Raw genomic sequence first — 72,089 nt, 5'->3', positions numbered from 1 at the left:
CTTCATGAGCTTCAATCTCGATACATCTAAATGTCCTCACCCCCTGTTTCTCAGAAAGGACAAATTAACATATCCACAAGGCAAAATCTGTGATGAACCATTAACGGAGCCCCATTTCCTGAAGCTTCTTGGCCTGAGCATCTCTCATGATTTGATCTGAGCCAAGCACATCTCCAGGCTGGAATGAAAGTCCACATATTGATCGACCATTCACTGCCATTCCGAGTGTCAAAATTGTGTTGTGGAATAGGACTCTCTGGTGAGCGATAGTTTAAAATATTCCCTTTTAACTTTAGAAATGATTGCATCTCCTACATCATCTGGTTGTGGTACAAGGCCTGCTGCTTCTTCACAGCAGGCTGTTCCGTGGTCTATCTGTAATCTCGGACAATCCCCACTTTCAGTGATTCATCCCAAAGCAGCCACAACAGGTGGATTACGTGCAGCAGTCAAAGCCTTCTTTGTGAATCTCTCCAGAATCAGGCTGTCTGCCATCATCAGTTCGCTCTCTCTTCCTTATTTTGCTGGATGGTTTTGAAGAACAATTGGCTGCACCGTGGTGTGAATGTGCAGAACCACCTTAGATGGTGAGCGTGTTGACTCTTTCGGGGAATGCCCTTCACTTATTTTTGCCACTTGTCAGATTTAATTGGAATCGGTGTAAGGTCTTGCAGTCCACTCAATGGAAGGGCTTGTTCTACATTGCACTTCATTGTGCGGGCCTGAACACAACCAAAAGGGTCATTGTGAAAGCAGTCACATTTGTGTTTCGGGTAGGCCCGCTTGGCATCCCTGTGCGACCGAGCACGTGAATCTCATATATTGTGTTGATATGCCCACTGACATGAAGCAAATGGACTTTTATGAGCCAACTGTGTTTCTTGTCTGATGTCTTTACCCCATCACTCCACTCCCCTCCCCCACTTCCTCCAAAGCTTGGCAGTGCGACTCTGGCTGCACTTGGCAATTTCATTACTCATCCAGCAGTCTGAATCATTGGCATCATAAAAACCCACGCAGGTAATTTGCAATGAGTATAATGTTATGCATTTTACTTTTGACATAATTGGAATCCATGTGTCCCATCTCTCTGCAAATGATCTTCCTTAAGATTGTGTAAGAGGCACTTACTTGTTCTGTTATCAAAGACAAAGGAGTACAGATGTTTAAATCTTTACCTCTTGAGAGAAGGCGGTCCATTTTATACAAGACGTTTTCATGTCCGATTCAAGATGGAGAAACTTGTCGTTTGAAACTACCTTAGTGACACTGCAACGTCTGTGCCCTGTTTCATGATCAGGGAGACATCACATCGAAGTTCTCAAAGAGAAACCTCGCTGACTACTTTGTTTAAAACAACGATATAATTGGCTTGTGGAGGACTGGCAGGATAACCTCGAGGTGTGTGTACTTCCCTTTGAGCTCTCTCACCTAGGTTTGAATATCGACACAGCCCAAGCACGTGCTTATTTTGCTTAATGGTTAATCCAGGGCTGGGGGCACTGCATCAGTGGTACAGCCATGCTCCCAGCAATCATGCCAACAATTAGCCACGTGATGCACACGAGAGAATAGAAGGCTTGTGGAGGAGCTTAAAGATTAATAACGTGCAGGACAAGGCCTGAGACTGAGTCTGCTCTTGCTTATTGCTCAAATTAGCGGAGTCGATGTAGTATTGTTGTGGAGCCGGGTATCGGTTGTGAGCACGACCGCAAGGTGGGGCGGTAGGGTCGACTGTACCGAACACCCGGAATCTAGATCGCACCTTTCGGAAAACTCCGAGGGTACGGGTCCCTGACCGGACCGTGAATCGTCAATGATTCCACCACGTGGTACAGGGTTATTTGCCAATCTTCAAAATACCTAGAGATCCACGTGGCGAGTTACCAAGTACTCACACCCTCGACGGCACTCGTACGAGTTGAGCCGTTAGCGTGCCCGACCCGTGCGGATGGTTGCCGAAGTCCAAATGTACATTTACAGCAGCAACAGCCTTTTTAATTCACCAACACGCGCCTTACTAAGCCAATGGAAGAAACACAGAAACACCCTGATCTATTGAACAAACGGGGTATTTATTGACAGTAATCGGGGAAACGAGGGAAGCACGTAAGGGCAGAGATATCCCGATTAATTGAGAATGCAAATTTACACACAAGCACTTCAACAATTCCTACTTAAAGACGGGCCCACAGACAGATGCACACCCAAAATAAACGGACCCAAAATGGTCTTTGTTATCCCTTCAGCTCGGAGGGAAATCGAGCTGAGAGACGAGAAAGTGGCTGGCTACCTGGCCGCGAGCGCGCGGCTCGACGTCCGCACCAGTCGGCCAAGAAGGAACCAGGGCAGCCAGACGCAGACCAAGCCAGCCACAAGACGAGCCGACAACCAGAGCACACCAGCGACGAGATGCCTTTCACCCAGCCTCGAGAGATGCGTTTTGAACGGGCGCGAATTCTTCCTCCCCGAGCTCCAGCAGATCCACCCGAATATTTGATCTTCGTTCCTTTTTATCACTCTCGGGCGCGGTTCGCTCAGGTGTGGCCCGTCCTCCGTCGGTGGGACACGATGCACTCCCTTACTTGGCGCCCTGCAAGGCAAACCGGTTCATGGCCATATTTGGGAATGGAATTCAGTTGCCTCAGGCGTGGCTCATCCTCAGTTGGTGGGACACGATGCATTCCCTGACTTGGCGCGCAGCCAAGCGACCCAGTTCATGGCCATATTTGGAAATGGAATCCATCCCCATATTCATCCCCAAACAAATTCCGAACACGCCCACATTCCAGCGAGTGCGCGGAGAATGCCGGGAGCAGAGGGTTGTCGCTGTGAGAGCGAAGATAGTGTTGTTGTTGTAGCTGGAGATGGAGTAGCCAAAGTTGTTGTTGTGAGTGATGTAAAAATCCTAACTGTTAAAATAACTCGCAGCGCATGTACATTAATTCACCCATTAAACTAGGGACGGGACCATAACTAAAACACATACTTACTGATATAACTATTCTATAGGACCTGTATGTTGTGTGCTCATAGTTTCCAGATTCACAACCACACATATATATATATATATATATATATATATATATATATATATATATATATATATATATATATATATATATATATATATATATATATATATATATATATATATATATATATATATATATATATATATTCTCAGGGATGGCTGAACGGATCTTCGTCAAACTTTCAGAGGTTCGTCAGTGAGTACCAGGCAGTGTTTTAGGAAAAAAAAAAATTCAAAAAGTTTGAAAAAAAAAGTTAGATTTTTTTGAATGGATGATTTTTTTTGTATAGATGATTCGAAAATGAAACATCTACACTGGTACGTTTCATGTACATATATATATATATATATATATATATATATATATATATATATATATATATATATATATATATATATATATATATATATATATATATTGTGACGTCCACGGGACTTGAAGAGTCCCGTCAACGGAGAATGAGCCGAAACGATGGAGGCGGTTTATTTATTTATAACCCAAACATGGCGGTTCTAATCGCTCTACCGCAAACGGGACGAGGAAGGTGGCACGAGTCACTTTTCACTGAGTTGATGATGTTTATTTGTTTTTAATATTAACCAGAAATGACAAGACTCGGCAAGAAAAGGGATCCGGGGTGATTCGACGGGATGGTGTGGGATCGGGCGTGGGGAAAAACACAGACAATTCCAATGAATATAAATTCTCAAACCCTCTAAGGCGCCAAGTACACACACACACACACACACACACACACACACACACACACACACACACACACACACACACACACACACACACACACACACACACACACACACACACACACACACACACAAAACGTAGCTACTTCTGGTGGTCAGGCTGGACCGTGGTGTGGACGCAACTGTCCCTGGATCAGCGTCGGACGAGCTGGCCTTGCTCTCGTCAGGGGGGGCAGGAGAAACCGTGGTGCCGTCGACCTCCTGGTCCTGGCCCAAGTCCGCTCACAGCAGCCAGGGAACCAGTTCTGGCACCAAATTGCGAGCCGGAGAGGGAGGCAGGTCCGCCCGCCGTTCGACCCCGTACTCCGAGTCAGCAGAACCCCAGAGCCAACCAAGGTGAGGCACGAGGCTCAGCAAGGCTCCAAGACACGATGAAGAACACGATCGAATCAGCACAACAACAAGCACGCTCTCCGCGCAACAGCCTCCACACCAAAAAAACATGATCTTTTTGTCCCGATCTTCTTCCTCTTTCTTTTCGACCCCGAACAGAACCTTTTTATCCTCCCGTCTTCGTCACTTCCAATCGAGCCGTTTTATTGGCCCACCGCCGTCGCCTTCCGCCAATCGTGATCACGGGGCGGAGCCATCTGCAGCCCTGTCCTGTGACGTCACGGCCAGCCTCCAGGGACTACTAAAAGGGGTTTACGCAGACACACTTACCCGATCCCGTGTCCCTATCTAATTACGTGACAATTATCATTTCCCCCTTGAAGAAATGAACATTTACTAGACAACTTATCACCACTGAATTGCTACTTATTACATCGAGATCCTGGTAAAATCGAACAGCATGGCATACCTAATTAAACATCCTAATTACCCTTTGAATGCATACCCCCCCTCAAACGTAACAATATATATATCTTTATATATATATATATATATATATATATATATATATATATATATATATATATATATATATATATATATATATATATATATATATATATATATATATATATATATATATATATATATATATATATATATATATATATATATATATATATATATATATATATATATATATATATATATATATATATATATATATATATATATATATATATATATATATATATATATATATATATATATATATATATATATATATATATATATATATATATATATATATATATATATATATATATATATATATATATATATATATATATATATATATATATATATATATATATATATATATATATATATATATATATATATATATATATATATATATATATATATATATATATATATATATATATATATATATATATATATATATATATATATATATATATATATATATATATATATATATATATATATATATATATATATATATATATATATATATATATATATATATATATATATATATATATATATATATATATATATATATATATATATATATATATATATATATATATATATATATATATATATATATATATATATATATATATATATATATATATATATATATATATATAATATATATATATATATATATATATATATATATATATATATATATATATATATATATATATATATATATATATATATATATATATATATATATATATATATATATATATATATATATATATATATATATATATATATATATATATATATATATATATATATATATATATATATATATATATATATATATATATATATATATATATATATATATATATATATATATATATATATATATATATATATATATATATATATATATATATATATATATATATATATATATATATATATATATATATATATATATATATATATATATATATATATATATATATATATATATAAAGATATATATATATATATATATATATATATATATATATATATATATATATATATATATATATATATATATATATATATATATATATATATATATATATATATATATAAATATATATATATATATATATATATATATATATATATATATATATATATATAAAGATATATATATATATATATATATATATATATATATATATATATATATATATATATATATATATATATATATATATATATATATATATATATATATATATATATATATATATATATATATATATATATATATATATATATATATATATATATATATATATATATATATATATAAAGATATATATATATATATATATATATATATATATATATATATATATATATATATATATATATATATATATATATATATATATATAAAGATATATATATATATATATATATATATATATATATATATATATATATATATATAAAGATATATATATATATATATATATATATAAAGATATATATATATATATATATATATATATATATATATATATATATATATATATATATAAAGATATATATATATATATATATATATATATATATATATATATATATATATAAAGATATATATATATATATATATATATATATATATATATATATATATATATATATATATATATATATATATATATATATATATATATATAAAGATATATATATATATATATATATATATATATATATATATATATATATATATATATATATATATATATATATATATATATATATATATATATATATATATATATATATATATATATATATAAAGATATATATATATATATATATATATATATATATATATATATATATATATATATATATATATATATATATATATATATATATATATATATATATATCTTTATATATATATATATATATATATATATATATATATATCTTTATATATAAATATATATATATATATATATATATATATATATATATATATATATATATATATATATATATATATATATATATATATATATATATATATATATATATATATATATATATATATATATATATATATATCTTTATAAATATATATATATATATATATATATATATATATATATATATATCTTTATATATATATATATATATATATATATATATATATCTATCTATATATATATATATATATATATATATATATATATATATATATATATATATATATATATATATATATATATAAAGATATATATATATATATATATATATATATATATATATATATATATATATATATATATATATATATATATATATATATATATATATATATATATATATATATATATATATATATATATATATATATATATATATATATATATATATATATATATATATATATATATATATATATATATATATATATATAAATATATATATATATATATATATATATATATATATATATATATATATATATATATATATATATATATATATATATATATATATATATATATATATATATATATATATATATATATATATATATATATATATATATATATATATATATATATATATATATATATATATATATATATATATATATATATATATATATATATAGATATATATATATGTATATATAAATAAATATATATATATATAAATATATATAAATAAATAAATAAATATATATATATATATATATATATAAATATTTATATAAAGATATATATATATATATATATATATATATATATATATATATATATATATATATATAAATATATCTTCTTCTTCTTTCGGCTGCTCCCATTAGGGGTCGCCACAGCAGATCATCCGTATGATCCGCATCGTGATTTGGCACATGTTTTACGCCGGATGCCCTTCCTGACGCAACCCTGGTCGCCTCTTACGACACAAGGATAAAATATATATATATATATATATATATATATATATATATATATATATATATATATATATATATATATATATATATATATATATATATATATATATATATATGAAACGTACCAGTGAAGATGATTCGGGGGTAACAGGACTTTGTGAACTTAGTGACCATCCTTATTTGGTGTAGGGAAGTGGTTTAGGCCCCCACAAATAATAGACCGGGCAATGCCAGGTACCCCTTCTTGTAGTAAATAAGGCAATTCTATGTTTGTATGTATGTATTGTTGCGGGCCGGGGACCGGTGGCGAGAACGACCACTTGGTGGGGGAAGTTACGTCGTCTCCCACCTGACTCCCGGAATTGTAGGCCGTCGCTCACGGATAACTCCGTGAAGCGGCGGGACGCTTAACCGACCGTTGGCCGCCAATACCTCCACCATGTAGCATAGGGTCTTTTTTTCTCAAACCAATTTACCTAATTAACCACGCGGTGTGGTCTACCAGGGAACCACGCCCTCGGCACGTCTTGCTCGAACCGGGTCACTCTACCGACTGTGGTAGTGTTCCAACTTCCGACTTCCAACTCCGGTTCGGGTGCAGTCGAGCGGAACTGCCAAAGCCATGCCGGCTGAGATGAACAGATTAACGGGAACAAAGACCCGGCTAAAACTCAGATCCGAACCATGCTGGACCAATAAAGGACAAGACGGAAATGAACTGGGAACATTTCTACAATAATTTATTTATAATAGACGAGGAAATTTATGTGGCACAGAAACGGGTTTATTGGAGTGTTATGCAGGGGAAAGAAAGAAGATGTAGTGTGACAATTTACAGCAACTTACAAAAGAAGACACAGAGCAGAATTATACAGGCATGATTGACAATGATCGAAAACACTTATACAGTTTCTACTTATTAGACTGGCGCCACACACTCAGACACACACTCGGACAAAATAAACCCAGTTGAAGGCAAAGGACTTTTGCAGCCAGGCAGGGAGGCGGGCTGAGGTCGCAGTTCTTTCGAGTACCTGAGTCTCGGGAAAAGGAATGCTCCATGGTGCGGCACCAGCCAACAGTCGTGCAGTCAGGTCCACAGCCGCCCATGTGGAGTTCGGGTCCGTGGAGGAGCTCAAGTGTACCGGGACCAGTAGTCGGGCCGTCGGGCGAGACATGAGCGGAGCCAAGCAGCGGGAACCCCTTCGTTTTCCAACCAACTCCGGCCTCCAAGCACAGAACGAACGACCCCCAAAGAACTCAAGACTGAGGATGGTGTCGTGGTTTATCGACCTCCCTCAGCGGGGCGGGGCCTTGGTCAAAACTGACGTCACTGTCCACCCTGATTGGACGGGGCTCCCATGGGTCCGCCCTTTCTGGGTTGGGCCTCGGCCAGGCACCAGCAAGGCCCCCCACTCCACGCGTGTGGACTCGTCAAGAAAGAGTTGGAGCGTTTGGAGAAGCCGAATAGGAACTGTGACAGCGAAGATTCTGTCTCGGAAAAACGAGCCTCCAGAGGCAACAGGTGGACCGTGGTACGTTGTTGCCAGCGAACCAAAGGCTGCAAGCACTCGGGTACCGTGGATCACAATGGAGGATGAGATATAAAGATTTATTACCCTAACTAAAAAAACATCGCAACGCACCTCTTCCCATTTCCCACTACACACAAGGAGGGAATCTGTCTACATATATACTTCACGGCATAACTGACTTGGGACACCTGTATGTTGTATGTACACGGTTCCTTGAACTGTAACAGTATGTATGTATATATGTATGTATGTATATCTGAAAATAATCGAAAAAACAAAGGCTGGCCAAATTATTCCCAAGTGTTGGTTGTGGCCAGTGACAGGTTAGAGACACAAGGAGATAAATCCCCTACACACCCCGGAGAGAGGCAGGGAGGAGGGCGGGGTGGGGGCGGGTGGGGGGTGAGGGGAGACGATTTTCCAATGTTTCCCGAAGGGTGCGGGTGTTTCTTGGATATCAAAATCGAAAATATCCACAGCCGCAGAGCTTAGTCATTTTACCATTTAGTGAAATGAGACCGATGGATGGATGGATGGATCATGATATCATCAAGATGGTCCACGTCAAAATGTTTGCCGATGATTTTCTTCACATTCATTTCGTGGTTTGTAAATTGAAGGATTCCATTTCTGTTGTGGAGATGTAGGACCACAGGGAGGCATAGCAGAAAATTCGTTTTGAGGGCAAATTATTTGTGCCCAATAAAGCATATAATCTATGTGCGGAAATTCAATTTCGTTGGCTGTTATATAATTACATAGCAAAGAATGATGTTTCCAATGAGGGCACAAATATAAACCAGAACCATTTGCTTACGAGTCGTTCAATTATGCATCCGCTCGCTTTTTCAGTCTGTTCATGTTTATGTTTGCCGAAAAGCGAATGCGAGACGCAGCAATTCCTCATTTCATGCGATGAATGTAAGAACGGAATGTTTTATTCACATTGCCATTTGCCAACAGCAGCCCAAAACCCAAATGTCTACCGAATCTCTGAACAATCGGCGAGCAGACTTGGACGTCCGAAAAAAAATTCATCATCATGCTGGAAAGTTCCACTTTGCCTGGTAAGTGTTGTGATTGACCCCGCTTGCTCGACCACCGTGACACAGGTGGTAGTCGGATTAGCTGCAAGGAAAAATGAATATACTTCGAGGAATAAAATCAAACAAAAGGAGCACAAAAGTTTGGAAACTTTGCAGCACAATGTGGAATGTCCTCAGCACTTCCCGTGATGTCACTTTCCTTGCAACTTAGTACACGTAAGGAACTTTCGTGCAGGAAGAGGCAATTTGGCTACATTATCACCACATTCTTGCCTTCCAACTGTTTATTTTGTTAAATTCACTGGGAGCGATGGGGGTCAGTCTTCTTCGTTTGTATTCAGCGCAAGGCTGCAGGACAGCAGCATTGGCTGAGAGCACAGCTGTGCTGCTGATGCAGTGCCCTCCATAAGTTAGGGCACGAATTTGTAATTTGGTCATGGTACCTCGTTCACTCTTCACGAAGGACATCGTGGGATCTTTAGCGTCCACCAACTAATGCCGGCAGACGGGACACCCGTTTAACGTCAGTTCAAGGGACGGCGCACACATTGATCAATCAGCCTGCCTGTGAAACAATGGGATTACAGTTTATACCTGGGTCGGGATTGAAAACCAGACTAGACAAAGTAGTGGTGAGTGTACGTACCTCTAGGCCATCCTGTCAGTCCATGGGGGGGTCAATCTGTGAGGTAGAGGAGAGGGGATGAGAACATTGGACTAGGCACAGGCATCAACAGGTTGATATATACATGAGCTTGATATCATGGAGCCAATGCGTGTATATATACATATACATACAGTATATAGCTCATTCTAACAACTCACTGATTCACTGATATTAATGTTCGATACCTTCCGGGTGACGTAGAAAGCTGAAATTTCGCTTGATAAAATGGCAATGTGGGGCCTCTCCACCGTCCCACTATCTGTGGGGCTGTGGGGTCACAGTGGGATGCACCAAGCAAGGGTATAAACAAACATCAAAAACGAATAGACTGGAGGGAAGGAAAGACACCACCCTATAATTAATAGGGTTTGGTGATGAAGGGTTCATGAGGGTAGTAAAGGTCTCAAGTAGGGTTGGGGGATGACATGACACGTGATGGTGGGGTGCTGCTGCTGAAGCTGTGGAAGGAAGTTGGGTTGAGAAACAAACATGATTGGCAGTTCCACAAATGTTGAAAAATAGAGAGTAATAAATGAGTTGAGCGGTAAGCCTGGATTTTTAGGAGCTTGACCAGCAGGAGGTGACTGCAAGAATGTGTGCATCTCCTGTAGCTGGAGAGGGTCGAAGGGCTGAGAGAGCTGTAAGAGTTGGACAGCAAGAGAGGTGGTAAAAAACAGAGGCTGTAAACCTGCCTGTGATGTGAGAGCAACAGATTTTCTGCTACGGCCTCATCGCAGGAGTTGAAAACACTGGAGAGTTTTGAGATTTCAACGAGTCCATGAGAGCCAGGTGTGATGCTGGGATCTAGCCAATATGGGGAGAGAAGTACACCATTAGGTTATGGACAGCTGCCTTGTACGCTGACAGTAGCTCTGATTTGTCAAGGAAACACACGGAATGATGGAGGATGCCCAGTCTGCAGCTGGCTTTAGAGGCCAGCTTTGCTGTAGGATCAGCCAAGGAGAGATTATGGATGACGGTGATACCTATAAATTCAAGAGACTGTCCTCGTGACTGAGAATGGAAATAGATAGGTGAGTTTTTTGATGATCCTCCTGGATCGTTGTTGTTGTTAATTATCCCTGGTCAGTTGAACTTGAACAAGTCCATGGCACGGAGATATCTGATTGATCTCCTTTGAGCGACCCAGAGATCTCTCATATCTGAGATGTTGCCTCGCAGATAGTTTATTCTATTGCTGTTGTCCAACTGTTGCCCTACTGCCCTGCTATCGTTCCATTTCCTTCCTATTTTGTCACCTTACTCATAAGTGGAGATTTATAAAATAAAAACTCGATGGGCACTCTTTGACATCACTTGAAGTCGCCAGGTATGCCTGCGCCCACATTATTACATCATTGTGCATACCTGTAACAAGTTTGATTTAAATCCCTGAACCCAGATTCAAAATATTAAATAAATCTGGCTGCCAAACCATGCGTCTGATCAGGTTGAAATTTATAACATATATTCCCCATGACGACAAGATCATAATTGTGATGTTTCACGTCAATTGATGAAGCGGTTGGAGAGAAATAATTTCTTAGATTTATATTCAATCCAATATGGCTGCCAGGCCATGTAAACTGGTAATTATTTGTGAACACCATGGTATCCCTTAGGCTTGGGGAACATGTGGGTGAAGTTTCCCCTTGATCTGTCAAGCTCTTCTGGAGAAGACAATTTTTAAAGGTTTATTCTTCCAAAAAAACCATAGCTGCCAAATCATGTGACCTATGACGTCATGGTTGGAGAAGTTTTTGTTCCTCATGGTTAAGCAATCATACCTGTAAAGTTTCACCTCGTTCTGTTCAGCCGTTTCAAAAGAAGATTTTTGAGGGTTTTTACGTTCAAACAAGATGTTAAAGCTGTTAAAAAAATTTTTACGTTAAAATTGCCAAACCACGTGACTAATGATGTCATCATTTTTTCTCCCCTTTCAACCTTTCATGCACCGGCATGCTGTCCATGAACTTCACCTTTTCGACGCCGAACCATCTTGTATCGTCCTGCCGAATGTTTCAAGCTCGAGCACGAACTCAAGGTAGCACGAGAAGCACCTGTGTGACGTGAGAGCCCTCTGCTGGCTGTTTGTGATATTTGAGCAATATTGTCGCACTGGATTTCATCGGCACATTCATCGTCGGGTCGACTGTGTACAATTTGTCGTTCTTCACCAGTGTGGTTATCAATTACATCAATTGCTATTTGTACTTTGATTTGTTTCGTGCCGTTGACAAGACCTTCACAGGTTGAGAAACTTGGTGCTAAGTTTGAGTCGGGCTTTGTGTGATCTCAATTCCCCCCCCCCCCAACCCCCAAAAAATCACATTTAGGGTGAACACCTTAAATCAGACACGATGGTATGAACAGGTAATGTGAACAGGTGTGACGTTCAGTGATGGAGATCTTCTTCACAGCTCGGTTCTGCAAAGGGTGCATCAGGAAAAAAAAAAGGAGAAGAAATAATTAGAGACGCTGAAAGGCTGTTCAGCGTGGTTGCTGATCCAGGAGTTTGAAGCTGTTTCATGACCGCACGGTGTGTAATCTTGCGTTAGATTTTGATTTGTGTTTTCTTGAGACTGTACCTCCATTCTGTAATCCTCGATTGAAGGAATTCTCTCCCAACCCCTGACCCCAGTTTCCTCCATATCCAGTATATGAGCAAATACAGCCCGTCGCTTCGCTGACGGGAATATTAAGGGTGGGAAGACAAAGATGGAGAGGAGGAAGAGAGGATGGAGGGTGGGAGGGAGAGGGATATGGGCGGGAGAGAGAGGGAGGGGTGGGATAGGGTTGAGTGAGACAGAGGGGAGAGTGAGGAGAAGGGGGAGGGGGAGAGGGGAAGAGTGCAGAGTGGCGGATGTGACGCCCAGTTTAAAGTCCACCCATGAGAAGGCACACACATTGTTGAATCATCCTGCCTGTGAAATGCCAGGATGACAGTGTATAGCTGGGCAGGGATTTAAACCCAGGCGAGACGGCTTGCAGGGAGTGTGCGTACCTCTCGGCTATCCTGCTATGATCTGGTAATTCATTGCTTTACAAAAAACTGAATTGATCCGAGCAGCAGTTCCGATGCGAAAAAAAAGAAGAAAGTTTTCATTTGTCCAATTCGCACATTCTCTGACGGCCCTTCCTCTCCTTCAGAGAGTTGTATGGTGGTGGAGGGGGTTTGGTCGGATAGCATGGGAGGAGAAGAGAAGGCAGTGTGAGTGGGGGGGGGGGCGGGGGGGATCACAGAACCATCAGAAAGCGTCCATCACTGAAAATATCCGAAATTACTCCACTGGTCAAAAAGTTTTAGGACACCCCCATTTTTCAGTTTTTACTGAAATTTAAGCAGTTCAAGTTCAGTGAATAACCTGAAATGGTACAAAGCTAAGCGGTAAACTGCCAGAGGTTAAAAAACAAAAAGTTTAGGTTACCAAAAACTGAAAAATCATGTAAATTTCAGAGTTGTTAAAAAAGGCTCTTTTCAGGGAACAAGTAATGGGTTAGCAACTGCAGCTGTTCTGCAGCAATGGAAGTAAATTAAGCCTTGAAAGTTGATGCAAACAATTCCTACAGGTGTCCCAACTTTTGTTGATTAGTTACAAACCCTCTATCTGTATAAAAGCAATGTTGAAACACACTGTGTTGCTACACCCTCTGAAGCATTATTTGGACAATATTGCACTGCAGGAAGTAGTATATTACTATCATAATGGTGAGAAAAAGACAATGAACAAAGGAAGACAGACAGACCATTATAACCCTTAAAAGTGGAGGTCTTTCCTTTCGAGAAATTGCAAAGAGGCCAAGGTGTCAGTGGGTGCAGTTTCCGACACCATCAAAAGGCACTTGGAAACTGGAGGAAACTCTGACAGAAAGAGGTCTGGCAGACCCAAAGCCACAACACAATCAGAAGACAAGTTTCTGAGAGTCAACAGCTTGTGTGATAGGTGGCTCACAGGACAGCAGGTTCAAGCACAGCTTAACACTGGTCGAAGTAAGGAAGTCTCAATTTCAACTGTGAAGAGAAGACTTCGAGCTGCAGGTTTGACAGGTCGAGTGACAGTAAGAAAGCCATTGCTAAGATGACAAAATAAGAAAAAGAGGCTTGCCTGGGCCATGAAGCACCGCCAGTAGACTACTGAAAACTGGAAGAAGGTCTTATGGACCGATGAATCAAAATTTGAAATCTTCGGTTCATCACGCAGGGTTTTTGTACACCGACGAGTCGGTGAAAGGATGGTTCCTCAGTGTGTGACACCAACTGTCAAACATAGAGGAGGACGCGTGATGATCTGGGACTCTTTTGCTGGATCCAGAATCGGCGACTTGCACAGAGTGACTGGCACCCTGAACCAAAAGGGCTACCACAGCATTTTGCAGCGCCATGCAATACCCTCTGGTCTACACCTAGTTAGTCAGGGGTTCATCCTACAGCAAGATAACGACCCAAAACATACCTTCAGGCTATGTCAGAACTACCTTCGAAAAAAAGAACAAGACAGTCGGCTTCAAATAATGGAATGGCCAGCACAGTCTCCAGACTTGAATCCCATTGAGCTGGTTTGGGATGAACTGGACAGAAGGGTGAAACCAAAGCAATCTACAAGTGCAACACATTTGTGGGAACGACTGCAACAGTGTTGGGAAGAACTTTCTGAACAATATTTGATTTCCATTGTAGAAAGAATGCCAGGAGTATGTTCGGCTGTTATATCTGCAAAAGGTGGCGACTTTAATGAGTCAAAAATTTAGATTAAATTTTGTTCAACAAAACGATTCCATGATTTATTTTTTTATCTGCAATTGTTTATTTGTTCTATGCTTTAATTTCAGAGTACATTGAAACATTAAACTGCTGAAATTTCAGTAAAAACTGGAAAAATGTTTCTGTTCAAAAACTTTTGACCGCTAGAGTAAGTGCAGCCTTGTTGGGCTCACTGCAGGTGAGCGAACTGAGACAATGTGTACAGCACAGTGGTAAGCGTTACAGTGTATACACTTCAATAAAAATGCTGGTTTATACATTTTTATTACTGTAAACTATTACACACAAACCGAAATCGATATCTATCAGGAGGTCGGTGAAGTTTGCCAACAATAATAAAGCTTCAATTTCTTATAGACTTACATACGAAGCACGGTTCAGTATTGCTTACGATGTGTAAGCCTATCCCATGAGTGTGTGTGTTGTATGTGTATATGTATAAATATATATATATATATATATATATATATATATATATATATATATATATATATATGTTATACTTGCAGGAAAGGTCATGTTATTTTCTTATCTGGGGTATATAGATTACAGTAGATGTCAACTCGGGTCCGTTAGTCCATGGTGGACGTGATAATCATACAATTCCTCAAGAACGTCGGGTTTTCTCCCTTTCAATTCGTTGTCAAACAGTAGTAGCAACTGTTTAAAAATGTAATCACACATGTTTGTGGTTTATAATTTTTTTTTACTTTTGGTAGGGATGTACCACCACAAAACACAACGAAAGGGGTGTGTCATTTGTCAAGTTTTTTTGTGGAGCACTCAATCAAGCACTCCACACAAAACCGTTTATAAGGAACGGCTGGCTTGTCAAGTGCTAGCTTGCTGCTTGGTAACTGAACACACCTCAGTTCTTGGACAAAATAAATTTATTTATGCATTTACAATCTTATTTTATTTAAATTTAATTATATATTTAAAGACTGAAGTACACAAATTGTCTGTCATAACACTTCCAAGAACCTTGAATTTTGCAATACTTCGATTTAAATAAAGGTTTGATTCCGTGGTGTAAAAGGGTGGTGTTTGGGACTGCTTCTGGACTACTTCAACAGCACTAAACTTTCAGATTGATTTTTTTTTTTTTAACGATTGTTAAATATCATTATTTTATTCAAATTGAAGTACTGGTGCACAGGGTATTGTGTTCTATGAACTCTCAAGTTACTTTTGTTGGTTCGCGGGCACCACCAGTGACCACTATTTTCGTTGTGTCTGTCTGTCTGTCTGTCTGTCTGTCTGTCTGTCTATTTGTGACTCTCTCCAGAGCATAGCTCCGTGACGTTTGATGCCATCTTGATGAAACTTGGACACAAGCTAGATATCATGGTGTCGTTGTGTCTTTTTTGTATGAGGGGCGTCCCACGCCCCTTGTGGGCGGAGCCACGCCCACTTGAACTTTTTATTTATTTTTTTCTCGATTTTTTTTATCACAATTTCATTTCCGAGAAGCTGTGCATAATGTCCATTAGTACAACATATGAAAAAAATCCGATTTGATTTGGTCAATTTTGACAGAAGAGATAGGTTTTTATGGTAGGGCCTCCTCAAAAGCTTCCACTTTGATGGAAATTTCATTTTTTTATTCAAGACTGGAATCCAACTTTTGTTTATGTGTTTCTATAACTACCAATTTTGTGGCAATTTAAAGCTTCCACAAGCTGGATCGAACTTTCATTTAACTTCCAGTTTGGTGGAAATTCCTAATTTCAGGCTTTTCAGGATTTCAGATTTCAGGCTTCACTAAACACTGGAATCAATTTCAGCGTTTCGGTGTTTCACTAACTTTCACTTTTGTGGCGTCCACAAGCTGTAACCAATTTTGCATTCTACTTCCACTTCGCTGGAAATTCCTAATTTTTGTTCTGATTTCAGGCATCAACACTGGAGTCAACTTCAGCGTTTAGGTGTTTAATGAACTTTCACTTTTGTGGCTTCCACAAGCTGGATCTAACTTTCCATTTTACTTCCACTTTAGTAGAAATTGTGTTTTTTTATTCGTAATGTGAATATTTTTACCGACTTCCACTTTTGTGGCAATGGAGCTTCACACAACACCATGGTGGAAACCAGAAACATGTGCAACCAACGGCAACTCAATTGTACCTATCGTGGCATTGTTCAATAATTCCCACAAACCATCGTCGCCTCCCGGCTTGTTATTAAAGCAGACTTTGAGAACCGCTACGATAAGCTATCTATACACCTTAACGTGGATATCACGCAAGGCGGAAAACCCTCTTGGGGATGAGGGAAAAGGAAGTCACCACAACTTCCATCATGTGACCGTTAATTCTCCTGTCAAGTTTGGTTGAGATTGGATAAGTAATGACCGAATGCATCGCAGTTAGACAGACAGACACAGACACAGACACCAAATTGCATATTTTAGTATGATTGGCTAATGCTGTCTGTCTGTCCCAACATGAAACATGGAAACGCTCCTCAGGGAGAAAAAAAAATTATGAATAAAAGTCGCTTAAAATTAATCCAAACCTCCACAAAAGTAATTTATTTTCACTCAGACCAAAAAGTTAAACTCGGGCAGTGTATAGGCAACGGACTGCTGCATTGTTCACTCCCAAAACTATTTTCTATCCTGTTAATATATAACCCCATTTTGAGCTCTTTCAACCAGCACAAGACTAAAAGGCTTCCTCTTTTATATTATGGTATTTTTTTACCATGGGCTTCTGCTTGTATATAATTAAGAGAATACTTTTATTAATAAGATAGATATTTTTTACCCATCAAATATACTGATCGCAAAATAAGAATTATTTGAATGTTCATCATGTCATGCAGCTGTTGGTTTCGAATAACGTGTTCTTGCATCACTCAGACTCTGATAAATCCAAAATATAATTGTTATAATGCAATTCCAATGCAGTTGCCATGATGATGGAGTAGGGAATTCTTACCTGCTGTCGGTTGGTGTGTAATGCTTGAGACTGTTTGAGGACCTTTACTCTCCCAAAGACATGATTAGAAAGCTAAATGGAAATTCAAAGCACTTCAGTCACATGCTCAGTGTGACAGAGGGGACGGCATGCCAATGGTGGCCTAACAGGGCCTACTTTCCAAGATGGCTGCCAAATTCACATTTCATGTTTTCTATTTCAGTTACACCCCGTTCTTGTTCCACTGCAATTGACACTCCATTTCATACTCTCTACGATGATGTAGTTTCAGTGGAGGGCAACTGAACGGTGCTACAATTGTTGAAGCACCAAAACTGGAGATGGAAAATCCGTGTGGAAAAAATTAACATGTAGTTGGGAGAATTTGCGCTCAAGCATAAACCTCTCCATCACCAATATTAATTGTCAATCCATGGACTTATCATTCCCTACAGATGGTGAGCCCAAATAACTTCAACTACTTGTTGAGAGGTGTCAGTCAGTGCAAACAGTGAGCACAAATAACTTCAACCACCTGATGGGACTTTTTCGTCCATGTGATGGTGAACCCGAATAACTTTCAACTGAAATAGCCCCCCATACATCCCCAAGATATCAACACCTCATGTGTAATGAGATACCAGAAGGATTTACACCCACTCAAGCCCTGTCTTATGGTGGCGAATTGAAGGATAAAATCAAAATGAGGCAATAACGACATAAACACAATTGTACTTGAATATTATTACCCTGTGCATATGAAGCAAAAAGAGGGGTTAAGCAATTGGTTCCCTTCTGTCTGTCTGTCAGTCTGTTCATCTACCGTCAGTTTATGATCGAGGAACAAGTTGATTTCAATTCAATGTTATATTTTAAACAAGAATCCGAAAACAAACCTGTAGCTTACCGTACTTTGGCTCAGAATTTGACTCGATCACTCATGCGCAGATAGGAGCGAGATAATATTTTCCTCTGTCTGCCGGTCTGGCACTCAAACAAATCTGAAAATCATTACAAACAGGAAACTTACTGCTTTTAAGGACGTCATAAAGGACACAAACAACAAGCCCGAATAACTCATGTGACGTGTTAAATAAGGTGGTGTAATAGAATTATTATGCAACGGTAACCTTCCAGAATTTTTTTTTGTATACCTTGTCGAGGCTCGTGTGAGAGTGAACACACAATGCACAGCAAGGGGGCATGAGACAAGAGGGGCGGGAGTGGGAAGGACAAAACAGTGTGGAGCAGACACATTACGAGATCTGTGGAAGGGAGAGGGATGGGACGGGGAACATGGGGAATAGAAGATTGACATTACAGGGACTTTCAGGAAGGAAAACAGGGAATTTGAAGGATGTGGGCTTGGGTGGATTATTGGGGGTAGAAAAGATCGAGGATTTGGATGGGGGATGATAAGAGGTGGTGGTGAACAGCTGTTTTGAAAGCCTGGAGGGAAGAATGGGAAAGAATAGAGTGAGAAAAATCGAGGAAGAAGAAGAGGAGGAGGAAGAATAAGAGGTGATGAAGAATAAGAAGAAGCAGAATCAGGAGAAAGGTAGCGTTTATTATTATTATTTTTTGATTTAACATAAGAAATAGAGAGATTAGTTGGAAGAAATGGGGGACGTTAGGAAAGTGGGGAAGATAGAAATTGAAGGTAACGGGGAGAAAAAAACAAATAAAACGATCGTACACTGAGGGGAACCGGTCGGCCTCAAGCCTCAAGCCTAGGCCTCAAACACCCGGTAAGACAACGTCAACAAAAACTCACAAAATAGCACGATTTTTGAAACAAAACCGAGCTGGGAACATGCAGTAACATGTAGGTGAGAAAAATAAACAGTTAAAATGGGACAAATAACGACCGGAAACTTAACTGTGAGATCGTCAGCAGAGAGCCCCGAAGGAGACCTCTCGACGCTCCAAACCCGGAACCGGAAGTCTTCACCTTACCATTCGCATCATGCCTTATCTCCTCGCTCATCGTCTTCACCTCACCACTCAGATCATGTCTTCTCTCCTTTCTCATAATCTTCATCGCACCGCTAATCATCTTCATCTCACCGCTCATCTTCTCCATATTTGCAGGTAACAATTTTATTTCGACCTTCAAAATATTTATTTTATTTCAATTTATTTATATACTTGAACACTGCAGAACACAAATCGCCTTCTTAACGCTTCCAGAAACCTCTAGTTTTGCAATACTTGGACATGCTAAATAAGGTGGTGTATAATATGACATCAATCGTGCTAAACTTTCAATTTTTTTTTTTTTTTGCACGACATTTAAAATCAATATTTTATTTGTGTTGAATTACGTACAGGGTGGGCAAGAAATAACTGACACATTTATATTTCATGTAGAAATAGCAATTTATTAGAAAATGAGAATCTTCATACATCATACCAAAAAGTGGTTCCAGGAGAATACTTAGGTTTATTATAAGACCTCGGTCATGAAAATAACACCTTTTAATTGACCACCATTTTCATGTTTGCATTGACGCACATGAACAACTACGTTTTGAATCACTTCCCTTGAGGTTTCAAGTGGAATGTAAATCTTAAATAGTCCTTTGTCTTGTCTGGTAGACAGTTGATTTAAGGTACCCCCACAAGAACAAACCAGGTGCTGCTAAATCCGGACTTCTAGCTGGCCATGGAACATTTCCAAATCGTGAAATGAGATGATCTGGGGAAAGGTCCTTTTGGAATGACTGATGCACGAGCAGTCTGGGAAATTGCCCCATCTTGTTGGAACTAGGTTTGACCATAAAATCCCATGTTCCTTAGTTTTGGAGCAAGAAAATCGCTTATCATTTGTTGATATTGTTCATATGTCACTGTAACAGTTGCTCCGTTGCCAGTGAAAATGAGCTTCATCTGACATGATTAGTCATTTTCTTCTAAAAACTGAAGAAATGTGTTGCAATATTCCATCCTTCTTTGTTCGTAACCTTTAAAATTCTAAAACTATTTGAATTTTGTCAGTAAATATCCATGCCATCATACAATGTATAACTAGAAGGGCACTTGGTAGAGCGCATACCTCCGCCACGTAATGCTTGATCCACAAGAACATATCGGGCCCAAAACATTTGTGAAATATCATGCTCTACAGTACTATATCGTTTTTGGCCCTATCTTTCAATGGTGATGAATCACTTTTAAAATTAAATAATTCTTGTATCCATATCCGGATCTTCACCAAAATAGAAAATTTGTCCTTGTCACACACCCAACGTGTCCAACAAGTTTCGACCAGATCTGTTCACAACTTCTTGAGACATTGTGCTTCATATCGGTTTAGTCCTATCTCTCAATGGTGAAAAATCACTTGAATATTCTAGTACTCGGATCCGGATCTGGATCTTCACCAAAATCTAATTCTTTCGTCCTTGTCACACACCGAACCTGTCCACAAAATTTCATCCAGATCCGTCCACAACTTTTTGAGATATCCTCCACACAAACAGACAGACAGAAAGATGTGGAAACATAACCTCCTTCACCTTCAGTGGCAGAGGTAATTAGTCAAACCTAAAAATGTGTTTGTATGTTTCATTACAGCCATTGGTTGGACAGCTGGTCTGACTCCACCCACAATTGGAATCTGACTCCACCCCTGAAAAAAACATAAATCATACGTCTACCATTTTGTTGCTCAGTTAAGCCCAAGACATATCAAGCCAGTAGCCACGATCAAGCCAAGACATATCCTGAGCAATCAAGCCAGTGTTCGGTGCCCATACACCGCCCATGTTTTTTTTGTTATTGTTTCGTAAGTGAACTCAGCTGTGCTTACACACTATATGTTTGTGCATTTCACATGAATGCCTGAAGTACATCAAATAAATCCTGCGTTAGTTGGTGGAAGTTAAAGATCCCACAGTGTTTTTCAAGAAGAGTAGGCAAGCTATTGTCGGTGCCATGAACAAAGTACAAATTCCTGCCATGACTTCCTCAGTCGGGAGTGGCGACCCAACCAGGATTGTGGCTTAGTAACTGCTTCGGCAGTACCAACGCTCTGCAGAGGGCATGGCACACGATGATGATAATGATGATCTGCATGGACTAATTAGTCCCAACAGATGGTTGAAGTTCTTTGTGCATACCATTTGCATGGACCAGGAGAATCCAAACAGGGAGTTGAAGCAAGCATTTGTTTCCTGTGGCAACTAATAAGGGAATGGGACTTTGAATTACCAATCGCTAAACTAAGGGTTAAACAACTACAATTTTGGATGAATGCCGGGAAACTTTCCCCTTTATGGTGGAATCCATCACTTGAAGAGGCAAGTGCACTGGATGTCGCCACCAACTCGTTGCATGGACGTGCAGCCTTTCGAAACAATAACAGGGTTTATTGGCCATGCAATATGGATGGAATGTGTTTCACATCAAGGCTGCTCGCACCTTGCAAACAACAGCCAATTCCTTCATGTCCAAACGTATGTACAGACAGACAGACAGACAGACAGACAGACAGACAGACAGACAGACAGACAGAGACAGAGACAGAGACAGAGACAGAGAGAGAGAGAGAGAGAGAGAGAGAGAGAGAGAGAGAGAGAGAGAGAGAGAGAGAGAGAGAGAGAGAGAGAGAGAGAGAGAGAGAGAGAGAGAGAGAGAGAGAGAGAGAGAGAGAGAGAGAGAGAGAGAGAGAGAGAGAGAGAGAGAGAGAGAGAGAGAGAGCCATTGCCATGCAGTCGCTTGCTCAGCCAACTGGCAAAGCAATCATTTTTTTTCTTTTTCTCTCGGTTATCGTATTATGCGGATGCAATCCTATCGGATGCCCCGTCAATGGAGTAACTACGACGATGATGTCAAAGAGCACAGAACGACACGAAGTCTCCTTTTGTAGATCTGTTATATTTTGCACAAACCAAAAGAGATACAAAAACGTACAAAACGAGGCTGCCATTTAGTCCATTTCAAATCAGGCCACCTTCAACGATATCTAAAACACATGATGCTGTGGCTCACTTCTTCGTAAGATTAACCTTTAACTTCACAAAAATTTATGGTCAGCCAACTTAAATGGGCTGGGAGGATAGCTTAGAGGTGTGAACACTTGCTGTCTAGCAAGAGCTGTCTTGCAGAGGTTCAAATCTCGACCCAATTATAAACTGCTATCCTGGTGCCTTGCTATCGCTGGCACCCTGGACAAATTACAAATTCCTGCCCAAACCTACAGCTGTGCTCCCAGCAATGATGCAACCTGTAGCCACAGGCTGCACACGAAATGAATGAAGCCAAATTAAATACCAGACATAACTAAGGGCCGCAACAGGTGTGATTGCGAAGTGCCTCTCGGACGACGCGAGAAATGTCAGAAGGAACAGGTGAGCAAAACAATGTTGAGAAACAAAAACAACTAAAAAAAACAAAACAGGTGGCCCAAAGAGTTGCATGAAAGTTCAAGAAATGTCAAAGTTCATTGGTAGCTCAACCGATGGGTCAGGTTACAGACACATCAAGAATGTGCATCTGCTAAAGTGAGAAAGTCCACAGTTATAACAAGGGATCCGACCTCCAGGGTAGTTCTCAAGAGGGTTTCGCTCAATGTTTTTGGCTCGCTTGATCCGTGTCCAGCAGATGTGGAGCCAGTGCGTGCAAAGGTGCTGGGGGCTTTCAACAGGTCAAACGAAGATGAACACAGAGATGCAATTGAAAATGTTGTGATAATTAAGACCGATCCTTGCGGTGATGGCTGTCGCTGGTTTTGCGAACGCACAGTTGTTGAGACATATAATATGCCGCCGAGCTGATATATGTATCGTTTGCCTCTGGCTTTTTTATGCCAGAAGTCGAGACTCATTTCAGTAATACAAAGTCACAGTTGCAACTGCCGTGCATTTTTTAAAGAGTTCGACAGAGTGGCCTATCACGAGTCACACTTACAGTACCTGCCCAGATTATGGCAAATTTCACCGTGAAGATGCTTTCAAATTTCGTCTTCATCCAGAATATAGATCATGACAGTACCGAAGAGGCTTGGCTATGGCTGGGTAGACAGGTGGCGGATGTATTGCCAGAGGGTGATGCGGTTCCCACGGCACAATCTGTCGTCTCTGCAATGTCTGGCGAATGACTTGGTGGCTCGGTTTTCAGACGGAGCCACGCGTCACCCAGTGCCTTGGCGAAGTGGTCGTCCACCGAACCCGTGACAGACACGGAGCCAGTTTCGCGGTAGTCTTGGCCAAGGCTGCGTCGGAAATGTTCCTCCACCACAGGGTCAGAGGTTGGCCCTGCAGCCATTTCAGCAAACAATGGAGAGAAATGGGAAGAAGGAATTGGGTGGGAGTACACCGTTTTAAAAGAATCCTCTTGATGAATAATCTATTTATTACATCTGCAAATCACCTGGAATTTTACCAATTTCCCCTGCACCCTCCACCCCTGCCCTGTCTCTGACCTCCTGATCTCCCTTTTCCTTCTCTCTCCTCTCAGTTGCCCTCCTATCTTCTCTTGTTAGCTTCCTTTTATTAATCTTCTCACTGAAGTCCCCCATGCTTTCTGCTCGATGCATACATACTAAATAGATGACACCGAAACCAATTCGGCCACAGTCACTGCATTTTAGTGACTGACACACACACACACCACATGAAATTCTGACATGTGAAAAAAAATCACCACCACTTACCTTTGCCCTTGATATTCATCAAAGAAAGAGGCACATGTATTGAATAACATGCATTTTACGTATTGATCAGAGAAACAAATATTGATGATTGTTCATGTATGCGATAAGACAATCGATCAAACACTCACATCCTACTTTGTTGGAGTTTTACATTTCTAGGCAACAATATCTAGTTATTTCAGTGCTATTTTGAGGCCAGAAAGATACGCTAGTTAATTTCATTCGTGATGTGTGGTCGATGGAACGAAGCAGAAAGCAATTCATACAGAGAAGTATCAAATATGGCTTTTGGAGATGTATAACACAGTATTAGACATCAGAATACTGTACTGTAGTACACACAGGAAGTAGTGTCTCTTTTTAAAGTTTGGCAAGACGCAGCATGCCTGTGAATCTTCACTATTTTACAAACTACATGTACATGTATCACTTCGCTGTAAATGTGTACATGCAGCATACCACAAACACATTTTAACTGATTTGAGGTTTTAGAGGCAATCAATATCAACATTCAGTCTTTCTTTAGCCCTGCATTAAAGCCAAATAGACTTTTAATCTTCCTGCTATTGTGTGGTCGATGTAGGAAAGCAGAAAGCAGTTCTGAACACATTACTGTAGTACACCCAGAGTGAGGTCGATGTAGTCTGGCATGATGAAGACAGTATGAATGTTAATGACATGTGTATGTTACAAGGTATTTATCTGCTGTTTGAAGTGTACATCTGTGATTTATTTTAAATGTCGCAGATTTTAGTGAAAAATGGTTGAAGAAAGAGTAAGCTATATCCTGTGGCAAATCGGACAGAAGCAGGGACCTATGGAAATTTCACATCATGTAAAATGTGATTTCAGGACCTCAACTCTCTCCCCACTCCCACCCTCTCTCCTTCCCTCCACATCTCCCCCTCTCTCTCTCCCCCCTCCCCTCTTTCTCACTTCCTTGCCTTTCTCTCCCCATGCAGCCCCACTGTCTCCTCTCCCCCTTCCACCTTCTTGCTTCTCTCTCCTCTCCCTCCCCTCAGTTTGTCACCTCCCCCCACTCACTCACTCTGTCCCACCTCCCTCCCATCACTCTGTCCTCCCTCCCTCCCCTCACTCTGTCCTCCCTCCCTCCCCTCACTCTGTCCTCCCTCCCTCCCCTCACTCTGTCCACCCTTCCTCCCCTCTCCCTTCCCAGTGAGATCGTTTAAACAACATCAGGTGGGTTGACTCAGCCTGTCATTCTTTCGAGGTTGGCAAAAATGAGTACTGGCTTACAGGTAACAGCGGCACAGCAGCACTTCCAGAAAAAAGATGTAACCAGTCGCCACAAGCTGCATACAAAACAAGAACTCTGTCCCCTACCTCTCCTCACTCTGTCCCCTACCTCTCCTCACTCTGTCCCCTACCTCTCCTCACTCTGTCCCCTACCTCTCCTCACTCTGTCCCCTACCTCTCCTCACTCTGTCCCCTACCTCTCCTCACTCTCTCTCCCCCTCTCCTCACTCTCTCTCCCCCTTCCCACACCAGAAACTGCTATGAAAATGCATTTTGCCTTTTAAAACATTAATATCCGAACGATTTTCTTCCCGTTTTTTGCAACCGAGTATTGAACCATCTTAGCCACGATGATAGATGAAATTAGATCGACAAACCAATGGGTGGAACTCTCATGCACGGACAGACACGGATGGACACACACACACACACACACACACACACACACACACACACACACACACACACACACACACACACACACACACACACACACACACACAATTCCTCCCCATCTCACACTATTTATGTGATTACGGTGGCAAAAAAACCTGGGTGTACAGGTTAACGAGATGGCCGATTCAACACAAAACATCTCTGAGGAGTGATGTGGGATGTCCTGCACATTACTGAGGTGAGGACCACGAGGTGTTTATTGTTGGACATCACATTGTCAGGCAGATGGAGTGAGCACACACTGCCACGTTATTGGACTATAAATTGGACTATATTGCAGTTGGACTATAAATAAACTAGTCATCTATGAAAAAAATCCCACATTCCTTACTTCCTTATTGTGGGGAATTTTTTCGCGTTCAGAATGAAATTATCAGAAGGTGTAAAGTATGGTGCTCCACCTATTACTACCACCACTTTAATGGCCCTAATTATTCCCACCTTTCAGTGCGGTCGGCCGGGAAACGTTTATGGCCAAAATCTTTCGCGAACTGGAAGCGCAGGCCTGACGCTCGACTGAAGGTGTAGGATTGAGTAATTTGTTCCAGAATGCCAACAATAACTCGCCCACTCATCAGTAATAACACCGTGGGGTCCTTAACGTCCACCAACCAATGCTCATAGATGAGACACTCAGTTTAAAGTCCATCCGAGGCACGGCACACACATCGATGAAGAAGAGGGTAACGATTACCATTTCATTTGTTTACATTAAGGATACTGTTGGCCAACGGGATAGTGCAGAGGTAGCTGGTCCAATTCCTGACTCGACAGTAAAATATTGGAGTGATGCTTCGGAAGCTGAATGTTGATCACAAAGGGTGCCATCCCTCAGACAGAATTATACTTGGTGTCTCAACTGAGAGCATTAGTTGATGGACGCTAAAGATGTCTTTCATGAAGATTTGGCGCATTACCGCCGGCACCCTACCTGATGTACACATTTCTGCCACCTTCAATCGAACGTCAGGCCGAGCCAGATGGGTCGTGCAAGAATTGGGCCACTAACCTGAGGTTACCTTACAAGAAAGTTGAAATAATTGAGGTGATAAAAGAAGGAGGATACAAGTTAGCTGATCAAGTTATCTTCTAAAAGACGACATGCTACGTCGTGTGGTACTCCCTGCTTGATACATATCACCAGAGGGTCATTTTAGTTCAATATTGGTTGATGTTTGCTTATTTAACCTTTGTAAGCCTCTGATGAATTTGTATGCAAATCACATGCAGTGAACGGACAGTATGAGACAATGAACAAACCAACATAGTGTGTAGTATTTAAGTCCATAATACCAGGATTATTAGTTGTTGGCTTAGATGGTAATGCCAAACTGAATCCAATGGAGATCAAGCCCAAAGTGAAAGGAACTTTACGTAAGCTACCCTTTTGTGAACGTTAAAAAAAGAAACACATGATAGCCTTCACTCGAGGGTCAGAAATGAAAGAAAAAAAAAAACACCAACAACAATCATAAAAACAGCAAAGAAAAATGAAAACAAAAAGAATAACAACTACAATGTTATTCGGAACAATAATAAAGGCTTTCCATTTCAAACTCCAAATGTGATTTTAAATCCATACAGCCATTAAGGTCCATTAGCACATAAAAAGGGCAGAGATAGGAAAAATCGTTGAACAAAAAACAGAAGAAATCAGGTCACAGTGACAAATTAGCTTGCGACTTAACAGGTCAATGTCAGATGCATTCACAACTAAGTCAGCATTCCTGAGTTTGCAAAAGCCTTCTGGGACATCCGAGGTGTATCTGCATTTTAAAAGGTAAGAAAAGGGATGAAGATTGGTCAAAGTTCAGGCTTTAAATAGGCGAATGTGACCTAGTTTGCAAATGAGTTTCAAGGACCTCCAGGTTGCACCAGCACACGAAAAGGTAAGAAAGATGGAAAGGTTAATTTCACAAAATAGGTCAGCATGACCCAACTAGTGGAAGAGGTGAAATGTCAAATCAGGCCATACGTTCGCATGATGTAGTTTACAAAAAGCACTTTAAGACACCAAGGGACGTCATGTATGTGACCATAACTGTAGTCAAATTGGGAAAGTAATAATTAGAAAAAAAGGTTTCTTCAACGTCCACATCTGACCCACTTGCAAAGTCCAACATTGTTTGAAGGAAAGGTGTTTGAAGCTTGAAACAGCAATAACAAAAGGGTATATTAAAGTTCAATTAAAGATCAACCTCAAAAATGTACGTTTCCCAAGGTGCACAACTACAGAGCAGCTTCGATCTCCATGCAAAACATGGTGTTTGAAGTCCAAAGCTGTTTCGGCTTTTTTGGACTAATACCAATAACCACCAACAACAATAGCAGCAGCCATAAAAATAACAATAGTTCTTAAATTTGGAAATGGAAAGACCCAACAACTATGGTTCTTCCATTTGGAAATAGAAAGTGCCAATAACAATGCTTAATCTATTTGGAAATGGAAAACACCAATAACAAAAGTTCTTCTATATGGAGATGGAAAGACTTAACAATAGTTCTATTTGGAATTGGAAAGCCCGAATCACAATTAATTGTAAGTATATTTGGAAATGGAAAGACTTAATTACAAAAGTTCTTCTATTTGGAAATGGAAAGCCCGAACAACAATAGTTCGTTCTTCTATTTGGAATTGGAAAGCCCTAACAACAATAGTTCGTTCTTCTATTTGGAATTGGAAAGCCCTAACAACAATAGTTCGTTCTTCTATTTGGAATTGGAAAGCCCTAACAACAATAGTTCGTTCTTCTATTTGGAATTGGAAAGCCCTAACAACAATAGTTCGTTCTTCTATTTGGAATTGGAAAGTCCTAACAACAATAGTTCGTTCTTCTATTTGGAATTGGAAAGCCCTAACAACAATAGTTCGTTCTTCTATTTGGAAATGGAAAGCCCTAACAACAATAGTTCGTTCTTCTATTTGGAATTGGAAAGCCCTAACAACAATAGTTCGTTCTTCTATTTGGAAATGGAAAGCCCGAACAACAATAGTTCGTTCTTCTATTTGGAATTGGAAAGCCCTAACAACAATAGTTCGTTCTTCTATTTGGAATTGGAAAGCCCTAACAACAATAGTTCGTTCTTCTATTTGGAAATGGAAAGCCCGAACAACAATAGTTCGTTCTTCTATTTGGAATTGGAAAGCCCTAACAACAATAGTTCGTTCTTCTATTTGGAATTGGAAAGCCCTAACAACAATAGTTCGTTCTTCTATTTGGAATTGGAAAGCCCTAACAACAATAGTTCGTTCTTCTATTTGGAATTGGAAAGCCCTAACAACAATAGTTCGTTCTTCTATTTGGAATTGGAAAGCCCTAACAACAATAGTTCGTTCTTCTAGTTGGAATTGGAAAGCCCTAACAACAATAGTTCGTTCTTCTATTTGGAATTGGAAAGCCCTAACAACAATAGTTCGTTCTTCTATTTGGAAATGGAAAGCCCTAACAACAATAGTTCGTTCTTCTATTTGGAATTGGAAAGCCCCAACAATACGAGTTATTTTATTTGGAAATGGAAAGCCCTAATAACAATACTTCTTCAATTTGGAAATGAAAAGCCCTAATGACAGTAGTTCTTCTCGTTGGAAATGGAAAACCTGATTAACATTAGTTCTTCTACTTGGAAATGGAAAGCTTTCAATTTCCAAATTGAAGAACTATTGTTTTTAGGGCTTTCCATTTCCAAGTAGAAGAACTATTGTTTTTAGGGCTTTCCATTTCCAAGTAGAAGAACTATTGTTTTTAGGGCTTTCCATTTCCAAGTAGAAGAACTATTGTTTTTAGGGCTTTCCATTTCCAAAAAGAAAAACTATTGTTCCGAAGTCTTTCCATTTCTCGATAGAAGAACTATTGTTTTTATGGCTTTCCATTTCCAAATAGAGGAGATATTGATATTAGGACTTTCCATTTTCAAGTATAAGAACTATTGTTACTTTGTCTTTCCATTTCCAAGTCGAAGAACTGATGTTATTCTGGCTTTCCATTTCCACATCGAGGAACTATTGTTATTTGGAAATGGAAAGTACGAATAAAAATAGTTCTTCTCTTTGGAAATGGAGAGCCCTATTAACAACAGTTCTTCTATTTGGAAATGAAAAGACTTCATAACAATAGTTCTTCTATTTGGAAATGGAAAGCCAAAATAACAATAGTTCTTCTATTTGGAAATGGAAAGCCCAAATAACAATAGTTCTTCTAATTGTTAATGGAAAGGCCAAATAACAGTTGTTCTTCTTGTTGGAAATGGAAAGACTTAGTAACAATAGTTCCCTAATAACAATAGTTCTTCCACTTGGAAATGTAAAGATTTTATAGCAACGCGATGACCGGTGAACCCGTTGGGTTCCCGGTGTGACAGCGGTTGATGAAAAAAAATCATTTCAAGAGAGAGAGAGAAAAAAGATAGCTCCAGCGAACTATACTGCTGAGGTTGTTTGCATTGATGAAATTCTCCCGAAGAGAACGTGACTGAATCGGGAATTGATTTTTTAATAATTTTTTCATTGCCCGATTTGAACGAAACTTGATACTGCACACCGCAGGAGAATGGTGAGAAAGGTGGGCCGAAAATTTTTGTGCTATCATGTCCCGTGTTGGCTGTATTTCGGGAACAAACAAACATACATACATACATACATACATACATACATACATACATACATACAAGATGAGAGTTTTAGTAATATATAGATGGTTCTTCCACTTGGAAATGGAAAACACCAATAAAAAAGTTATTGTATTTGGAAATGGAAAGACTTAAATAACAATAGTTCTTCTTCTTGGAAATGTAAAGCCTGAATAACAATAGTTCTTCCATTTGGAAATGGAAAGCCCAAATAACAATAGATATTCCATTTGGAAATGGAAAAACTAAATAACAATAATTCTTTTCTTTAGAAATGTAAAGCCTGACTAACAGTTGTTCTTCTACTTGGAAAAGGAAAGCCTGAATGATAATACCAAGAATAATAACACAAGCAACAATAATTGTGACAATAAACCAAGAAAAACAAAGCAATCAAAATAAATAAAAATTCCGAAAAAGAGGGTGGAAGTGGAGAAGACTGCAGCGATAAAAATGAAAAAGAGAGAGAATTATATAACACCATAATTTAAAAAACCCCAAAGGAACACAAAGAGGACTCGATTACCTGGCTTGTTGTGCTCGGGTGACGTCACACTTGTGCAGCAATAGAAAGCGTTGTTGCTGGAGTTTCCGCTGTTGCCACCGTGTGCTTTGGCTCGATGGAGTGCCGGCACGCACGTGATGACTGACGGTCTCATCTGTGAGAGTGAAGGAGAAAATGGCTTTGGAGCGCAAACAGACAGTTGGCCACTGAGAGGCGAAGGCAGGGTCAAAAATCTCTCCGACCCCACCAGTGGGTTACTATGGTGTCTGTTTCTCGAAATAATAATTTGTTCCGGTTTGCAGACCATGGTGTCATGGTGTAAAGCATTTCTCATGAAGAAAATCACAACATATGTTGAGTGAATTAATCTCGGAGGTGGGGGCATGATACACTCTCAATAGCAAATCATAACTGAGCCAAAGTGTTACAATAAAGTTATGTTGGGAATGAAATACTGTTGACAGTTATTTATCAGAGTTTATGTTGTAATTCTAAATTTACTGAAGGGTCAGGTCATGGGTTTGACCCAATTTCAGCCAAAGTGCCATTATGGTACTTTGGAAGATGGAGAAGCACCATGGAGGTCATATCTTTAAGAACCATGGAGGTCATGTCTTTAAGCACCATGGAGGTCATGTCTTTAAGCACCATGGAGGTCATGTTTATAAGCACCATGGAGGTCATGTCTTTAAGCATCATGAGGGTTACGTCTTTAAATGCTGTGGAGATCACCATGTATTTAAGTATCATGGAGGTCATGTCTTTAAGCATGAAGGAGGTCAGGTCTTGAAGCATCATGGAGGCCATATCTTTAAACATAACGGAGGATATGTTTTTAAGCATTATGAGGGTCACGTCTTGAAGCATCATGGAGGTCATGTCTTTAAGCATCACGGAGGTCAAGCCTTTAAGCGACATGGAGTTCAGTTCTTTAAGCATCATGGAGGTCATGTCTTCAAGCATTATGAGGGTCATGTCTTGAAGCATAACGGAGGTCGTGTCTTTCAGCATCATGAAGGTCATTTCTTTAAGCATTATGAGGGTAATGTCTTTTTCAGCATGGTGGTCAGGTGTTTAAGTGTCACAGTGGTCAGGCCTTTAAGCATCATGGAAGTCAGGTTTTCAAGCATCATGGAGGTCATGTCTTCAAGCATCACGGAGGTCATGCCTTCAAGCATCACGGAGGTCATGTTTTTCAGAATCACGGAGGTCATGCCCTTATGCATCATGAGGTCATGCCTATAAGCATCATGAGGTCATGCCCATTCACATCACAGAGGTTATCTCTTTAATCTGGCCATTCTGTCTGTACCCCTTTGTAAAATCAAACATTTCATCATACCTTTAAGATAACAATAGACCATTGAGATTGCATCCTATGTAAACATTTAAATTGGTGTCTTCACACTTCATGGATATATTCAAAAAAAGACGTGTTCGAAAAAAATTACCCATGAATAAGTCATTTGGCTCATCACATCAGTGTTGTATCCCTATTACATAAAGTGTTTACTGTATTTAAACTAACCAATGACTTAACGTTTGGGCAACGCTTCAGACAAAACTTATGGAAGTTTCAACATGAATTGGAGTGTACCTGCACCACAATGGTCATCCAAAGGTTAGATTATTACTGTAAGCAGCCATAGCCATGGGTGCTTGAAAATTAAAAAAAATATATTAATTTCGGGTCTTATCAACAAAAAGGTAGTGCAGCTGTGCGGTCATGGATTTGTTCGTCAGTGGACTTAAAGTTGACTAGATACTGCCATTGTGGAAAGCCCTTGCACTCAGGGGTAACATTAATCTGGCAGCCCTCTCTGCACTGTAGGGGGGGAGAGGCTGCTGAAAGTAGCACTGCCAAAGAAAGAAGCTCTTGGAGATCATCTAGGTCCACATGGTACTGAAAACCAGTCCATCAATGTGCAGTTGTCTGTGGTGGATGCCAAATCCTGTGATCCAAGCATGGCAGCACATCAATTTGTCCCAAAATTGATGTGCTGTCCTGAATGGATCAATGGAGGGCCATCAAAACCAAACTTGTTGAGCCTTTTGAACAGTTACTGCCGATCCTGTGCTGAAACGTACAGGTGCACCCCCTTTCATTGATCATCATTGCCGATCAAACCATCACATTAGCTTATTTTACACGTTTCTTTGATGTACCCTTAAGTTTTCATATCCACGACTGCCGAAGGGACAGCCGACTGAGTTTAATCCAAAAACCTGGTAGGCTATGCAAAACAATATTCACTCAGGGCTTCATATGGAGAATGGTGGTGGCACAGTGGTGAGGATGCTGGGCTGGCATCACAGAGGTTGCAGCTTCAGGTTTCATGGAATTTGATCCGAAGTTTCTGGAGCATTACTGACTTTCAGGAGAACTACCATTTTGCTATTAGATCATTGGTACATACTCATCCGGAGCAAGGATGACATTCATGCATAATTCTCTGAATGATAGCTGGCGGATTCCATCTACCTACTGAGCAGGACACTGTCTGACAGCTGTATGGGGCAGAGGTAGTGTGCTTAAGGCCCTGTCACATCTTGACGTTTTAGCCAGCGCATGGCAAGGTATCAAAATGTATGTAAAACGCTGGCATACGCTGAACTATTGATGCTTTTTTCCAGTTTTGGACGTATTCATAATGAGTTGGACGTATGCATAACGTATTAGTAACGTACACAGAACGTTTTGATAACATAGATAACTTATATCATCGAATGCTGAGCGTGTTGTCGGCGTTCACAACCTATGCCCAACGATAGTCTAACTTATGCATAGCGCGCGGCAGCGTATCGCCGACGATCACGTGGTGTAGCCTATTAAAAGGCTGCAGCTCGACGATTCAAATCATAACCGAACTAGACATCGAAGTGTCAAGCCGCTGTCACACCTTTAGTCCGGCAGATATGTGAAATATTCTGGTGGTTTTGTGCCTTTGATGATACAAGCATGAAATTTGGTACACAGTTATAGCATACCCTTAGGAAACATTTTGGATATAGGGACATTCCAGATTACCCCTAGGGTCAAAATGGTGGCCATTTTACAAAATGGCTGCCATGAATACCAAATTCTGCCTACAAGGTCAGCAAAGTCATATGTGCTTGGTGCAAAACACAATGTAGTGAGTAAAATATGATTATTATCAACTAGTATGCACATGCTTCATTATCTACTTCATATTTGACTAAAAAAATGCATCTACGGTGGTCTATGAGGGACACAGATAACAGTTTACCATCGCAATAATGCATGGCTGGAACAAGAGCTCTGCAATATGATCATGCATGTGAATGTTACCTGAATATTGTTTCTGGAAATATAAATAGATCAAAAATCAAATTTGGTGAAAGGAACTTAGACTCCATGAATATTTCCATTATTAATTACATACTGGTAGCTGGCAATGTCGCGATTAGATGCATAAATTTGCGAAATCGATATTGATGTACTCACTGTATTAATTTTCATGATTGCATAATAGAAATGTTCAAACTACAATGGTGTGTTCATATTGATTTGGGTTTAACATGGTCCTGTCCAGCGCAAAGAAATAATGCATGGTGGCCTATTGGGGACATCGAGTGACAATCACCCAAGATCGCCATTGTGTATATATGCATCTCGTCTGGGCTGGGGTTCGTAGTTGAAAACATTTTAACTCTGCTATTCTGTTTTCAGGTGATAACTCCACTGTAGTGTACCCAAAGACTAATCCCCTGCTTGGTGGTGGTTCTTCCCAATTTTACAGTGACTGATTGGTGGTGGTTCAAGACAATGGCCAAACATTTCAAACTATTAGACCCCCAGCAGTGAGGGCCAAGTACATCTGTTAACCCATTTTGTGATGACAGCAAGGATCTCCTGGTGCTAGACAGCAGAGACCTGGCAGACCCAGCAGTTATCAATACTGTACGCCAGATCGAGAAGCTGGGACAAGAACTGCATGACTCCTATGTCCATGAGAGACTTATCAACCAGACAAAGCCCATCACCGACCCAATCAAGAGAAACAACCTCCCTCTCTTCAGCCGACCTCGAGTCAAAGAGAAGTCAAGAGCACAGCTGCAGGTTTCATCTCTGAAGAACGACTGCTCCCTGTTCTCCAGGTTGTTCATTGCGTCCCAGATACGTGATGGAGATCTTGATTAGTTATTCGCACATGAGAACCAAGAATGTCCCCCTGCACTGTCACACGTGGGCAAGATGAGACTTGGAACAAAGTCTGATCTGGTTGGCTGCTTAGAAGATCTGGTCCCTCAACAGGAGAATGCTGCTGCTGCTGCTAGTCCAGCAGTTGAAGTCATCATCCTTGATGGTACAGCGATCATCAGTATGCTGCCACCTGGCACAGCAAAGACCTTCAACGAGTATGCATCAGAAGTATTCTTGCCATACATCACATCTCAGCTGCAACATACGAGCAGGATGGATATTGTCTGGGATGAATACCTCACAGACAGTTTGAAGGCGGACACTAGGAAGAAGCGAGGCAAAGGCATCAGGAGACGAGTCGAGCCATCTAGTTCCATTCCTGGAAACTGGCAGACCTTTCTTCGCACAGATGAGAACAAGATGGAGTTGTTTGACTTCCTAGCCACCAGAGTAGCAACAACAGACACAGACAAACAAGTCATCAGCAACCACCACAAAGATGTGGTTTGTACGCAGGCTCGAGATGTTGCTGGTCTTGCCCCTTGTAGCCATGAAGAGGCTGACACAAGAATGCTACTCCATGCTGAAGACGCTGTGAGGCAGGGATACAGCAAAGTGTCGATCCGTACAGTAGACACTGATGTCGTGGTCCTTGCGGTGACAGCAGCTGGACGTCTGGACATTGATGAACTCTGGGTTGCTTTTGGTACAGGAAAGAACTTCAGGTTCTTGGCAGCTCACGAGATGTCTGTGGCACTGGGACTTAACAAGTGTCGAGGTTTGCCATTCTTCCATACCCTCACTGGATGCGACACCGTTTCAAGCTTCAGAGGCAGGGGGGGGGGGGGAGAAAAAAGCATGGGAAACCTGGAAAGCCTATGATGAGGTCACTGATGTCACTGCAGCATTCTGTGCCTTGGCTGCCACGCCAACTCCTTCAGCCGTAGATGACCACATGGATGCATTGGAGCGTTTTGTTGTTGTACTCTATGATCACACCAGTAGCCAGGAACATGTCAATGAGTGTCGCAAGCATCTGTTCACCCAGAATGGCAGATCAATAGATGCTCTCCCACCAACTCGTGAAGCCCTGAAACAGCACATCAAGAGAGCTACCTACCAAGCCGGCTACTGTTGGGGCCAGATGATGGTGTGCACACCAGAGCTCCCATCACCCAGTGACTGGGGGTGGGTTCACACCGATAATGGCTTGGACATATACTGGACAACCCTCCCAGAGGCAACTGAGGCATGTCGGCAACTACTAAGGTGTGGCTGCAAAAAGGGATGCAGAGGACAGTGCAAGTGTGTCAAGGCTGCACTCCAGTGCACAGCTCTATGTCACTGTGGTGGAGAGTGTACAAGAGAGTAGAACTGGGACAAGAGAGATCACAGATGATAATTATGTAACATGTATACATGTATCCATGCATCATAGTAGACTCTGTTACCTGGATCTAGAGGTTCCACTGTATAATTTTGACTCTGTAAGTTGATGTGAGGACGAAACAGAAGCACTTCCTCTGAGTTCAAGAGTGTTAAATGAACAACAGTCATTCCATGGTGCTTGATAACAGTTTTTTGAAGAGTTTGTTGTAGAAAACCGTCCAAAAGTGCAAAAATGCACCAAAAAATGACCAAATAAATGGTTTATTCAAGCTTTGTCACCTTTATTTGCTATTCCTTATTTGCTAGAATCTATATTTAGTTAAATAAAACCACTGGTATGCTTCTTAAATATAGTTGTATCCACATGTATCCTCCTTGTACAACACAAAATCGGCTATTTTGTAAAATGGCCGCCATTTTGGCTCTGGGAAGAATCTGGAATGTCCCTATATCCAAACATCTTTGTAAGATACTGCCCTAGCATTGTGCCAAATTTCATGCTTGTATCACTAAAGGCACATTTTTTTTCACATATCTGCCGGACTGCTTGACGTTTTAGCCAGCATATGCCGACGTATGAAAAATTTGCCAAATACGCTGGCACACGTCGAATACGTTATGGGTAAGCTTTGTATATGTTAAGACAACGCTGAAGCACACTGGCATACGTCGTAGTACGCCGAGTACGTCGACAAATTTTCAGCATATTGAAAATTTTTCGACGTATGCCAGCGTATGACACACGTTCCGCATACGCTGGCCATAAGTTGTAGGCACGTTACGCGATCGTTGACACACGTCGACACACGTTACTTGCAAGTTACTCATTTGGCAAAACACGTCGAGGTAATGTTTAGCGCACCCGAAACTTATTTCTAACCTATGAGTAATGTGCTTTGAACCTTGGAGTAACGTGCTTTGAACCTATGTGTAACGTATCTCCAATGCATATAGACGTATGTAGATGTATTTGACATCTTCCGGACGACTACAGAACTTACTGAACGTGTTACTAACTTACAGCTACCGTTTAATGGCATATTGGCAGCGTTTAGGGGAATTGGTATATAAAAATGGGGTTCACACAGGAGGAACCTGTCAGTGTTCCAGACTCCATGGTTTTTTTTTTTCTTCGGCATGACGGTGATGTTGACACTTCGATCTCTAGTGCGGTTATGATTTGAATCGTTGAGCGGCAGCCTATTATTTATATTATATTATAACCGCACGAGAAATCGAAGTGTCAACATCACCGTCATGCTGAAGCAAAGAAACCCCCCAAAAAACCATGGAGTCTGGAACACTGACGCTAACCATTACCTTGACGTGTTTCGACTTATGAGTAACGTACAAGTAACGTGTGTCGACGTGTGTCAACAATCGCGTAACGTGCCTACAACACGTTACTCATAGGCTAGAAATAAATTTCGGGTATGCTAAATGTTACCTCGACGTGTTTCGACTTATGAGTAACTTACAAGTAATGTGTATCAACGTGTGTCAACGATCGCGTAACGTGCCTACATCTTATGGCCAGCGTATGCGGAACGTGTGAGTCATACACTGGCATACGTCGAAAAATTTCAAGCATGTTAAAATTTGTCGACGAGCTTGGCATTCTACGACGTATGCCAGCGTACTACGACGTATGCCAGCATGCTCTCAACGTATACAAAACTTACCCATAACGTATTCGACGTGTGCCAGCGTTTTAGACAAATTTTTCATACGTCGGCATACACTGGCTAAGGTGTGACAGGGCCTTTACCTTTGATCTCTCCAGTCTGGGTTTGATTTCCAACCAAAGTGTCAGATTGGTGCCTCACAAACAAGGCAAGTACACTGTCATCAAAAAGTATGCTGTCTGCCGGGTGGATGTCAAGATGGGTGTCTCTTCTGCTGGCATTAGTTTGTAGATTGTAAAGATCCCCATCCGAGTTATTAGCGACATTCTCAACAAACTCCACAAATGAATGCCCAAATCAGCTCCAATCCAATGTCAGGACAGAGCAGCCAGTTCTTGAAAGACTTGGGCCGAACCTCCCCCACAGCTGACCTCCACACAGAAGGTGGGTTGGATGGGGGTTGTTAAAGAAGTAGTAGTAAACTGAGCAGGACCCTGGATGCTATTTTATCTTTCAGAAGTTTCAAAATGAAATATCAAACAAGTTGATAATGCTTTCCTATTGGTTACGGAATGCTCTCTTAATGAATCACTGAGACAATCCCCCAAAAGGAATCGGACGACTCTCGCCAATCAACTCACACCTGGCTGTGCTTAGTGAAGACACCCATTTTTCATTCCACAGACAAGTGTGGAAAACTCTATTCAGGGAATGGGTAATCTGCATGATCAACCTGATCGGGTCTACAGGTAATGCCAGGCATGCACATTTTGTGGTATAATCTTTAATGTGCACAGGGCAGCTTAACGTAGGCTAGGTATAAAAAGGCTACCAATTGAAAGGCTACCTGTGAAACGGCTACTGATGAAAAGGCTACCGATGTAAGGGCTTCCAATGAAAGGGCTACCTTTGAAAAGGCTACCAATGAAAAGGCTGTCCATATAAAAACTACCAATGCAAAGGCTACCGATAAAAAGACTCTCAATAAATAAGCTACTAATGAAAAAGCTACTTATAAAAAGACGATCCATATAAAAGATAAAAATGAAAAGGCGACCGATAAAAGGCGAACTATAAAAAAGATAACAATGAAAAGGCTACCGTTAAAAAGGCTACCTATAAAAAGGCTACCAATAAAAAGACGATCTATACAAAAGATAACAATGAAAACGCTACCGTTAAAAAGGCTACCTATAAGAAGACTATCTATACAAAAGATAACAATGAAAAGGCTCCCTATAAAAAGGCTACCTATAAAAAGACTATCTATATAAAAGATAACAATGAAAAGGCTACCTATAAAAGGCTACCTATAAAAAGACTATCTATATAAAAGCTACCAATGAAACGGCTACCAATAAAAAGGCTACCAATGAAAAGAGGCCACCGATAAAAAGATTATCTATATAAAGGCGACCAATGAAAAGGCTACTTATAAAGAGGCTACCAACGAAAAGGCTACCTATAAAAAAAAGGCTACCTAGAAAAGGCTACCTATACCACTGAAAAGATTATCGATATAAAAGCTACCAATGAAATGGCTACTTCTAAAAGAGAATATCAATAAAAAAGCGACCAATGAAAAGGCTACCTATAAAGAGGCTACCAACGAAAAGGCTACCTATAAAAAGGCTACCTATAAAGAGGCTAACAATGAAAAGGCTACCTATAAAAAGGCTACCTATAAAGAGGCTAACAATGAAAAGGCTACCGATAAAAAGGCTACCGATAAAAAGGCTACCAATGAAAAGGCTTCCGATGAAAAGGCTACCGATAAAAAGGCTACCAATGAAAAGGCCACCGATAAAAAGGCGAACAATGAAAAGGCTACCCATTAAAAGGCGAACAATGAAAAGGCTACCGATTAAAAGGCGACCAATGAAAAGGCTACCGATAAAAAGGCTACCAATGAAAAGGCTTCCGATGAAAAGGCTACCGATAAAAAGGCTACCGATAAAAAGGCTACCAATGAAAAGGCTACCGATAAAAAGGCTACCGATAAAAAGGCTACCAATGAAAAGGCTACCGATAAAAAGGCGAACAATGAAAAGGCTACCGATTAAAAGGCGACCGATAAAAAGGCGACCGATAAAAAAGCTACCGATAAAAAGGCTACTTATAAAGAGGCTACCAACGAAAAGGTTACCGTAAAAAGGCTACCAATGAAAAGGTAGAGCCACCCCAAAAATTTCTTACCAAATAGGGGGAAATACAGGCAATGAAGTTCGTCTACAGTGGGATCAAACCCAGAATCAAATTTTTCAAAGAGCAAGCTAACACTGAACCATCATCAGACCCTCAGTACAAGACAATAATGCTCCAGGAAGCTCACAGTTGTATCCGATTTTTTGCCGGTGTAACATACAGGTAAGCGGAACATATCAATCACACTTGGTAATAAAGGGTGTAGATGATGAAACAAGCAATCATCCGACATCGGTGGGATTAAAAAAAAAGGAACCAGTGTAAAAGGAGTCGAGACCACTAGCTTTGGTTAATAATTAAAGGCTCAAATATAAATCCCAAGCATATCAAGTACCCCTTTGCCAACTCACCTGCTGTCTATCTCGAGCTGGGCCAAACACTGCACCGAGATGAGGCATTTTGGTCACGTCTGCCGGGCAGTGACCCCGAGTCGTCAGTAACACGTTGTCACAGGGAGAAACACTCGAAGCGACCCCGTTGCCACAGCAGGGCATGACAGGGCTCTGTGAGTTGAATTGGGCGGGTAGCTTCACGTCGTGCTCATCCTCTCCGGCTGTTGATACACTGCTGTCAGGTCGGGATAGGGCATAAGGATCCATCTGAGTGCTTCACTATGTTCAGGTTGCACATAATAGTGAACACAAAGACGGCATTGTCAAGTTTAGTTACTATTGACATTTAGGCAAAATAAAAATAAATAGAGTCAAATGATTGATCATCTGATCCGATGTCTCATCTACACCGTCAAGTTTGGACTGAGCCCACATGCTTCTCGAAGCGTCTTCACATGGCAAAAGGAAGCCATTTTTTGAGCCAAGCCCAAACCATCAATAAATCATCTTTTCAAAGGTGGGAGATCGACCTTCTTGAGTGTGAGCTGGAATTGGGATGCCAGTATATCAATACCACTGCAGCAGCTACTGCTTTTTGTCCAGTTGAATGAATAACGCAGCGATACTACACTTTGTCGAAGATAGTGTCGGTCTAGGTCGGTAGGCAATTTGAATGAAAGGTTTGGTAACCAGAGCTTCCATAGCAAGAGTTATACTGGTGGTCTGTCATTGCTTTCCCAACAGTAGTTATGGCTGGAATTTGTGTAATTTGGCCATGTTGCTGGCGATAGCTCGCCTATTTTTTGCAAAGCACAATGTGGTGGAGTCTTTAACATCTCCTAACTAATGCCGACAGAAGGGACGACACACATACAGATGAATCACCCTACTTGTGAAACACGGGGATAACATTTTATAGCTGGGTCGGGATTCAAATCAAGGCCAGACAGCTTAGAGGAGAGTGTGCCTACCTTTAGGCCATCCTGCCAGCCCTATAACTCACAAACACTTCACCAATAACCCAGCAATAGTTCATTTGCTTTTCGTTAATAACCGAGAAATAGCTCTCCGAAACTCCAATAATAACCCGGTGGTAGCTCGCCTACTTCATGCTCTCTCTCTATCGAGTGCAGCCTGTGGCTGCTGGTTGCATCATTGGTTGGGACGCGGCTATGGCGCTGATGTAGTGCCCTTACCAGTACACTGGTACTCACTTTGCCGACCTCGGAAGGATGACAGGCTGAGTCAACCTCCTGGTGTATTAATTCAGCGGCCCAACGAGTCTTGAACTCAGGACCCGAGGATCCCAAGCCGCCACCCAACCCACTAAGCCAACACCAGGTTTTACTTCATGCTGAAGACACAGTAGGATTGTTAACATCCACCAACTAATGTCAGTGGATGGGACACCTGGCTTAACGTCCATCCGAAGGACAGTACACACATTGCTGCCTCACCCTGCATGTGAAACACCAGAATAGCTTGCATACTCTTGCTGAAGGAAACGTTGGGATCTTTAAACTCCATCAACTAATGCCGGCAGACAGGACGCCCAGTTTCATGTCCATCCGAGGGATGGCACACACATTGATGAATCACCCTTCCCACGAAACAACGGGATGACAATTTATAGCTGGGTCGTGATACAAACCCAGGCTAGACAGCTTCGAGGTGAGTGTATGTTCCTCGAGGCCATCTTTCAGCCTTTCATGAAGAACACCATAGGAATTTAAATGTCCACCAACTAATGCAAGCAGACTGAACACTGAATTTGCTGCCCCACCGAGGGATGGCACACCCATTAATGAATCGCCCGACATGCAAAAAAAAAAAAATCGGATGGCAGTTTATAGTTGGGTTCGGATTCAAACCCAGGCGAGACAACTCAGAAGCGAGTAGCACATTCCTGTACGCTATCCTGCCAGCCATATCAAGAACGGTTCAACACACTCTTTACTGCCATGGCACAAATTTTGGTAAGAGCAACAGGTGCAGGTGTTCTTGTCCTGGCAGGTGTCCGAGCAGAATCGCGCGAAGCCTAATATTTGCGCTTTGAGACGACCTTATGAGCAGCGTGTCCGGGGTCAACACGAAACCCTAACGCGTCCAAACAAAGGAGTCCATTTAATGTATGGCTGCAGCTATTAAAACATCTCAATCATGGAGGTCTGCAATTTGAAAAATGATGATGAAACCAACAATTTGATCGATTAATAGATTACTTCCATTGTGAGATAACCCTGTTGGTTTGGAGAACTTGGCAGTTCCTCATTTTTCTGTCCTAAGGGGTGCACGACCTCTGATGCTCGTTCCATATTTCGGAGACTGTTTGAGGAGTCAGGCGGACTGATGTAATGACACTTTAATCTTCTTGAGCAATTGTCTTGTATGGAGTTTGCATAATGATCCGCACATCCAATACGAGGTGTGTTTTTGTCTGCTCCAAACCAACAGGATAATCCTGGTTCAAGACTCTACTAATCAGAGAGTTTGGTTCTAGCTTTAACTAGTTACTGCCTGAACTAGTTCAGAACCTTCAAGTGGAGATGATGACGCAAGCGGATTGGGTTATCATCTGCATGTAGTAGTGGTTCCGTTTGGCCGAAAATTATCATCATTGTTCTTGAAGGCGTATCGCTGGGCAGGAAACAAAAGTCTTTCAAATAACAGTGGAAAACGCTCGCAAAGCAGACGACCGCAGTTCTGAGAATTTGAGGCTCGCAGCGGCCCCATGAGTTGTCTCCTTCATTCACATAACTGTTGACCGATAGTGGAATTCATCGGGATGCTTCCACGCAGCATACAGTGGGCCTGGAATGGTGCGCAAAATATTTCGGTGCCGCGAGCAGTCGAACGGTGCTTGGTATTCCAGGCGGGACCGAAACGCATTCCTGAAGCTGCGCGCCCTCTGCCCAGCCAACAGGAATTCCATGCCCGCCTGTGATAAACCAGGCACAAGGCCACAGTGGGAGGAAACGTGAAATATGACGGTGCAGCATTGCACCATGTTGATAAGATTTCAGATATCCGCGTCCTGTAACGATCCGCGGACGCAGTTGCACGAGTCTGTTCTTTCACGGGGTGCAAGGCCCTAAGCGATGACCGTGAGTTGAGGAAAAGCCAGAAAGCCTCTAAGAATAATTTATCAATCCGAGATTCTCCACTGAAAAAGTTAAATAACAATCATATCCCTTGTCACCGTTACGTGAAGTCCTCACGGATCGTCTTCGGGATTGGTTCTTGTACCCCAGCGGCAACAACAGCTCTCGAGTCAGGAGCTGCTTTTCAGGTGGAACAGCTTATCCATAACTCGGAAAAATGTGTTCAACACTGACATCGAGTGATAATTAATCTTTCACATTTGTTTGGACAGGTCGTCATACTTTCCCCGAGCTCGATCCCAACAACAAACAAACGAAACTACGGGCAACAAGGGGTCGCAGAACAAACACGTGGAGCGGATAGGCGAATGAGTCCCCATCTCTCAATTCAAAGGTATAAACAAAAGATACTTCTGAGCAAACTTCAGCTTAGTTAAAACGAGACATAATTTCATGTCACGACGTCGACCGATATGCCCCCGTCCACATTATTACACCATCGTACACACTTGTACCAAGTTTGATTTAAATCCCTTCAGCTGTTCTCAAGTATCACATTTTTAGCTGACATGACCTCTGACCCTTGACCTCTTGACCCCATAATTGAATTTGTTTATCTTTGCATCATTATACGTACTTGTACCAAATTTGACTTGGATCCCTTCAGCCGTTCTTACGTTATCGAGGTAACAAAATCCTATCACGGACGCACGGCTCGACGGACAGACAGAGGGACAACCCGTAAAGATAATGCCTCCGGTGACTTCAGCGGAGGCAAAAAATACATGAACATTCCAAAACTGCAGGCTCAGACGAGAGTCCAAGATGTAAATATTGATTTCTGTGACATTTTGTTGTTGATTCTAATCGCAGGGAGTAGTTCCACAACTAAATGAGAGATCATCAGAAAACTGCGCCCTCCAAGCTGCTCATGTACCTGGAACATCCACGCAAGTCTTGCATCCCAATGGCGTTTCTCTGTTCGGATGAAAGACCTCAGCGATAACTACTAGCAATAAGTTAGTCCCTTGGAGTCTTTTACGTCACCGTCAAATATTATTAGATTTCCGACTTGGGCTCCAACTCCGGGAGGGATTTTCTTTTCTCTGAATTACCAGGGCCAACAAGACATTTCCATAAAGGGTGATGTCGTCCTCCTTCTCTCTTTTTTTATTTTTATTTTTTTTATTTTTTACAGGATATAAGGCTCGTAGTGGAGCTGCCACACATAGACATATAGACGATTACACGAGACTAACTCAGCCACTGAGCTTGGGGGAAGTGCCGCCACTTCCCAGGGTGCTCTGGGTACCAGCGACGCCAATGACCCTTTTCTCTTGCTGTTCCCTTTGTTGTGTTGTGTCCTGATTTGTTCTGTGTCATAGCTTTTCCACGAGACTAAACCATGTATTAAAAAAACAAAATCTCACAAGGAGGAAAAATAAATTAACAAATAAATCCCTTTAGGGAAGGTCTTGTTATGGCATGATCGTGCAGTGTACTGCAAAAGAGTAGGTTTACCACCATAGCTTACTTTTTGAGCCCCTTCGTCAAGAGTTCCAAAACTTTCCGTTTGCTCTGACGAAGGGCTGATGCACGCAATGCCAGCCACATGGTGGTGGACATTCTCACATCAACATGCGGTCGATACAATCGATTGTTCATTTTCTCTGCTGACACAGACCGACACTATTTTTTTGGAGAGACTACCATTGTGCGGTAGGCCGGCAGGCCTCTGCGCTGCTCCAACCAAATTGTTCAAGAAGAACGCCAAAAATTCCTCCCTGAAGCCAAACTCAATGGCAGCTGAGAATGTGTTGCATTGCGATAGTCATCTTGCTGTGTCTGCCAATTATGGGGGGGGGGGGGAGGTGTGAGAGTCATGGCTGGTAGTTGAAACAATTCTGCCATTATATTGATCCATTCACCATGATAACCGGATGTGAGAGAGCGTGCTCATTCGCCAGTGTGTTTGAGATAGGACTGGCTATAGAATTCATTATTTCACTTGTCGGAACTACAAACAGGAAATCATGAATTAAATGGTCTGCTGTTCCTATTTTATCAGTGCAAAAGCAAAAACCCAAATTCAACAGGTGTGGAGAGGCCGTTTGACGAGCAGAGTGTGGACGATGCGGCAAGGTTGGCCGAAGAGGTGAGAGAGAGCGAGAGAGAGACAGAGACAGAGACAGAGAGCAAGAGGTGTTCATTTGTCTATGTCCTCAGGACATACATATCATTTTGTTCAGTTTGAACCAAAACTTACAGGCAAATGTGTGATTCTTAAAACTTTTTTTTTTTTTTCATTTTTACCAACACAGCTCCAATGCCGAATTATTCAAAACAGCCACTGCAAGTTCATCATCATGAAAGAGGAGAACGAAGGACTAGTCTTGATGGTGAAGGCTGGCGAGTCGATCTGCATCAGATGAGTAGAACTAGAGAGTTCATAGAACACCTGACCTCACACAGTCTTGAGAAAAAGGACATGGGACTTTATTGGAAGAAGAAGACGAAGTAGAAGAAGAAGAAAAATATCAAGATGGTGAAGAATCTCGAGGTTCCCATGCTCTGTCAATGAGATTGTTAAATTTGATTGGTCAAGACGGCGTACAATTTTGTCCAAGAACTGCTAAACTGCGGGTTTGTGTTCCGATTCACGTTCCGATTTGTGTTCTGCAGTGTTCAAAATGCAAAATTCAATGAGAAAATTAAATAGTTCCCCAATCATCAACTGCCAGACAGTCAACCAATGACTTAAGTCTGCATTGCACTACATTCGCATGGTAATGATGGACGGGATCAACAGGATGTCGATTGAGGTGTGACGATCGCTGTGAGAAGTGAGAAGCCGACATTTTGGGTATTAATCGCTTCGTCGGAGCAAAAGAGCTTTGACTTTCGGGAAACTTCAGGAGATTATGCAAATTGTAACAAGGAAGGCAAAAGAACAAGCAAATGTAACAACATGTGTAGCAATTTTTTTTTTTTCGGGGGAAATGGCAAAAGAGCATTCGATGGGATCTGGATTCGCGGCAAAATATCCCGGCTTTGAACAAATGTCCCGTAGATGTCTCAAACCATGATGTGATTATTTTTTTTTTCCGAACTGGATGTAATCAGGGAGGTGTTTCAACAATCAATGAAGAAAAGTTCAAAGCTTCTGGTCAGTATTTCATCCCAAGCCCACCCCCAGCTCGAACGGCTGTTCATCCACAATCCCACACCTGGTTACCCTCCCTAATTCCAAGTTGAAAGTGCACCTCCAGTCCTTCGTCTGTGGAACCGACTCCTTGAGCCTGTTGTCTCGTTCCCACAGTCTTTCAAACGGTGCTGCCAATAGTCAGCATGTGCTTTTCCGCATACCCACCCAGGCTGACGTCCATTCTTGCAGACCCTTTGACTCCGCACCCCATTCTTTTCTCGCACTCATATGTGACGTCTTCATACCCTTTGATTCTCTGCCAGTCTGTGAACCTGCTGCCCTCTTTCATTTGGTTTGCCCATGAGCCGAGATCTCTATGTATAAAAATTATTATTTTAATTGTTACTTTAAACCACAGAAGTTTGGAGAATACGGGTATCACAACCCTTATGTGTCATATCTAATCAAATGTCCGGACTCGTTCTCAAGATCGTCGAGGCTGATGATTCCATTCTTTGGCAGAGAACCGGGTAGTTTACCATTCCCTTTCACAGTGGTTTGTCCGGGCAGGAATTTTGGAATTCGGTCAGAGTGCCAGCACAAAATGGCCGACTGGTGTGAGAGACACTGTGGAATATTTAATGTCTACCAACAGATGCTTGGCAGGATGGTCCACCTGGAGCAACATTCCATTCTCAATGAATCAACGCCCCACCCGCAAAGCACCAGGGTGACAGTTTATTGTTGGATTGGGAATCTAACCCACATCATAGACAGCTCAAAAATGAGTACACTATCCCAGAGCTATCCTGCAAGTCCTAAGCAAATGCTAACATGATATTAAACGTATGTACGACATCTGTCAAGTCGGGTAGACGTTAACCTCCAACCAATGTTGTCCCTCAAGTGAATCGTTTCCAATTCCACAAACATCTGGGGCCTCTGTTCCAACCTGACAGATCTCTCAATCCAGGTCATTGCCGATAAACAGGACATCATCTGTTCAACAGAAACCTTCCTCTTTCAGGATGCCGCTGGCTCCTTAGTGTCTCTCCCTGGCGATTGTTTCCTCTGGTTTGATTGACCTGAACCCTGTCCTGGTGGCAGAGTTGCGCTGTACATCAAAAACTCCATTTCTCACTCTCCGTATACTACTCTTACACCTCCCAAACCCCAGGAGCACCTCTGGCTGGGACTTCCCCTCTGCTCCCACCTCATGTTGGTCTGTGTGTTGTGGCATCCTCCCAACAGTGACGACTCCATCTTCATCTCTCTCAGATGACATGGACCAACTTTTAGTCATTCATTCAAACTCTCTCTTCCTCATATGTGGTGATTTCAATTGTAAACATGCTAACTGGCTGAGTGTTGGTACTTTTCTCACTATCCGTGGCACTTCTGCAAAGGACTTCTGTGACTTCATGGGACTGACTCAATCAATGAATTTCACCACCCAGATTTCATCACCCAGTGATGACCAACCAACTCTCTCTGTACTCACCCTTCCCAGTCATAACCAACAGTTCCTGGAATCTGTGTCTTTTGCACCTGAGAAGATGGAAAGGGTTCTGGCAACTCTCGACTCTTGACTCTGCAACTAGACCAGACAGCATCAGCTCACGTGTCCGAGAAACCTTCTCTGCTGCTTTTACACCTCCTCTGTCTGCCCTTTCACTCTATCATTTACCTGAAGGCATCTTGCATCTGCTTGGAAATCAGTCAATCAGCATTGCATAAAAAAGGTGCAAAGCAGATCCCCTTAACTAAAGACCAATTAGTTTACTTCCAATCATCAACAAGGTTATGGAATCCATCATCGCAGTTCACAAAAAATAAATCCTTTTCTCCAACAGCCTCATCTCAGATCATCAATTCGGATTCAGACCTGGTCACTCGACCTTGGACATGCTGCTTCTACTCTCCCAACAATGGTAGAGGTACTCGATATCAGACATGAGATCAGGGCCGTCTCTCTGGACATATCTCAAGCTCTCAATACAGTCTGGCATCCTGCCTTGCTCTCCAAACTGTCAACCAATTAAATCCAAGGCCAACTCCACTCCTTGATTACTGACTTCCTCCACTCTCACAGCCAACATCTAGCTTTCGATGGAACCCTTTCAGCTCCTCTCCCTGTCGAGTCTGGATTACTCCAAGGCAGTTTTCTGGACACAGACCAATTCCTAATCTTCATCAATGATCTCACTGGATCTGGAAAATACTCCCTATCTCTTTGCTGATGACTCCACTCTCTGCCGTGACCTCCCTCATCCTTGTGACAGACAGGCAACAGCCTCTTCCTGCTCCACAGTCCTTGACAAAAATCACAAACTGGTCAAACACTTAGAATATGTCTTTCAATCCTGAGAAGTCAGTGTCTGTCTGCTGTCTGTCTGTCTGTCTGTCTCTCTCTCTGGACCACCTGGGAAATGCTCCCATATACTTTCTTAACAACCCTCTCAAAAAGATTCAGTCATTCAAACTCTTGGGTCTCACTCTGAGTCATGATCTCTCTTGGGCAAGCTACATTTCAAAGTTGGCCTCCAAAGCCAAACACCAAGGGGGCATCCTCCATCATGCAAAGTCCTTCCTTGGCACACCTGAGCACCTATCCACCTCCAAAGCTTTTATCCACAACTTGATGGCATACCGCTCTCCACTCTGGGCTGGCTCCCCTGTCTTACATCTTGCTCAGCTTGATGCCATGGAAACCAAGGCTTTCAAGATCATTGGAATCTCTTATGATGAAGCTGAGTCTCTGGGCTATCACGTTGCCATTGCTGACAGGTGGGTGGTCTCTCTGTCATCTTCATCCTCATTTTTGGTCTTGCACCCTCTGCCCTTTCCATGCTGTGTCCCCCCCCCCCACCCCCAAAGGTATGTGCAGGATGCACGCAGTCCACCAGCAACTGCCTCCGAGTGAAACTGCCGAAATCCAGAAACACTGCTCACCTGCACTCATTTATTCCTCCTTTTTCCCACCTGTGGAACCACCTTCCATCCTCTCTTCAATCTTATACTTCTCTCCAGGTCTTCAAGACAGCTTTTCTCCACCATTTCAAGTCATCCCCCATCCAAAACCATGATGTTTTCTCCACCTGTTAATCCACTCCCCACCCCTCTCAAAATTTAGGTATGTATCTGTCTTGTCCACCTCTTGCATTCTCCCCTGCCCTTCATCATTATCTGCATCGCTTGTTTGTTCATCTCCGTCTACTTTCTCCTACTGCCTCGTTGTTGGCGTTTCCCCTTTATGTTCCCTTTGTTATGTTGTGGCCTGATCTGGTCTGTGTCCGTGCTCTTCCACGAGCGTAGACCATGTATTAAAAATAAAATAAAAACATACGCATGGTACGTGGTTTAGTAGAAATATTGACTTGTCCACCAGACAACTGGTACACACTTTTGACCTGTCAGAACACAGACGTCAATTGTCCCGGACAACTGGACAACCGTTCATGTTGAGCCCGGCGCATATCCATGGTGAAGATGCTTGGAACATTTCTATGACAGAAGACATTTCGATCGCAGGGAGAACGATGGTTGAGGCCTAAGTCACATCTGCCACGGCGGCCGTGGGGTCTCCAAAATCTATGGCCACGAGCAATTATACGGCGGCCGCAGTATTTCCACGGTCACACGATGTAGCAGTCACATATGTTTTTATTTTTCGGGGAACCGCACGGCGTATTTATAAATTGTGGAGACCGAAAACGTGGGGTTGCCGTACGGTCTTTGATTTGATGTCGCACGGTGACCTTAAGGGGGTCCTGCGGCGGCCATAGAATTTTCAAGGCATACGCAAGGTAGCCTCAAGGTGCCCGCAAGGCGACCGCAGGGGGACCGCAGGGGGGCCCTAAGGCGAACGTGCGGCCAGACGGACGGTAACGAGTGGGTTCATTTTTATTTTTTTTTATTTTTTTTTACCAGTGCTTTTGTTTCGGCTTGTCGAATTGCTACGGCGAACGTAGAAATGAAAAAAGTTATAACTCCGCGTTATAATTCCACGGCGACCTTACGGCCTGTAAAATATAGCCATACGGCGTAGGGCCACCCTAAGGCCACCTCAGAAACTCTGCGGCCGCCGCACGTTTCTGTCAATTCAGAGAGCGTACGGCCGCCATATCCTCGCCATAGAGCAAATGTGACTTAGGCCTTAGGTCTTAAAAATTGTGGAGACCGAAAACGTGGGGTTGCCGTACGGTCTTTGATTTGATGTCGCACGGTGACCTTAAGGAGGCCCTGCGGCGGCCATATAATTTTCAAGGCATACGCAAGGTAGCCTCAAGGTGCCCGCAAGGTGACCGCAGGGGGACCGCAGGGGGGGCCCTAAGGCGAACGTGCGGCCAGACGGATGGTAACGAGTGGGTTCATTTTTTTTTTTATTTTTTACCAGTGCTTTTGTTTCGGCTTGTCGAATTGCTACGGCGAACGTAGAAATGAAAAAAGTTATAACTCCGCGTTATAATTCCACGGCGACCCCTATGGCCTGTAAAATATAGCCAAACGGCGTAGAGCCACCCTGAGGCCACTGCAGAAACTCTGCAGCCACCGCACGTTTCTGTCAATTCAGAGGGCGTACGGCCGCCGTATCCTCGCCGTAGAGCAAATGTGACTTAGGCCTGAGCAAGAATGACCTCTTTTAAGTTCTTTTCCAATCACGTCACTCACAAAAAGCTGGGCCCCAGGTTTAAATCCTCAACACGCCGTCCATTTGCCTATTGCCTTCCGTTGTCCTTGTCTATGTCGATATGTCCTGGTCTTGCATGTGATTTACAAACAAGTCCTTCAGAAGTGCCCAATGTCACTGGAAATAAATAAGTAATTAATCAAACAAGCAATTAATTAATTATTTAATTAACTAACACTCATCAACTTCCAATGAACCTGTTGTTATCTGTTCGGTAGTTTGAGATATGACTTTTAAAGTCACACGTTATCTCATGAGCAAAGCCAAACCAGTGAGTGCATCGGCGTGCCTTACAGATTGAGAGGATTCGTTGCTGTTGGAGAATCGGCCATGTTGGATGCGAGGCCTGCAGCCTCCGCTTCAGGTGTGGTGACTCGTTTGCGCTTTCCATTCGTCGTTTCGAGGAGAACCTCTCCATCCGACACGGCAGGGACACCCGGGATTGCACCATCTACAGAGAGAAGGTTCAGAGGAGTCTCGGGGTCAGGTTGTCAGAAACAGACATGTACAATTACAATGGCGTGTCGCTTTGGATCGTGCTGAGAGGGGAGTGGGTGCATGCAATACATTGAAGAAAATAAATCCTGTGGGTATTGCGGGTGTTCACAGGCGTTCGTTGTCAAGCAACACGTGAGGGAGTGCATGCCCAAGTGGTGCTTACGATGACCCGCGGTAATGAGTGCGACAGGAAAGGTACAAGTATTGAATCACACTCATTTGTACCAGTGAATCCTGACTCAGGACACATTTGCTTGTTATGCACACCAGAGCAAGGAATACAAGAAATGGAAGATCAGAGATTGGGAAGCTTGGGGAGGAGAGTGGGTTCGCAAGATAACCTCGAGCCGAGAGGTACGGGCACTCGCCTCCGAGCTGTCCAACATGGGTTTGAATCCTGACACAGGTATGAATCGTCATGCTGGTGTTTCACATGCAGGGTTATGCATCAATGTGTGCGAAATCCATTAGATCTACAAGAATTAGTTGGTGAATGTCAGACATTGTCGCCACATTGAACAAGGTACAAATTCCTGCTGCAAAGAAAATGATGATGGGGGAATGTTGGGTCCGGATGGGAGAATGTTGGGTCCAGATGGGGGAATGTTGGGTACGGATGGGGGAATGTTGGGTACGGATGGGGGAATGTTGGGTACGGATGGGGGAATGTTGGGTACGGATTGGTGAATGTTGGGTCCGGATGGGTAAATGTTGGGTCCGGATGGGTGAATGTTGGGTCCGGATGAGTAGATGTTGGGTCCGAATGGGTGAATGTTGGGTCCGGATGGGGGAATGTTGTGTACGGATGGATGAATGTTCTGTACAGATGGGTGAATGTTGGGTCCGGATGGGAAAATGTTGGGTCCGGATGGGAGAATGTTGGGTATGGATGGGGGAATGTTGGGTCCGGATGGGAGAATGTTGGGTCCGGATGGGAGAATGTTGGGTCCGGATGGGAGAATGTTGGGTCCGGATGGGAGAATGTTGGGTCCGGATGGGAGAATGTTAGGTACGGATGGGAGAATGTTGGGTACGGATGGGAGAATGTTGGGTCCGGATGGGTGAATGTTGGGTACGGATGGGTGAATGTTGGGTACGGATGGGTGATTGTTGTGTATGGATGGGTGAATGTTGTGTACGGATGGGTGAATGTTGTGTACGGATGGGTGAATGTTGTGTACGGATGGGTGAATGTTGTGTACGGATGGGTGAATGTTGTTTACGGATGGGTGAATGTTGTGTACAGATGGGTGAATGTTGTGTACGGATGAGTGATTGTTGGGTGCGCATGGCAGGAGGGGTGAATGTTGGATGCAGATTATTGTAAAATTGTAAAAAAATTATTGCAAAAAGTAACGAGGGCTTTCTATGTGAAACTCCAAATCCAACTTTACATCCCGACAGTCAATAAGGTGCATCAGGACATTAAATGTGTGGATATAGGAAGAACAGGTGAAAATAGTGAGAGTGGCCCAATTAGTTAAAATTAGGTCAATGGTCCATCTGGCCATAAATCAGTCAGTGTAGTCTAGTTTGCAAAAACGCTTCGAGAACATCCAAGGAGCACGTGAGAATGTATGAAAATAGGTTAAAGGTCATGTCAGGTCATAAATAGAAACCAATCATCTCGTTTGCAAATAGGTTTCCCCAAGACATCTGAGGGATATCTCCAGGTGATTCAATAAGAAAAAAGGACAAAAATAATTCATATAAATTCGATGTTGACTTAATTGTTGAAAATAGGTCAAAGGAATATAACTGTCAGGTCAGGCCAGATTAGATCTGTGACTTGCTACAGGTACCATGTAAACCTTTACTAACCTGTTCCATGGTCGGGTTGTCGGCGACTAAACCGTCTCCCCCACCAGGTTTTCTGGTGAGGAGGGTGTTTGGATATGGACACCCAGCAGGATTAAAAACAAAACCTGTCAAAGGGCGGAGGAGCTCCTTGTGAGCCAACGGCCATCCATATCTAGTGCCCAACTGTGTGTGCGGACGTCCTCCTGAGGTTGGGTTACTTCTTATTAGGAGGTTGGTGGCAGGATTTGCACTCCGGTCACCGTAACACACTTCATTCCACAAAACACAAAAACGCAAAGAAATCTGAAAACCCATTCCTTGGAGGTACCTCCTGTGCAGCTTCCCTTCGCAGGACAACTCACCGGATGACGGGATTGGACCAAAGCCTTCAGGACCCCCAATCTTTGATGATAGGAGGGAAACCACGGGGTAACATTCCAGGGTCAGATTGCAGGAGAGTGTGTCGGAGTGGTGCTGAGGTGTCGTCCACCAGACGGCGGTCTCCTTGGGTTAACCTTAGGTGGTCCCTTCAGGTGGGTGCCTGGAATGTCCTATCCCTAAGAGAGGATGATCACCTGTCTCTGTTATCATCCGAGCTCAAGCGTTTGGACATTGGTATTGCAGCTCTCTCTGAGGTTCAGAGACCGGATTGCGGCGAGATCATGGTCGGTGGTTACACCTACTATTCGTCTGGTTGCTCTGATTGTTACCATACCCAAGGAGTTGCTGTAGCTGTGTCCAATAGGCTGACTCCAATGATAATTGAGGGAACACCAGTCAACGAGTGTATCATGAGGCTAAGGATTCGTCACGACTGAGGTGTCATTTCCCTGATCTCTGTCTATGCTCCGACTGAGGCAAGTGATCTCACCGTGAAGGACACATTCGAAGCCACGCTCGAGTCTGGTTGATCAGTGCCCCAGACGAGATACACTTCTCATCTTGAGGGATTTCAATGCATCGACTGGAACTGATAGGGATGGTTATGAGATGTGTGTTGGTCCCCATGGGTCTGGAACTGTGAACCTGAATAGCACGAAGTTCCTTGACTTTGCAAGAAGTCATGGACTTAGGGTGGCCAGTTCATGGTTTCAGCGCCCATAGGCTCATCACTGGAATTGGAATCCGTGGTGGTGTGACAAAGGAGATTGACCATGTGCTCGTTGATGGTCACTGCAGGATGATCCAGAACTGCAGGGTCAACCGGAGTGCTCAGTTCCTCAATACTGACCACCAGCTTGTTGTAACAACTCTGAAGTTGCACCTTAAATCCAGGAGAATGGTACCATCCCAACCGAGGCTGGATGTTGGCAAGCTCAAGGATGAGAGGGTAGCTGAGGAGTTTGCGAACAAGCTGAGTGGAGATTTGGGGGGTCTGGGTGCTTTGGAAGGTCCTGAAGAGTTGTGGATGCCTTCAAGACCACCGTCCTTGATGTTACCGGTGGATGTCTTGGAACTCACCGCAGGGCAAAGAAGAATTTTGTCTCTCAAGGGACACTGGATACAATTGTCCAGAGTCGCAGGGCCAGGCTGAATGGCAGAGCTGAGCTGTTCAGGGAGCTGAGGCGTAAAACTGTACGTGTGTTAAGGGTGGACAAGGAGGCCTATCTGCGAGGAATCTGTGAGGGGATAGAGCATCACTTGTGGACAGGTGATTCTCATCCCGCTTACAGGGGAATTTGCGCATTGCGTTCATCCAAGCCCATCCCTCGGTGTACTGCAGTTAGAGCAGAGAGTGGTAGGCTCTTGACAGAGGAGTCTGAAGTGAAGGCCCGCTGGGCCAGTTACTTTGAGCGGTTATACCAGGCTGATCCACCAGCTGTCGAGTTGGATGTCAGGAGTGTTACAATCCCTGTTGCTGACCCTCCAATCAACTGTGGTCCACCTTTGCTTATGGAAACACGGGCTGCAGTGAACCGGTTGAAATGGGGGTAAAGCTCCAGGGATCTGTGGCATCCATGTTGAACTTCTCAATGCTGGTGGAAATGCTGCACTCGTGTCATTGCATGCAGTTCTGTGCTCTGCCTGGAACACAGGCATATCCCAACTGATTGGAAGAGGGGCCTTGTTGTCCCTCTCTGGAAAGGGAAGGGTGATCTCCAAGACTGCAACTACTACCGAGGGGTGACGCTGCTCTCAGTGCCCGGCAAATTCTTTGCTCGGATAGTTCTTGATAAGGTTTGTCACCATCTGCTTGAGCACCAGCGTCTAGAGCAGTCAGACTTTACACCAAAGAGGTCAACGATTGACCGTATCCTTGCTCTTCGGGTCCTCACCAAACTCAGGCGAGAGTTTCGGCAGGGGCTGCATGCAGCCTATGTTGATCTCTGTAAAGCGTTCGATTCAGTGAATCGGGATTCCCTCTGGGGGATTCTAGGTCTTCGTGAGGTGTCACAAAAACTGATCGATCTGATGTCTGAACTCTACTCTGGTACTGAGAGTGCTGTGAGATGTGGTGGTACCATCTCTGACTTATTTGCAGTTGTTACTGGAGTTCGTCAGGGGTGTGTACTGGCCCCCACACTTTTCAGCACTTGTATGGACTGGATTCTGGAGAGGATGTCGGTGAGATCAAGCTGCGGTGCATCGTTTGGGAATGTCAAGATCTCTGACCTCGATTTCGCAGATGATGCAGTCATCTTTGCGGAGACTTTAGATATCCTTTTGGGGGCCCTCGAGGTGCTGAATGAGGAGTCGGAGCCGCTGGGATTACGGGTTTCTTGGGTCAAAACTAAGATCCAGGCTTTCGGTGACATCTTGGATGCCACTGTCCTGTCTGTGCCTGTTTGTGGTGAGGATGTTGAGGTCATGGAGAGATTCACTTACCTTGGCAGTGATATTCATGTCTCTGCTTGCTGTAAGTCAGAGGTCAACAGATGTCTGGGTCGGCCCTGGTAATTCATGGATTCACTGGATAATGGGGTGTGGCACTGCCGGTACCTGTGCGGGAGGACGAAAGTCTGAGTCTTCAGGTCCTTGTTGCTTCCAGTCTTGCTCTATGGATGTGAGACTTGGACTCTGACCAAGGATCTGAGACGGAGACTTAATTCCTTTGGTACCAGGTCTCTTCGGAGAATCCTTGATTATCACTGGTCCGACTTTGTGTCCAATGAGCGGTTGCTGAGAGAGACTCAAATGAGATTTGTTACCTGCATAGTCCGTGAGTGTCAGTTGCGGCTGTATAGACATGTGGCTCGTTTTCCTGACGCTGATCCTGCTCATCAGATTCTCTCAGCGAGGGAGTCTCGTGAGTGGAGGAGGCCAATGGGCCGACCACGTGCCTCATGGTTGCAGCAGGCTAATCGGCATCTCAAGGAGATTGGGATGGGCCAGGCATCTGCCTAGGGGATGGCCAGATGGAGGCCCTGGAGTACTGGCGGAAAGTGGATGCAGTGACATGCTGCTCTGGCGCATGCTCCCATACCTGACCTGACCTGAATATCGGACTTGAAATGACTTTTTATCGACCCTCGAGCTCTTCCACGAGTTGAATCTCTGTTTCTTACGTTCAAAGCCTGCACTCCAGACCACGTTTGCGTCCTCTACCAACCCAGGTTTCTTGTTCTTTGTTGTTTTTGATGCTAGGTTTCTTGAATCCAGGTAAAAAAGCAAGCAAGTTTTTCTTTTGTACCTGGATTCAAGAAACCTCGCATCAAAAACAACAAAGAACAAGAAATGATTGGTCGATGTATTGTACCATACGACCCGGACCTCTCTGAAAGAATTGCCAAAGTGATACGAGCGGCCACAGATCGGAGTGGCCTACAAACCACTACACACTATCTGCAGCGCCATCACCAAACTAAAAGATCATATTCCAACTGGTGACAAGATAATTAGATCTACTCTGCTATTTTAACAAGTAAATAAGTAAGATCAGATGCGGTCTCAGGTGACATTTCACACGCTTCCCAGGGAGTTTCCTCAGGGACCCAAGCCAAGGGACCAAGCAAATTTTCCAATGGACCCAAGCCTCAGCACATGTCTGCTTTTATTCCCAAAGAATCAATTTGTTTCTGGCCAAGTGCCGGTGCGAGAGGTTAATTTGCGAGTGTTTATATTTTACCGAACCTAAAGGAACAAACGCCAAACACATCATCGATGTTCTGCTCTGCTCTTTTTATTATTCACTCGTGATCTGGTATTGCATGTATGGAAGCGACTTAATGTGTGTGTTCGCTGTTGTTTTTGTGTTTCCAGGGCATGAACATGGCTGGGTCCGTGTCCGGGTTGCACATGGTGATATGTGGGGGATGCTTGATTGGCGGAGGTTTTGTTGGGTGTTGTCCATGTGTGTGAGGGGTGTTGCAGATCGAGCATTTTTGATTTTTTTGCGTAACTTATCTCGCTGTTTGCACCGTCCCATTCTTGCCATTTGTATCAGATGTGTGCATTGTGTGAGTATTGGGTATATCTACAGTCTCCTCAAATGGACCACCCTTTCGGCTCTTGATGTGCCACACCTCTAGTATCAATCTGTGTCGTTCGTTGGACGTCATGTATGGGACACGGGTACCATCAAATTTGTGGCCATATTGAAGGCAATGATGTGCTATGGTTGACTGTGAAACCTTTCCAAGCCTAATTGCTCCATCATGTTCATCTATCCTTTGTTTCAAACTCCTCCCAGTTTCACCAATGTAGAATTGGTCACAGTCTCTGCACAGTGAACGGTAAACGACTTCAGATTTATCACCAGCTGATATGCTGTCCTTTAGTTTTGAAATGATATTACGAATCGTGCGTAGATGCTTGTGAGCTTCACCAATCCGTGCACCGTATACCATCTTGCCAATCCTTTCGGAAAGTCCCAGGCAGGATAGAATCTAAATGTGTCTTCGGATTTGAGTATCCGAGCATGTGGACTCATTAAATGTCGAAATCTGGAGTGAAATCTGGAAATTTAAAGAAATTTACGATTCTTATAATTAAGCGTAATTACGTATTCACTTTAGAACAAGCAAGACTGTTATCTCTTCTTCTCCAGAAAATGTGAAATTGTCAAAGCATTAAACTTTACTTTTTCTACTGTTCAGTGAATAATATTGAGCGAAGAAAAGATTAAGGAAGGTTCTGATAGTGTAACTTCATTGAGTGCGACAAAAGTAATGAACCAACAGGATCGCCGCGAAGGCTGGGTTCTCTGTTGGGGACATCTCTGGAGTTAGGAAGACAAAATGAATTTAATGAAACATCTAATTAAAAGAACAATTAACATAACAGGAGGATTAAATTGAGTAAATGGGACAAGTAAACTACAAGGTCAAGAGATAATTGGAAAAACATCGTACAGTCAGTCCTCACTTAACGTTGTAGTGACGTTCTTGAAAACGACTTCAAGCAAATCCAATTTCCACATCATAATTAATGTAAATAGGGGGTGGGGGGGGGGGGAGAGAATATGTTCCAGGGAAAAATTTTGTCAGACAAAAGACATTATTTACATATCGAGTCCAAGTTTTAAATAATTTAAAACAAACAATTGAATATCATCATCTCGAGTTGATTTTTTTCTCATCATCTCCAGTTGTTACAGATCTTCATTAGTTAGCTCTTCTCCGCGTGATTGAGGAAGTCGTGTAATGTGGACTTCTTCCATCTCATCAAAACCCGCTTTATTGGCCAAGACGAGGATAACTTTCTTGATTGCGGAGACGACATCTTTAAATCCTTTCAAGTCATTGACATATTCAGGAAACAACTTCCTCCACACAACATTCATGCACAGCTGAGTAACTTCAGCCCAGGACCCACCGATGTTATCGATGCACAGCTGGAAGTCCTCTGTTGTACGTACTCTGGGTGGGCTTATACACCGGTAATTATGGTATGGTTTATACTGTAGCTTTAATAAAGAGGAAAACCATTAGTTTGGCTCTAAATTGGAGGTAAAACGGCTTTAAACAACTTTAAACAAAACAATGTTAACTGGGATGATAAGTGAGGATTTACTGATAACTAGTGCGTGCCCGTAAAAAAAAAAAAAAACTTTCAAATCGCGAGCAAGAAACAACAAACACACAGGCCGTTCCTTCGCTCTCACGTGCCCGTACGTGCGTGGCCCGGAAGTTCGCATATCGCAGTTACGATTATTCGCAATTTAGTTTTCATGGCCAATTATTCAATTGGCGCCAGCGTATTTTGTCTTTTCGCAATGTCGTCGCAAGGAAAAACACCAAGAGAAGAGAAGAGAAAAAAAAAAAAACGTACGTGCAAAAAAATTAAAGAAATTTACTTCCAGCTCACTCTGATGTTACCGAAATGTATGCACCGTCTCAAATGAAAACGATGATAACTTGGAGCATTGTGTTTATCTATAAATGCGCATAAGAAATCGAGAAATTATTGGAATACACGAAGTCATCACTCTAAGGAAGCCCGTACGTTGTAACCGTAATGGGGAACGCCCACGCAGCAACGTGTCCTGTCATTGTTTGGTAAATAAATGGCCATGACTTGGGAAGCACTTGTCCGATTAATATCAAACCTTGAAAAGGCACATACTCAGGGCCCCAGCAATATATATGGCAAGTTTCAATTAGATCGGACCAGTTGTTGTCGATAAACAGCGGACACAGACACACAGACTGCTGGAATTATAGATAGATAATATTGTTATGGTTTTGGAAAACATGTAGGTGACCCGAGGATCAGTTATTTCACGAGTCGATGTGGAGATAGTCCTTGGACCCTTGTCAAAGTGCTGTTCGGGGTGGGCATGCGTTAGCTCGGCTGTATTTTTCCCATGTAATGTCTCCCTCCTCCTCCTCTGTTACTTACAAAATTTATTCCTTCACACCATCGTTCTGTTCAACCCCTTTGTTACTCTCAATCTTTCTTCCTTCACCCCCATCCATCTGTTCAAACCCTCTGCTACATTCAATCTGCTCTCCTTTACCCCATCAGCCCGTTTCAATGGTCCACGAGTTACATCCCCTTCGCCAAATATCATTTTGACAAACCCTCCTTCACCCCATCGGTCCTACCTTCAATCCCGCGGCTGTTCCGTTGTCCCTCGATCTGGCGGAGTCCCTCTCCGTTTTCCCTCCAATCGTGCATTGATTAATTGGGCATGTTTGATCCGTCTGTGGTCGTTAATTCATCGGGCCGATTGCATTACCCTCACTGCATGGGACTGTGCCCATTCTCACATGTATGTTCATGATGCTTGGTGTTCGTCGTGGCCTGCAAGGGGTGGTGCTTCTCACAGGTGTTGTACAGTGTGGAACTGTACGAGTGGGTGCTTGCATGTGGTGGAGGGGGCGACGGCTTCCGTCACGGCCTTGGGGGCATGGTTGGAGGGGTGGGGGCTGTGTTCAAAGTTCCCTCAGAACGGTGTGGCGTTTTTTCCACTCTCTCCTTCTCCCCTCTGCCTCTCTCACCCCTATTCCACCCTCTCTCACCCCTTTCTCACCCCTCTCCCTCTCCACCTCTCCTCCATCCTCTCTCTCATACCTATCTTCCTCCCTTCCATCCCTCCTCACTCCATCCTATCACCCTCTTCTATCCTTCCCCTCCCTCCTCTCCTCTTTCTTCTCCCCCTCAGCAAAGCGACGTGTTGTATCTGATTGTAAATAAATAAAAGAAACACAACATAGGCGACATATTAAGCAAGAAAACAAAAAGGTCGGAATTTACACAAAAGACCTGACAGCCCTCAGCCATGGCAGCAGACTGGCAGATGGTCGGAAGAGCATGACCACAATTAGGAGTCCATCAAGAGGACCACGAGGACGTTCAGCATGCTATGAACCAGAACACTTCCAGAGCACCAAGAAGCGGCAGAAGTCACAAGAGCTCTTGCAAGCACAATGCAACCAGATGAGTGCACAGCAGGACTCCACAACACCGACTTCACAGGACCGACTTCCCCGTGTGCGATGCGAGCACTCTACACTTGCTTTGCCACTTCCCCTCATAGCCGCGATGTGATTACTTGCTGCTACCACACTCTACTCTGTGCCCTGGGGATGACGCAGGGGTCAGATCGGCCATCTTGTCTTTGCGGCACCATACATGTGCTGTGATTTTCTTGTTTTGGTGTGTGGAAAGAGGCAAGTAAATCCTTCCCAAGTGGCACAGGTTTGATGACATGTTCTTCCCCCTTCCCCCCCCCCCCCAATTTTTATCTTTTTTGGCGGAGGCGGCCCAGGCCCCTGTGGCTCAGGAACCACCAATGGGCAGCGTATCGTTGGCCAGTGGGCATTAAGAGTCCCAGGACATGACGTAGTACAGAACACCTGACAGGCCAGCCTTGCCCATGTTCTGCCGTACTGGTGCCTCCGAGGGAAAGGCCATAAGTCTGCACCTCTCCATCATCTCATTCTCCCCACTTTGTGCCGTGTTTTCTGTACAAGTCTGCATGTGTTTCAGATTTAGATTTTAGGTTATAGGCATGCAGGCCGTATCTGTCGAGTGTAAGCGGTCCATCGGGTTCGTCTCTGTCTCTTCCTCTCTTGATTTCTTGCGTCCCTCTCTCTTCCGATTAAACTCACAATACATTTTACCCATGCTGCTGTCATTTGCGGGACACGGCTGCACCTTGAGCGTCATCAAACTATTGTCTAGAAATACAAGCGCGACAAAGTATTGATGCGCAAACTAAATTTGATGATTATAATTACTCCTGCGCTCGTGGCAGCGCCAACGTTGGCGGCGCTCCTCATTCAAGGCTCATCCGATGAATTTTATCTCTGGCTCCCCTTAGGGAACACCGTGCCCATGACAAAATATACTGCAGGTAAAACGCAATTCTTGTTCGGGCTTCCCATTTCTGAACACACATATACTTGTAAAGTAAGGTAAGTAACAAAACAACGAGAGCATTACTTGGACTATTGTCGGCATCTCATTCCGCGAACATTTTGAACACCCCTCGTCCCTTGTTATAAAGTTCCAGGCCGAGTAATTTCCAAATCGTGATTAAAAAAACATAAAACAACAAAAACATTACAAATCGCAAGCTTAAAAAAGTTAATCCTACAAGGTTTACCACAAAAACCTGTGTAATGTGGCCACGTGCTTCACTCGTCTAATACAAGCAGCTTTCGACAGGCGTTTGCCTGCAATTGAGGTTATTCACATATCACAGTTTCGCAATGTCTGCAAAATTGGCCACATAAGAGAGGTGACAGCAAAACCAATGGCCACATAAGAGAGGTGACAGCAAAACCACTGACCGTATGATACAAAATTTCGTTCCATTCCTTTATGCACAGACGTCCCGTGCAATGTTTTTAAAATCATGCGGCTCAAGCATGCTTTGGCAGATGGCTTCATTCCTTTGCGAGCCATAGATCTACATATTACGTCTGCAAAGGGTTAGATGGAATGGATGGGGGATTGAGAAGGGGGAAGGGGAGAGAAAAAGGGAATGAGATGTGGAGGAGGAAGGAAAAGGTAAATGCCGGGTAAACGTGGGGGGAAGCAGCAGGGGTCAAAACCCATCCTTTTTGCACTCATAATAAATAATACAAACAGGACACATTTTGACCCCTCGACATTCCCACATTCGACCCTGCAACATAGCCTCTTACTGACAACCCCACCTTCAGGACAATTTGACAGATCTACGATGTGCAGCGATGGCCGAATGGAATTTGAGAGGTGCCGAACTTTTTCTCCTTCCCACATTTTCACATCCAAGGCTAGATAATCTCCTCCACCTTGGAATGCTTCCAAAGAAGCGAAAACTTTTTGCGCCGACACTCCATTCCAGGCACGACCCAAATCCACGGAGCACTAGACCGAGGCAGACAGCTGGGCACCAGATGGGCAGCCTGCCCCCAAAACAAACCGCCAGGCACAGTCTGCACGATTCAAGCCCGGGTGTTACGGCTCCGTGAGCCAATGACTGGTGGCCCGGTGTTCCGATGGTTGTGAAGCGAAGCACTGATGGACAGGCATGCCGAGACAATGTAAAAGGTCAAGGCTTGACCCCCACAGCATGCACTTGCTGCTGTGGAAAGCAAATACTTGGCACAGATGTCCCGTGACCCTGGCAGGGCTCATGGAAGGTGAAACCATTTCTAAAGGGGTCCGGGTCAATTTCCTCTCCATTTTAAAAGTAAACTTCGGTGCCCATTTTAAAAGTTGTGCAGAATGGCTTCCAACGTGCACATTCGGACGGAATTTATTTTATTCTATTTCAATACAGGTGTGGAGACTCAAGGAAGAACGTACAACAAGGGTGGGAAAAGGGTCAACAGACACAAAGAAGGGTAAAGGGAGAGACAGGAGATGAGCTCTAAATTAATAGAGGTTCAGGGGTGAAGGAGGGGGCAGTGTTCTCAACGGGTATCGTAAAGTTCAGAAGTCGAAATAATTAACAAGACAAGTAATTAGGATCTTCCACATTCGTCCATTACCTGGTGGATAACATCACAGGAATGATATAATTGCGACTCGAAAGATCAACGATAGGGTTTCAGCCACAGAGGTCAAATTAGTAATACGTGACCACGTCTTTCAAAGTCTTTTCCAGCAGATCTTGCTCGATGGTTCTTTTTCTGCCAAGATGGGAGGTTCATGTCTTTTAACAGAACTATGTGACATTAGAATTGCAGAAATCAAACTGAGCAAGTGCATGCACCAATTAAGCAGATCCTCCTGTCTGTCCACGAGCGATGTGCGAACGGTATTGGAGCAACACCCACGCCACGCCCTCCAATCTAAGAACACCTAGGTTTCATACCTTTCATCTCCTTGTTCATGTCACCCCAGACGACAAACTCCTCCTGGGCAGATTCTCCCGCCGACGGCTACAGAGATCACTCAACAAGACAAACTTGGTGATTCTTTGGAGGCCGAGGAAACGCGAGAGGTTGAGGACAGTAGGATGTTGCGAGGAGGAAGAGGCAGACGAATTAGACAACCAGGTGTGAGAATACTGGAGTTGATGAGAAGTTCCAAGAGAAAGGGAATCAATAAGTGGTGAAAAGGAAGAGCGAATTAGAGTAGCGAGATGAAACACCGAAGTTGGGAACCTCCAGGCATTGGAAGCCCAGCCAATGAGGCGTCCAACGTGGGGCTCGAGAGTAGGTGATGGGTCAGGATGGAAACAAAGACCTCGAGCGGAGGACTCCTTGTAGTCCCAGCAGCGAACTCGAGATAAAGGTCCAGACGCAAAGCATTCAGTGCTCCAAGACTCATTCGTCCTCTACCCCAACGTGATTGGATGGCGCTGGGAGACGGAGGGCGGGGAGAAGTGGAGGGTGGAGTCTGGAGCGGCCAGAGGCTGCAGGGTTAAGAGAGGAGGTGCGGCAGCGGCACGGGGGCGATGGGTGCTGCTGATACGGATAGGGTGGGCGGATAGGGAGGGTGCAGTGTTGGCTGGAGCGCAGGCTGCACTGAAGCTAATGTTTTGGAGAAGAAAAAAAAAAAGGAAAGAATGTAAAAGCAGAACGAGCGAGAAAGAACGAAAGAGGAAGAATTTTGAAAACTCTCCCACGTTACTTTAGCAACGGGCTAATTTATACAATGTTCAGTTTGCTCACAAGATTATGAATTCCACGAGTCGAGGCTCATTTAAATAGGTGGAACTGCAGACAAATAAAGGCACAAACTCCCCGAAGGTAAAACGTGGCAGATACATATTGAAAGTTTCGAAGTTTGAGAAAGTTTAAAAGTAAATGAGAAGAAAGAGTGTGCATGATTGCAGAATGGAAGGGGGGAGCTGGGGGGAGAGGAGGTGGAAGAGGTGGAGGAGGAGGAGGAGGAGGAGGAGTTTTGAAAGGATAAGAGGAATGAGAGAAGGGAAACAAATCACGCGTATTGCGGATCCTTAGGGAAGGGTGAGGGGTTTACAAATACCCCCAATAAATTTGCGTACGTAATAAATAAATGCCCCCCTTTCACGTGCACCTACAACGCACTTTCACCACGATGTGAAAGTGGCTTCTTTGGCATTCCCACATAAATTACTGCTCTACGAACCTTTCAATCCCTTGCTATGGTTCTTAGATCGGTTGTTGACTCGTGGTCATAAGTTGGGGCACGCAGAATGAATAACAAGGTGATTCATTCGCTGGAAATCCCGCACATTCTGCTCACATCAACGACACGCCCCCTCTCACCATCCATGGCCTTTTGGCACGGTGGGCCAAGCTCCCCCTCCTCAGTCTCCCACCGACCCACCCCGTCCTCCTTCCTCCCCGCAAGCCCAGGCAGCTCGCCTGAACGGTTTTCGAGAAACCTGAAAACCAACAAGTCTCATCAACTCATTATCCCCACGAGTTTAAAACAAACAAACAACAAAAACAGGGACATTGTAGTCGGGAGCATCCGTCCACCTCTGTCAGTCCATGCAGATATTAGTCCTCCAAAAACGTCATGATGTCAAACATAACAAAAATGCAATTACGGGCACATTTATAGCATTTTTTTTTAATGAAACTTTGTTTGTACAATCAACGTTGGGGGACGCATGAAATGTGTACCAATTTTTTTGGACATTACCCCTGGTTCATGCCCCAGGGGGGTGGGGAATTGGTGTTCAGAGGTCAAAATGGAACTTTTTTTAAACTTTAAATTTGATATTGGGTCATTACTGGTGGAGCTTTTTGCCAGCTTTCAACTTCGTTTTTTGGGAGGAAAGTTTGGAGATTTCCGATGGCGTGCCATCGACTTCGCTCGAGCTCGGATTTTTTAAAACTCATAACTCATTCGGATTGTTTTCAACTCATTCGGATTGTTTTAAAATCATTCGGATTGTTTTGAAGTCATTCGGATTGTATTAAAGTCATTTGGATTATTTTTAACTCATTGACTCATTCCGATTGTTTTAAACTCGATTCATTCAGATTGATTTTAACTTATTCGGATTGTTTTAAACTCATTCGGATTGTTTTAAAGTCACTCGGATTGTATAAAACTCATTAACTCATTCAGATCGTTTTAAAGTCATTTGGATTATTTTTAACTCATTGACTCATTCTGATTGTTTTAAACTCGATTCATTCAGATTGATTTTAACTCAACTCATTCAGATTGATTTAAACCCATCAACTCATTCGGATTGTTTTAAACTCATGAACTAATTTGGATTGTTTTAAACTCGATTCATTCAGATTGATTTAAACTGATTCGGATTGTTATAAACTCATTCTGATTGTTTTGAAGTCATTCGGATTGTAAAAAACTCATCAACTCATTCAGATTGTTTTAAAGTCATTTGGATTATTTTTTAACTCATTGACTCATTCCAATTGTTTTAAACTCGATTCATTCAGATTGATTTTAACTCCTCAACTCATTCAGATTGATTTAAACCCATCAACTCATTCGGATCGTTTTAAACTCATGAACTAATTCGGATTGTTTTAAACTCGATTCATTCAGATTGATTTAAACTTATTCGGTTTGTTGTAAACTTATTCGGATTGTTATAAACTTATTCGGATTGTTTTAAACTCATCAACTCATTTGGATTCTTTTCAACTCAGATTCATTCAGATTGTATTAAACTCATTTATTCATTCAGACTGTTTTAACTCATTTGTGTTGTGTTAAACTCATCAATTCATTCAGATTGGTTTAAACTTATAACTCATTCGGATTGTTTTAAACTCATAACTCATTCGAATTGTTATAAACTCAACAATGCATTCGGATTGTTATAAACTCACCAATTCATTCGGATTGTTATAAACTCACCAATTCATTCGGATTGTTATAAACTCACCAATTCATTCGGATTGTTATAAACTCACCAATTCATTCGGATTGTTATAAACTCACCAATTCATTCGGATTGTTATAAACTCACCAATTCATTCGGATTGTTATAAACTCACCAATTCATTCGGATTGTTATAAACTCACCAATTCATTCGGATTGATATAAACTCACCAATTCATTCGGATTGTTATAAACTCACCAATTCATTCGGATTGTTATAAACTCACCAATTCATTCGGATTGTTATAAACTCAACAATACATTCAGATTGTTATAAACTCACAAACTCACCAATTCATTCGGATTGTTATAAACTCACCAATTCATTCAGATTGTCATAAACTCACAAACTCACCAATTCATTCGGATTGTTATAAACTCACCAATTCATTCAGATTGTTATAAACTCACAAACTCACCAATTCATTCGGATTGTTATAAACTCACCAATTCATTCAGATTGTTATAAACTCACCAATTCATTCAGATTGTTATAAACTCACAAACTCACCAATTCATTTGGATTGTTATAAACACCAATTCATTCGGATTGTTATAAACTCAACAATTCATTCGGATTATTATAAACTCAACAATTCATTCAGATCGTTATAAACTCAACAATTCATTCGGATTGTTTTGAACTCACCAATTCATTCGGATTGTTAAAAACTCACCAATTCATTCGGATTGTTATAAACTCACCAATTCATTCGGATTGTTATAAACTCACCAATTCATTCGGATTGTTATAAACTCACCAATTCATTCGGATTGTTATAAACTCACCAATTCATTCGGATTGTTATAAACTCACCAATTCATTTGGATTGTTATAAACTCAACAATTCATTCAGATTGTTATAAACTCACAAACTCACCAATTCATTCGGATTGTTATAAACTCACCAATTCATTCAGATTGTTATAAACTCACAAACTCACCAATTCATTCGGATTGTTATAAACTCACCAATTCATTCGGATTGTTATAAACTCAACAATTCATTCAGATTGTTATAAACTCACCAATTCATTCGGATCATTATAAACTCACTAATTCATTCGGATTGTTATAAACTCACCAAGTTCGACTCGTTCATGCGATTATTTGAACTCAGGTATGAACCATTATTTAAATTATTTCAACTTTTTCCCCATCATCTATTTATTATGTGCGAAAATATGACGGAATGATCGACTCCAACAACACCTATCCCCTTGCTATACCAAGTCCCTCCCCTTCAGAATGTCTGCCGACAAACCACACACACACACAAACACGGCTGACTGTACGAGGTATCGAGCCAGAGATGGGCAGGCACCGTTGGCTACCTGTGCTGTCAACCTTTCCTATTTTCCTTTTCTGCATGTCGTCCCCCCTCAGTGCATATGTAATATGTGTATGTGCCTTTGTCCGACGTCGTTCTCACGCTGATGTACCTACGGGCTGACGGTGAGCTATTTATCTCACCACGTTCCTCCTCACCCACTCCCCCCACCAAGTTCCTCCTCACCCCCTCCCCCCACCACGTTCCTCCTCACCCCTCCCCCACCAAGTTCCTCCTCACCCCCGCTCCCACCACGTTCCTCCTCACCCCCTCCCCCACCACGTTCCTCCTCACCCCTCCCCCACCACGTTCCTCCTCACCCCTCCCCCCACCACGTTCCTCCTCACCCCCTCCCCCACCACGTTCCACCTCACTCCCTCCCCCACCACGTTCCTCCTTACCCCCTCCCCAACCACGTTCCTCCTCACTCCTCCCCCCACCATATGCCTCCTCACCCCCTCTCCCTTCACATGCCACCTCACCCCTCCCCTCCACATGCCACCTCACCCCCTCCACATGCCACCTCACCCCTCCCTCTCCACATGCCACCTCACCCCCTCCCCCTCCACCTCACCCCTCCCCTTCCACATGCCACCTCACAACTCCCCCTCCACATGCCACCTCACCCCTCTCCCCCACCACCATCACGTGCCTCAAAATTCGACTTGTTCGTTCTGCTTTGATGACTTTATGAATGTTCTTTTCAGCTTCAAATTCCACTGAACATCTGCTCGAAAAGGGGAGAGGGACGGTGGAGGTCGACCATCTGTTCTGGACCCCATTCACCTCCCTCTCAAGCCTGGTGTTGGCTCTGTGGTTCGGGTGGCTCGCTTGGGATCTTAGGGTCCTGAGTTCGAGCCCCATTTCCCGCTGAATTAACACCAGGTGGGGTTGACTCAGCCCGTCATCTTTCCGAGGTGGGTGAAATGAGTACACGTGTAGTGGTAGAGGGGCACAGCACAGAGGATGACTTTTTATGAAGAGGAAAGATCCTCGTCATGCCACCGACTGCACCCTCCCCGAACCTCGTCCGTTGGGTCGGGTCTACATCTTGCACTCAACATCCACAGGGAGCGGTCCATCATGCCCACACTTGCCGCTTGGTGAAGCGTTCCTCCTGCCAAGGCCCCACCCACATCGCCCGTGGCTCGTGACGCGCAAAACTAGCCCCGCCCCTTCCAAACCGCCGCACGATTCCGTGAACCACCCGAACTTCCCTCCCCTGGCGGCTCGACCCCCGGGCTTCACACTCCTCGCAGAGACAGCGATCACGATGGCAATCCGTGCCGTCACAGCAGCGATCACGATGGCAATCCGTGCGGTCACAGCAGCGATCACGATGGCAATCCGTGCGGTCACAGCAGCGATCACGAGTCTCTAAAAGCACGTGACGACTTCCTGCGAACCGACATGCCAACGTTCGACTGCGTCGTCACACCTGTCCGTTCACGCAGGTGAACAGGCCACCTCATTCCTGTTGGATTAAACGACGAGGGCCGTTCAAAACTGTCTCGGAACGAGCCAATCACGACGCTCCGAGTAGTACAGTATACAATGTATGAGTAATTAGGAAGAAAGCAAAAACAAACAAAAATCTCCTTCCGATAACTTTTTGAATGATCGTTTTTACGTCGCAACAGAATGAAATACACGAGAAACAGCGGCACCCTGAGGGAGCATTGGGAGTGGAGTGGGGTGGAGTTGGGTGGAGTTGGGTTGGGTGGGGCAGGTGTTGGGTGGAGTTGAGTAGGGTGGGGTTGGGTGGAGTTGGGTGGGGTGGGGTGGAGTTGGGTGGAGTTGGGGTGGGGTGGGGTGGAGTTGGGGTGGGGTGGGGTGGAGTTGGGTGGGGTGGGGTTGGGTGGAGTTGGGTGGGGTGGGGTGGGGTGAGGTGGAGTTGGGTGGGGTGGGGTGGGGTGAAGTGGAGTTGGGTGGGGTGGGGTTGGGTGGAGTTGGGTGGGGTGGGGTGGGGTGGAGTTGGGTGGGGTGGGGTGGAGTTGGGTGGAGTTGGGTGGAGTTGGGTGGGGTGGGGTGGAGTTGGGTTGGGTGGGGTGGGGTGGAGTTGGGTGGGGTGGGATGGAGTTGGGTGGGGTGGGGTG

At 42.6% G+C, this 72,089-nt stretch overlaps 1 protein-coding gene across 4 annotated transcripts; it reads right to left on the bottom strand.

Annotated features, from left to right (window-relative positions):
* Positions 1–23,251: 23,251 nt before the first annotated feature.
* Positions 23,252–67,095, bottom strand: LOC147033549 (uncharacterized). Of its 4 annotated transcripts, none has more exons than XM_085856010.1 (5): positions 64,164–64,383; positions 52,981–53,137; positions 41,769–41,982; positions 32,056–32,188; positions 23,252–24,792 (listed from the first exon to the last, which is right to left on the bottom strand). In XM_085856010.1, the coding sequence occupies exons 1-5, from the start codon at positions 64,276–64,278 to the stop codon at positions 24,518–24,520; spliced, it is 894 nt and encodes a 297-aa protein (XP_085712136.1). In that variant the 5' UTR covers positions 64,279–64,383; the 3' UTR covers positions 23,252–24,517. The 4 variants fall into 4 exon arrangements, with proteins under 4 accessions (XP_085712136.1, XP_085712128.1, XP_085712151.1 ...); XM_085856002.1 differs by having other exon boundaries at positions 23,259–24,792; positions 41,769–41,985; positions 64,164–64,348; XM_085856025.1 differs by lacking the exon at positions 64,164–64,383 and adding an exon at positions 67,059–67,095 and having other exon boundaries at positions 23,264–24,792; positions 41,769–41,985.
* Between the last annotated feature and the right edge of the window lie 4,994 nt (positions 67,096–72,089).

The sequence above is a fragment of the Eptatretus burgeri genome, chromosome 2 (assembly GCF_056783735.1).
Source record: "Eptatretus burgeri isolate ZD-2024b chromosome 2, Ebu_testis_v1, whole genome shotgun sequence".
NCBI lineage: Eukaryota > Metazoa > Chordata > Myxini > Myxiniformes > Myxinidae > Eptatretus > Eptatretus burgeri.
Note: the sequence above shows the minus strand (reverse complement) of the source record. Positions and strands in the feature narration are given on the sequence as shown.

What these genes read in the sequence shown, in the direction of transcription:
- LOC147033549 (XM_085856002.1), bottom strand. Translation starts at nt 64,278, where the DNA reads ATGGCTCGCAAAGGAATGAAGCCATCTGCCAAAGCATGCTTGAGCCGC. An exon ending in CAGCTCGAGATAGACAGCAG is followed by an intron (nt 32,189 to 41,768) that starts GTGAGTTGGCAA and finishes TCACTCTCACAG; the next exon opens with ATGAGACCGTCAGTCATCAC. An exon ending in ACCCGAGCACAACAAGCCAG is followed by an intron (nt 24,793 to 32,055) that starts GTAATCGAGTCC and finishes AAATGGCTGCAG; the next exon opens with GGCCAACCTCTGACCCTGTG.